This window comes from Arachis stenosperma, chromosome 3 (assembly GCF_014773155.1).
Source record: "Arachis stenosperma cultivar V10309 chromosome 3, arast.V10309.gnm1.PFL2, whole genome shotgun sequence".
NCBI classification, from domain to species: Eukaryota; Viridiplantae; Streptophyta; class Magnoliopsida; order Fabales; family Fabaceae; genus Arachis; species Arachis stenosperma.
In genome coordinates this window covers 17530465-17592519 of record NC_080379.1, presented here as the reverse complement: position 1 = coordinate 17592519, position 62055 = coordinate 17530465, and the positions used below count along the sequence as shown (strand labels likewise).

Sequence of the window (62055 nt, the reverse complement as noted above, 5' to 3'; positions counted from 1 at the left end):
AACTAATTACTAAACCAATTCAACTTAATTAAATATAAAATATATTTTAAACATAAATTAAACTACACATATTACATTTTGATATTTAATTTGCATGTGCTGAAAGGGTGAAAAAGAAAGCAAGAAGTTATAAACAGGTGTGACCGCAAAACTTGCCGTGATATACTACGAATATATATGGGTATGGGCCTTTATTGGTTGCTTCCAAATCAGTTGTGAGTTACATGAAATTATTACCTAATGATTTATTGGCAAAAATTAAGGTTCAGCAGTAAAATTTAATATTCCAGTAAAAGACCTTTACATAGACATTTAATAATATATTATCACATTAATAAAAGTATAAAAATATTGTATATTAATGTATATTTTATATTTTAATATATATATATATATATATATATATATATATATATATATTACTGATTTAGTAATTAATTTTTTATATATACGTAATATAATTGATAAAAAATAACTAATTTTTAGTTAACTATTTAAAAAATATCTAAACGTATAACTTTGATTGGATAATGTAAAGTAAAATTTTTTATATTATCGATGAATTAAAATTAAGTTCTAAACAAAATTACACATAATATTTTTTATTTTTTATTATATTTTTACAAGAGATTAATAATACTTAATATTTAACTTATATAAATTAAAAAAAGTGTGTACTTTTATAAATAAAAAATATTATTATGTATCATATCATTCAATTTTAAAGAAAATGAATGTAATTTATCTTAATTTATAAGCCCTTGGTTCACTGCAAAATAAAGCACCATTCTCCTTTTTCTTTTACTTCCTTTTCTTTTTGGGTTATTACTTATTATTAGACGTAATTAACGACCCTGAGAGGATGACATAAATAGTTAGTGAATTGCGTAATAATTAGTTGACAAGTATTTGTTATGTTTATACACCTGCCCTTTATATTAGTTCACAAGTTAGGTTGGTTTGGTTCCAAATTTGGTAAATAAGCAATCCAATTCAAAGTGAGGTTTACCCATAAGACTTAAGAGCACCCTGTAGCTCAATAAATTAATGGGGTTGTTTTATATATAATTGTAAGTGAACTAGGAAAACATGGAAACAGGTAGTGGTTAAGTTTTATAGGGAAATAAATAATGCATGTCAAAACTATTCATGCTTATGAGAGGAAATGTAATTCGTTAGTGCCTTAGTGGGGTTATATGGATATATATGTAGAGTGCACAATTTGTTAGCGGATAAACCAAATAATAAAGAAGAATCGGTGGTTCGGATAATTGATTTGGACAACTCAAAATATACAATATAAATTGTATTTTAGACCCTTTGTATTCTTTATTTCTAACAAATACAATTGATTGTTCTGGGATCTCTTTCTAATATAAAAGGCAAATTATCATTTCTAACGTGACAATATATTATTGACTTATATATATTTAATCTATCAAATAACCATAATTTAACCTTTTTAATCTATAAAAAATATGGATATTTTGCTAAATTGATGTGTTTACGTGTCGGATACATTTTAGATACGACACTCATCGATATTCGTCCGACACGCGTGTCTGCTGTGTCCAAACCGTGTCTTAATAAAAAATAAAAAATAAAAAATTATTCTCTAAACACATTTGAATACTCCTAAATACCATCACGTGTCAACATGTCTAGTTTTATTCTTAAAATATATTCTTAAAATAAATTTAGATATAATATATATTATTATTTATTATAACAAAAATATTTTAAATAATTAATATAATTAAAATAAAATATTAAAAATAATTAAAAAAATTAATTTATATTTTATATATATGTGTGTCCCTGTGTCTTATAAGATTTTAAAATTTGTGTGTCGTGTCATGTTCCGTGTATCGTGTCTGTGTTAGTATTTATGTATCATAAAAAATACGTTTTATTAATAACTATCATATGTTATATCATAATTTTATTTTCTTTTGTAATTTGTAAAAAATTTAAGTCAATTTCTTAATTTAAATTTGTAACAATTTTAACTCTAATTCTTAATCTATATTTATTTTATAAGTTAAATATGAGTCAATAATATGCTGCCACATACATAGAAACTGCATTGTAGTCCTTATCAATAGTGATAATCATTTTCAAGGGTATTCTTCGTTACGAATCTAACAAATAGAGCACAAAATATTTTTTATTTTTGTATGGTGAAATTTAAATTTTCTAAGATAAAATGTTACTATAATACCAAACCCACGTTTTTTTAATAACCTTTTAAGTTGTTCCTCGAAAAATTTTAGATTAGATATTTTAATTTTTAATAAATTTTTATTTTTTAAATATTCTCAAAATTTATTTTTATTGAATAAATTAGATTTTTTATCATTTTAAAGGAAATTAAATTATTTTATAGTAATAATTTTTAAGATTTATTTTTTATAATAAAATTTATTAAAAATTTATTTGTTCTATATATATAGATATTAAAATTTAATTAAAAATAATAGAAAAACTAATTTCTTAGGTGAGATTAATTATCTAAAGATCAAAATATTTTATCTAAAATTTTTTAAAAATTAACTTCAGTGTTAGTTTATTTTTCTCTTGCATAGGTACATCTAATGGTTAGTGAATATAGTAACTCCAATACTTGATTTTAGTTTTATTTTATTTTAAGTCTTATAAAGTGTTACATAAATATTTGTGGATCATATATCATAAAAATTAATTTGATACTCAATATGAAATTTATTACTCTAATACATATTTGGTCTCATTTAAATTAATAACATTATAATGTTCATTTAATGAGTTTAATGGATATACAAGTGACTGTATTATATTAGTTATTGAGTTAAGAAATTAACTAACATAAATGATGATGACAAATATTAGATTATTGAACTAATTACCCAATTAATTTTAATAATTTTAGTTGAATGTTGCAGGCCAAAAATCATTGTTGGAGCAACCCAATATACAACAAATAAAATCTGTTAGTTGGCTACAAAACAATAAACAGCCTAAAAGGAATCAAAGCAATGAAATCAGATGGGCCAAAGAAATCAACGGGCTGAATGAAAAGAACCGATCCAAGCCCGATAGCAAGCAATTTCCTCCAATTTGCTTTCACCAAAAGCAACGTTCATCTTTTTCTCTCTTGGTCAGAAATCAGAAAAGTGAGAGAGAGCTTAGTTCCTAAACTATTCACCAAAGAAACAAGAAAGAGAAGGTGTAGCTAAAAAGGTTGAAGTCTAATCACCCACATCAAATTGTCTCAAAAGAAGTCAGAAGCTAAAGGTGATTTATTTTCTTCTACATGCATCTCATTTTCTTCTCTTCATCTTCAACTCTTTGCCACTCCAAATTAGGTTACGTGGGAAAGATGATCTCTGTTCAACATTGCTGTGAATCTATGGTCAAAATTTTGTGTCTTGGGAACCAAGTAGTGTTTCAGTGGCTAATATTTGAGTTTACTATTGAAAATATTTGTTTCTGCTGCCCTGTGGCTTTTGGTCAATAAAGAAGGTCAGAACCAAAGTTCCTAATTTGAGGATTTACTGAAAAGAAGTGATGTGGTAGGTTGTTGAAGCATACAGCTCGAGGATTGACCTAAGAGAGAGCAACTCAGCAAAATGCAAGGAGATATAAAAGAAGATTTCTCATCATTCTGAAGACAAGGAGAGATAACCAGTGTTTTGAAGTTTATATTCCGAGAAGAGTTCTCTGAAAAAGTTCATCAACTTGGACAGTGCTTCCTAGTTAAAGGAGCATTTCGCCAGAATGAGGAACTAAATCAGAGGCAAGCAAATCTGGTTTATCACATAGCAAAGAGGCTGTTGAAGCATCAATCTCCTTCATGTTTTACATATTATAATTTTCTTTTCAATATTTATCTTTCTATAATTTCTTGAGATAAAAGGCTGAATGAGAGAGTCATTGAAAGAGCCTATGAGTGGAAAGAGGTAGAGAGAAACACTTGAGAGAAAAGCCTAGAGTGATTTCAGATTTTTTTAGATTGATTTTGTGTCTTGTATCTTGTACCAGTGAGGTATCCCTTTCTTAGTTGGGTTAGCACTAAGAGTGAAGAGTTAGGTATTAGTGTAACCAAGTCAAGTTAGGTTAGAACTTGAGAGTGAAAGGATTGTGATTGTGTCAATCCTGTGGAATTGGTGTATGTAATACTTTAACTATAGTAAAAATTTCACCACTGTTGTGGTAAAGACTGGATGTAGGTTGCATTACACAAGGCAATTGAACCAAGATACATGATGGTGTCAGCTTCTCTCTTCCCTGCTCTGTTCTATTTTCTAATATTCATGAAACAAAAATAAATTGTCTCATAAATTTTTTGCTACTGAATTTAAACAGATTCAGATTGAAAGTTTATTTTAAAAGGGTTATTTCATTAAAGTAAAAGAAGGTTATAGATTCAACCCTTCTCTAAGCCTTCTACAATCTTCATTGGTCTTTTTTTTAAAATGATATAGTATCTCCTTACTTATACTAGTATCATTTCAAATATTATATTAAGGTAGAAACTCATGTGCAATTGATTTCATGTGAAGTTAATTGAAGGTTGTGGTAGGCTTAGAGAAGGGGGCTGAATCTATGCCTTTCTTTTTGTTACTGAAATGACCCTTTAAAATAAACTTTCAATTTTGATTCTGTTTGAACTCAGCAGCAGAAAATTTATAAGACAATTTATTTTTGTTTCATGAATATCAGAAACAGAATACAATAGAGAAGATGGAAGCTAACACCAGCATGTATCCTGGTTTGGTTGCCTTGTGCTATGCAACCTACATCCATTCTTCTCCACAACAATGGAGGAATTTCCACTATAGTTAAAAGTATTACGTACACTAATTTCACAGGATTGACACAATCCTTTCACACTCAAGTTCTAACCTAACTTGATATTGGCTATGCTAATACCTAACTCTTCACTCTTAGTGCTAACCCAACTAAGAAAGGGATACCTCACAGGTACAAGATACAAGACACGGACATACCTAAAGAAATCTGAAAATAACTCTAGACTTTTCTTTCAAGTGTTTCACTCAGCCTCTTTTCACTCATGGCTTTTTACTTGGCTCTCTCAATATGCCTTTTCACTCAAGAAATTACAGAAAGATAAACATTGAAAAGTAAATTACAATCTGTAAAACATGAAAGAGATTGACTCTTCAACAGCCCCTTTGCTATGTGATAAATCAGACTTGCATGTCTCTAATTCAGTTCTTCATTTTTGGCGGAATGCTTCTTTAAAAGAAAGCACTGTCCAAGTAGAGGAATTTCTTCAGAGAACTCTTCACAGAACAAAATCTCAATAACACTGGTTATCTCTCCTTGCCTTCACTCTGAAGTAATTTTTCTATTTGTATCTTGCTTTTTTCACGGCTAGGATTTAGCTCCTTGGTTCTTGAACCAGCTTTAAATTAGCACTTCTCTCTTTCTTTCATCAGCACAAAAAATCAGGAATTTTGACTTAGAACTAAGCTCCGTAACTGACACAGCAGCAGTAATATTTTTCTGTCTCAATCAGCTTATTAGAATCCAAGCCATAATCTTGTGTTTTGGCTCCAAGAAACAATCTCATTCATTGATTCACAACAGGAAAAAACAGACACCACTTTCTTCATTTTTTTTTCTAAAATGGTATGTGTAGAAGAAGGTAGGTTTCAATCAAGCTATCAACATGCATGAAAATAGAAACAATCTACCTTTATCTTCTGATTAAGCTAGAGGAGCCCTTTATATTTGGCTTCATTGATTTGACCTTTTCTTCAAGAAGTTTCTTCCCCTTTTCTTCTTTGTGTATTGTCTGAAAGACAAAACTTGCGATCAAGAACTCTCTTTTTCTTTTAGGATGTGAACCCTAGCATAGCCATCTTGTCATGCGTGGGTGAGAGAAGAGAAGAACGAGAACAAAGAGTTGGTTCAGTAGAGAAGGGATTAGTTCAGATGCAAATGAACTTTAGTTACTTGATTAGCCACTAAATTAGATAAGGAATGGACTTGCATCACCTAATGGGCTTGCTTATGAATATGGGCTCACTTCATCAAATTTGAGGCCTTTGTGATTAGGCTTTCTCTTTCTTTCTTCTTTGATGAAATGAGTAGGAAGAATGAAGCTCTCTTTCCTGTGTTTTGTTGCTGACCGAAGCAATAAAAGAGAGTGAAGACATCAATCTTGTATGAGAAGCTTGGTAGGATCAACTTGGGCTTGGATTTTCTTCTTTTACTTTTTAGCCCATTTGGTTTATTTGCTTAGTGACTTTGGGCTTTGTTAGTTAGATATTCACCAATAAATTAGTTTTTGTTTCCTTCTAATTGGGCTGCCAATTCTTTGATTTATGACCTGCAACACTTAACCAAACACATTTAAAACTAATTAATCACCCAATAAAATAATATTTATCATCATCAATTAAATTAGTTAATTTTTTAACTCAATATTAATAGTTAAGAATCGTTAAATAATTTGATAAATTTAACTAAATTATCATCTAAATTATCAATTTCACATAAAATTAACTATACCTGAATTTTAACTTTAATTATATCAAATACAAATTTTAATTTTAAATCAGTTAAGCTTCGGCAAAAATAAAAAATGATATCAAAAAAATATCTCATTAAAGTTGCTCTAAGTATTGATAAATGGTAATTTTCTTTGGGCCAATAAAAAAATAAATGCCAATTCGATTCTCGAAATTCAAATCACGCATCAATTAAATTCCTAACTTTTATAAATGATCAATTACGTCCCTTAATCGAAAAAACGTGAGTCTTCATTCGTTTTTAAATAAACTTCCGTCTTATCAGTGCTAACGTGTACTGTTAAGTACTAGTTTGATAATATAAAAACGACGTCATTCAACGAGAACCCGCCCCCACCTTAGCGGAGACCCGGAGTTTTCATCTTCTCTTTCTTTTTTTTCCATCAACATTTCATTCCAAGAAATCGTTGCCACCGAAGACTCCTTCACTGCATGTTGCAAGATGCCAACACCGAGCCTCACGCTTCGTGCCCTTGAGTCCTTGACCATCCCTAAAGTCATGGTTGCTGTCACATGGGTATTGCCACGCAAGGCCATCGCTGTGCCTCCCCCGATTTAAAGAACTAGGGTATCGTTTTTGTCGATGACCTCTAATCCGCCTTGAAAGTCTCTTTAGCCTCTTGTTCGATCCCACATTGTGTCTTTTTCCCTGATGATGCCTCTGCTTCGATACTATCGTGATCTTGTTTCTCTCCTCCGAGGGCCATTTTCTGTCTGAGTTTATGTCACGATAACTACTTCAAAGAGGGAGAGAGAGATGTGATAATGATAATGTGGGAGTGAGTATGAGGTAGTAAAGTGAGATGATTAGTAGGCGTGAGGGTGGAGAATGGATAGATGATGATGGGTCAATGATATGGAAGGGACAAGCTTAAGTTGAATGAGGTAGCGAAAATGGAGGAAGGCACGGTGGGGTTGATAATGTGGAGACGGTGGGAGTGAGTGAGTGAGGATACGGTGGTGTTGATAATGGAGATAAACAATAATAAGTAGTGATGATAATGATTCTAGGAACGGCAATTCACTTGGAGATGATAGAAAATTTACGTTTTTGAGCCACTTAATTAAAGATGTCAAAAATATTTTTTAAAATATTTTTTAAAAATTAAAAATTAATACATATAATCAATTAAAGTATTAAACTATCTTATTTTTATTAAAATTAGATCGGATAAATCAGTTTTGTCAAAAAATTAATAAATTAAATTTTGAATCAGTATAGATTAATATTTTTTTTATAAAACATTATTACAATATTTTTATTATAAAAAATAACTAAAATACCCCAATTATATATATATATATATATATATATATATATATATATATATATATCTTAAAAATTTTGAATTCTAACCTTATGATACAAAGAAGAAAAGGGTTAGAATTTAAAATTTTTAAAATTAATATATATATATAAGAGTATTTTAGTCATTTTTTATAATAGGAGTATTGTAGTAATTTTTTTATAAAAAATAATATTAATTTAGAACGATTCAAAATTTGATTCACTATTTTTCGGTCAAATTAATTTTTCTGGCTTAATTTTGACAAAAATAACACAATTTAATCTATTATATTTATTAAATTTTAATTATTAAAAAACATCTTAAAAAAAAGACATTTTAGACACTTTTTATCGAAGTGGTCCTCTTTTTAATTTTACAGAATATAATTGGTCATTTATTAAAATAAAAAAGTTAATTAATACACACTTTAAATTTTGAGACTAAATTAAATATTTACTCGCCAATAAAATATGGTGACCAAAAGCATAACAAATTAAAAAGAAAATTAAAATACATATTAAAATACACTAAAAATAATCATTAAAATTAGTTATCAGTAATACATAAAGATTGATTTGTTGATTGTTTTTTTGCACACATAATATTTTTAAAAAATCAAAATAAAATTAACAATGGCAGTTGAATAATCTTTCAATAACAATATTAAAAAATAATAGTTAAATTTAATTACAAAAATTACTTGACATATAATAATAGTTATCTACTCAAATAAAAATATTAAAAATATCTTCTCATAAAGAGTTTTGTATTAAAAGTGTGTTTTATTTGTTTAGCTACGTCTTAAAAAAAGATAATACTTTTATAATATATCAAATCAAACCCTACAATTTATTATCTAATAATAAAAAAAACGGTTCCAACTCTTATTTATAATTTGTGGATGTGTCTAATAAAAATGTCTTTTTTCTAACTGTGTTTAATAAAAGTGTCTTTATAGATATATTTTCTGGATGTGTCTCTTTATATATGTATTTAAATATATTAATTATTAGACACATTTATAAATACACTTCCATGAAACACAAATATAAATAAGAGTTGGCAGAAGTTGGCAGATAATATGTTGGTACTCTATACTTATACATCTTTATATAAAAACAATTGTGAAATCTTCGTGATAGTATCCACCGTAATAATATCACCCAACAATAGTTGTTTCCTATCCATAATAATAAGCTGGTGCACATTGTGGTGATACTTCTTCTTCATCATCATCACAAGTATCTCCAGACTGATAAAGAAAAGAGTGGATTATTATTCCAACACAGAAACAAAAACTTTTCATCTCTAATAATCTTATAGCCATGTGCAAAATTCTGCAATTCAGTTACTCCTCTTAACATCCCCTCCAAGCTAATAGCTTCAGCGCAAAACCCAGCAAGTTCAAGCCTTGAGATCCACGCCTTAAGCGGCTCATACCTTTCTTTTCTCTCAGCTCCCTCACACGCAATTATATTCTTTATTTGCTCTCCCAACATCGCTCTCTCAAAGAAGATCTTCTTCACTGACGGTGCAGTTACCAAGCATTTAAAAAACGCATCGTAGAAATCCAAGGCTTTGTCAACCCGATCCGTTAAGGATTGTCCGTTGACGTTTGATTCTTGTTCCATGATGACCATAACTTTGGGCTGGAGCTTCCAGAGGCCGTGCAGAAAACACTCCATCTTAGGCACTGGGCTTTGAGTTAAACGATGATGAGTTGCTAGTGCCAATGCCGAATTAGGACTTTGATTAATTATGACATTGTGATTGTTATTATTATAACTGTCCTTGGCAATCACATCTGCAAAACTTTGTTGATAGAAGAATTGGTTGGATACTGCAACTGGAACAGGTGGATCATCGGTGCTTAAAAGGCGGTGCAATTGAAGAACAATACTGATTGCAATAGGCTCTCCGTTAAGTATAGGCAAATTATCTAGGTTTAAATTTTCTAAAGTACTCACCTGTATATATGTTGCAAAATTATCAGTACCAACTAAAAATATTAAAATTTAGATATCATATAATAGTAATATAATAATCAAGAAAAAGATTAAGAGATTAATATTTTTTTGAGTAATTACCTAAATTAGCCCTGAGAATTTTAGAATTGGACATTTTAGTCCCCAAGAAAAATTAATACACAGATTAATTCCCAAGGTTTTATTCCGACAGACAAATCAATCCCTAGTTCATTTTCCGGCAGTGTAATTATCTCGATCAGTCCCCAAAGATTTTAAAAACGGACATCTTAGTCCCCAAGAAAAACTAATGTACAAATCAATCCCCAACGTTTTTTTTTGTTAGACATAATAGTCCCCGTCCAAAAATAAAATAAAATAAAATAATTATTTTATTAATTGCACAATAATATTGTACTATATTTTTTGTATTTTTGGACAAAAATAATAATAAATTCATTTATTAAATTCTTATATATATATATATATATATATATATATATATATATAGTCACTCAATAATAATAATAATAATAATAATAATAATAAAAAAAATTATTAAAGATTATTTTACAAAAAATTTAAGTTAAAACCATTTGATATTTTTGTATTTAATATAATCAAAAGATGTCTTAGGTAAAAAAAATATATATGTTTGTATTAAAAAATATTTTAATTTGGATTTATATTAAATACATATTTTTTTAATACAAATATTTTTTTAAATATTACATCTTTTAATTATATTAAATATAAAAATATCAAATAGTTTTAACTTTGAATTTCTTATAAAACAATCTCTAATAATTTTATTTATTATTATTATTCTATTTTTTTCTATACTAATTAAATTAACTCTTCATAATTTTTTTTAAAAGTATTAACCTTCTCGCTAGCATTTTTTATATATGTTGAGAATTAAAAATATTATAAAATCATAGGTAATTTTTATTTATCTGTACTCTTTTTTGTTGTAATTATACAAATTTGATAAGTTTAGTTTAGATATATTATTTGTACACACAAACATTTTTATATATGTTAACTCAATAATATATATATCCTAAAACTTGTGTATATATGTTGAGAAGTTAAAAATAATTATAAGACCATGGATAATTATTAGACTGTTTCCATCTTATTCCTTTATCAATAGCATCATACACTAGTCATTTTATGACTTATTCAGACTTGTTTATTATTAACTAAAGCGTACTCCTTGTCTCTCCATTATTCATGGAAAACTCAATTTTGTAATAAGTTGGCCAAAATTACATTCACCCAAATAAACTTTTAGAGCTTCTTTTACATTATAAATTAAATTTTAGGATATTCACATTCAACTACCCAATTAAAATTAACCCAACTGAATTATATTAATGATGTATCTGACAATCAAATCAGATCTAATTGGTTTCGAATATTTGTGGGATTGCAATATCCAAACCAACCCGATTATTCTATTAAGTTTATATTAATTTTAAAAAAATATATATAATAATATATATATACAACGTTATTTTTTTTAACTCAAATTAAAATATTTATTTAAATATAATTTCAATGATGTATCACTTTTTATTTTTATCTTTTTTCACTTACATATTATTTCTATAATTTTTTATTTTTTTCTTATATTATTTTAATTTTTTCTAAATTTTATTTTCAATTGGATATCTGATTATCTAAACCAATTCAATCTGTGTTTAATCAATTTGGATTGGTTCAAATCCACTAACAAAAAATCTCAAATTTAAACTAATCCAAACTAGTTAAAATCTAATTGATTCGGTATTTTTTCTTCTACACATTCGAATTAACTTGATCTGTAAACACACTAATACATTTTGATTAAAATTTTTTAAATCATAAAATTTAATTAAAATTAAATAAAATTACAAATCAAAATTAGATAAAATATTGTTAAATAATCCTACTTTTAATAGATCTATGTATATTATAGGCCTAGGTAAACAGTGATTAAAATTATTGAAGTGTATGTATATAAAAATATTTTGTGTACATAAATTTAATTATTAAATTTATTATTATGTATTTGTATATAAATATATATTTTTAAGATATATTTTATATTTTATATATATATGGCTAAATTAATAGTTGGATTTTGTTTTATACATTTGACACAGTTGATATATATACTCACAATGTCATTGAATTCGAATTGGAAAAACTTGTCAGCCTCCAATGTCAACCGCAACTTCATTTGGGCTAACACCTCCTGATTTGTATGCACACAAGTGATCTTCAAATATGGTCGTTGTTGTGGTCTAGTTGATGAAGAAGAAGAAGAACTACAACGCTCTTTCAAACTCTGCATAAAGAGGACCCATTGAGTAGCATCATGGGGTGCACTAAGATCAAGTATATGAATACCTTGAAGCCCTGTCATGGCTTCAATAATGGCCTGATTTGTAACCGCATAAGATACCCTTTGGAATGGATAGAGTTCAAAGAATAAACCCTTAGCAAAAGAGTCTTCAAAAGTTGAGAGTGGTTTTGATAGAATGTTATGTGCACCATGGAGGTTTGATCTATTCACAAGTTGGCATGTAAGTGCCTCACTGAAATAAGTTGCTAGCCTTTGGAATCGATCACCTTCTGAGGAAGCAAGGTGAGAAATTTTTGCTAATGCTGAATCTGCATCTGAGATGTTGCCACATTCAATGTACTTAGCACAATTGCGCACAAGAATTTTGAGGAGCATGCCCCTTGGCTCGCTAGTAATCCCTTTGAACCAGGGATATCCATGTGCTGAACCTAACAATGCAATAATCATATCAAATAAATGCATGTGTGCCACATAACAATGATGGTGTGAGAGTTTTAATGGTGTCAGATTTTATCCAATGGTGTGGAATTACTCATTTTTTTTTGCTAGTTACATGTTGGCCAAAATTTAATAAAATTGTTGACCTCTAGACATTTCCTTATTATTAGACAAGTAATGATATATACAGGGACGGATCTAGAAATATTATCGTTGGGGCCAATAACATATAATATTAAAAAATTATGTAAAAAATTATATAATGTAAGATGTATTATAAAAATATACCGATAAAGAATATATTATAAAAGATAAAAAATATGTGTGCTTTTTACTAACGAAGTGGTTGATTCTTCGTAATTTATTAATAATAGAATTTGTGTCAAATTTTTTAGTAATTTTCTTTTCAATATAATTAAAAAACAATTAGAAAAAATTTATCTTTTATTTTATTTTTGAGTTATTTTTCATAATATTTATAGTTAAAAAAAATCTCAGTTGTAACTATTGAAACAGAGAAAATTAATACTAAACGAATAAAAAAAAACGGTCACAACAAGAAAAAGAATCCACTTTATAGGATTTGAAAAATATATTATTTAAATGTTAACTATTACGAAACTAAAACTATATTTGAAGTTATAATTAATAAGAATTATTCATTTTATTTATTTATTTGTGCATAATGGGGATGGAAACAAAAGCATATATTCATCTTCGTATATATATATATATATATATATATATAGCATCTTATACTTTTTGCTACACTATATGAGGCAAGTTCCACTGTATATAAACATTCTTTTTTTATCTGTTTATTTTTATTTTATATATATAATATGAAAAAAATTCAGGTACAGTTGACTTGACGTGAAGTTGATAAATGAAGACTGTTAGATAATTTGACTAATTTAACTAAATTTTCATTTAAAAACTCTCAACTATCAACTTCATGTGAAATCGACTGCACCTGAGTTTTCACCGTATAATAAATATTGCTTATTCATGAGTGAAAATTCTAACCACAGAAATAATGGGCAATCTTGAAAAGTACCGGTCGAATATTTGAGGCCTAGTGAAGTGGATTCCTTTGAGACGTAATTAACACAAATGATTAATACTTTGAAGTTTGAAGTGTATAATAACTAGGTTCATTAGCATATAGAGAAGGATCTCGGGGATATGTATTATATTATAATAATTTTGGGAATTCCTTCTAAATCACCTCACCCCAAAGAAAAGAAAAGAAAAGAAAAGGGCATTGCATATATTGATATATAACACACTAATCAACATCTTTTTTTTTGGACCGAACTAAGTATATGCAATATCAGTACACACAGTGAGTAACGAATAAATAATATTAATACTTATTTTATTTTATTTTTTATCAAATAATTTAGAGATTCGGTCCGGCAAAATTCTTAATTATTATCAACCTGACATAGTGACATGCAAATTCTTAATTATTATTCTTAAGAAAATAATGCATATTTATCAACTTCATATAGGTTAAGTCCGGCAAAATTATTCTTTGTTATTAACATGTCATATTCTTAAGTAAAATCAAAAGTGGGAGTAGCAAGCTAAGCATTCAGGTTTTTATTCATCACCTGATATTTTATAATTAAATTAACTTTAAAACAGTCTCAATTAACATAATCATCACGTCATGAAATTAGATAATCAGGTCATAAGTCATAACACTTCTATAAAAAACAATTTAATGTTTTTTAATATAAATTTTATAAATCTAAACTGTTTATTATCTAGAGTGCAATTTTATTATAATGTTTTATACATTTGATACGTTACATTTGTTTCCATACTAAAATCTATGTTACCTATTAATCAATAATGAATGAATATTATGTGTTTTCCCACTTAAAATTAAAGAAATTTATATGATATTATTATTTTTTATGTAGGCACAATTTATGTCAAATGATCCGAATTACCTTAATTGCAAGAGCAAAGCATGCAGTGGTTCAATAAAATTCCACGTCATCAACATTAGAACAGACATCGAATTTGTGTTCTTCACTGGTGGATTCTTGACCCCATGCTTTGTTGGAAGGTCAAAACCTTTGACTTTTTCTAATCCTAAGAGGCCTCTCTATGGCCACCTCTCATCCACTGATTCTACTTCAACTTCTGTATGTAACCAAAAACTAGACTTTAATTAATTAATTAATCTTTTGTTCCTTAATTTTACATTAATGATTGGTGTTGCAGATGAGATTAACATGGGTTAGTGGAGATAATCAACCTCAACAAGTTCAATATGCAAATGGGAAATCAGCTACCTCAGTGATCACTACATTTTCACCAGATGATATGTGCTGTGAGTATTACTTAATTATTTATACCTAATCATAATTATATATTATGTATTTGTTCAAATCAACAAATGCTGTTTCCATTTGATAGCTTCAGCATTGCTTCCAAGTCCTGCTAAGGATTTTGGATGGCATGACCCTGGATACATCCATTCAGCAGTTATGACAGGACTTACTCCTTCAACCACCTTCAACTACACATACGGAAGGTATTAAGAATTTAATTTTGATAGATTCACTTAGCAAAAATAACTAACCAATTTGTGTTGGTCGAGTAGTTAGCTTATTAGTCCATTTAAGTAGCCGATGGAATTTTAAATTTCACCTTATATATGCAACAATTTATTGATAGATTAGTCGTTGATCGACCAGGTTGAGACAAAAATAACTACTTTTTATATTGACTATGCGAATATCTAAAAAACCAAATGTAATAATTAGACAATTAGATAAAATGTTTTACCCCTTTTAGTGCATTAAAATTAAACTCAATATATGTTTATGAACTTAATTCAATAGGTTTAGATTATATATAGCTTGTGAAACTATTTGTATTGGAATACATTGTGACTATGCTATGATGATGCAGTGATTCTGTTGGTTGGAGTGAACAAATGAAGTTTTTAACTCCACCTGCTGGAGGATCAGATGAACTAAGATTCATTACATATAGTGATATGGGAAAAACTCCTCTTGATGATTCACAAGAACATTACATTCAGGTAATTTTTTTGACAAAACTACTAGAATATACACAGAACAATAATACCAACAACATCATCATTCATTTCATTATCTTGATCTAGTTCATTTTTCATTCACAGCCAGGAGCACTTTCAGTTATTTCAGCTATAGATGAAGAAGTGAAATCTGAGAATGTAGACTCAGTGTTTCACATTGGAGACATAAGCTATGCCACTGGTTTTCTAGCAGAATGGGATTTCTTCCTTAGCCTTATTAATCCAGTAGCTTCCAGAGTTTCTTATATGACAGCAATTGGGAACCATGAGAGGTAGTATTATTGTTATTATTATTATCACTATATCATAATCATTAATGGAATTAATGTAGTGATGTTATCATTAATTACTAGGCTTATGGTTTGTAATATACTTTATTATATACTCAGGGATTATGTGAATTCTGGTTCAGTATATATCACTCCTGATTCTGGTGGGGAATGTGGAGTAGCATATGAAACATATTTTCCAATGCCAACTTCAGCAAAGGATAAGCCTTGGTACTCTATTGAACAAGCAAGTGTTCATTTCACTGTTATATCAACTGAGCATGATTGGTCACAAAATTCTGAGCAGGTAAATTCAGAGAAGCTTTTTTTTTTCTGATCAATGTTGACATATCATTGTTATGTCAACATCTTTTTTAACCGTATTAACCCTCAAGGATATAATTGTGACATATTTAAAACATAAGAGAATAAATTGAAACAAATTAAACATTAAAGAATATTTTTAAAATCTTTCAAAAAAACTTCAAGGACAAAAATATACTTTAAACTTTTTTTTATCATGTTCATATCTATGGTTTAATATTATAAGTTTTTTAATACATGTAATTTAACTGCACTTTTTTGTAGTATGCATGGATGAAAAAGGACATGGCTTCAGTTAATAGACAAAAAACTCCATGGCTAATATTCATGGGGTGAGTTTGGTTTAGTTTAGTTTAAATCATAGGCTTATTCAATTTCACAGTATATATATTCATTGATCATAATATTTTTAAATGTTTACAGACATAGGCCAATGTATACCTCAGATCATTCATCTGCTGACAAGAATTTTGTTGCAGCTGTGGAGCCATTGTTATTAGCCAATAAGGTTAGTAGTTAGTAAATCAAGTTCCATAGACTATATAGACCCTTAAATTTTTTGTTCACTTTATATATTCATTCTTGGACTGAATTGAACCAGGTTGATTTGGTTCTTTTTGGGCATGTGCATAATTATGAGAGAACTTGTTCTGTATATCAAAACCAATGTAAAGCCATGCCCAAAAAGGATTCAAAAGGAGTTGATACATATGATCATAAAAATTACAGTGCTCCTGTGCATGTTGTTGTTGGCAATGCTGGCTTCACCTTAGACCAATTTCCAAGCAGTGTAAGTAATGATATCTTCATCACACTATGAACAACATTCATTAATTCATATATACATAACATATTTTTAATTGTGTATTTATAGGTGGATAACTGGAGTCTGATAAGGATTTCTGAATTTGGTTATTTGAGAGCACATGCTACTAGGAATGATTTGAGCTTAGAGGTTAGAATTTATTACACTGTTAATTTTAACATAGTTAACATCGTATTCTATGTTGTTATTCTATCATTTGCCTTTGGATTAAGTGCGAATTCCACGAATATGGAACTCACTCCCTATTCAAAGGCAAATAAGTGTTATGTCGACTCAAAATACGATAATAACTATGTTCAATAAACATTTCTTTATACTTGGATATAATTATGTTGATTGTCATCTACTATACTCTCTGCAGCTCGTGACAGCGGATACGAAAGAAGTTAAGGACAGTTTCCATATTACCAAGTGAAAGCTCACTGAAAAATTCATATATACATAAAATAAAAGGAAAGACTAATATAGGTTGAGAAGTGTAGACACACACACAGAGATAGTATGAGTAGTGAAAATCAAAGAATAGTCTAAGACAATTCCAGAACAAATGTTTTTTTTTTCATTCTTAGTGTATAGTGCATGTGAAAATTCTCTCATATAGAGTTTTTTATTCAGAATACTGTTATCACTTGTTCAAATGTGGATGGAGATTCATATTAATGATAATTTCTTTTTCTTCATTTGGTATTTGATTATGTTTATTTCCCTTAACATAAGCAATTCTATTCCTTAAGAAAGAATGGTGAATTATGGATTGGATCTGCATAGTTTTACACCCCAATGCAAGTTTTATACAGAGATTTGTAAGATTATGAAAGAATCAATGAAAAAAAACCTCAAATTTCTTCACTTAGACTAAGTTTAACTAATGTGAGACTTAATTTTTCACACTTGAAATTCCAATACAGCAAACAAATACTAATAGAAATAGAAATAGATGTACATGTTTCCATTGAAATAATAATTAAAAAAAATAACAATCCTAGATATGTTGCATGAGAAATTTTAGGTGCTGCACTAAACTATCGCACATCCATTTACAGTTACAAGCATTCTAATAATAAGAAGAGTAATAAATAGTTGGAATAAATAACAAATGAACAATGATATACATATATAGGGAGATATGGTATTGATTCCATCTTATAAAGAAAGATTTAATCCTCTAAAACTCCATGCTGAAATGGAGAAAAGGGGTCTATCACCCCAACAAACAAGTAAGCAACCATGGCCTTCTCTAATCATATATTTGTGTCCATAGTTGTGCAAAACCTCCTTAGCATGCAACTTATCATTGTCTCTCAAAGGCAGCCTCACAAAACCGGCCAGATCGAGCCGCCGAATCCAATTCTCAAGCTTCTCATACCTCTCCTTTCTCTCAAACCCCTCAGATGCAATGATGTTCTTTATCTGCTCTCCAAGCAGCAAACTCTCAACTTTCTTCCTCTCCAAGGAAGTTCTTCGCACGGTCGAATCCAAGCAATCAAACAAGGCACTGTAGAAGTATAAAGCTTTCTCAACTCTCTCCACAAGATTGCATCCATTAAGATTAGTCTCTTGCTCAGTTATCACCATTAATTTCGGCTGCAGTTTGCGAAGATCTCTTAAAAATGCTTCCATCTTAGGTGAAGGATACAGAGGAGGAGGTGACAAAGCAGAGATAGGACTTGAAATATATGAATTCATCATATCTCTTTCGAGCCACTCTGCGAAAGTTCTTCGGTTCATATGCACTGCTCTATGCAGATTCATCGTTGCAGCCGGGGAATTCCTCCCTAGAGCTTCATCATCTGTGGCTAGAAGGCGATGCAGCTGCAAGACAGAACAAATTGCAAGCGCCTCGCCTGTGCGAACCGGCAAACTATCAATGTCAAGATCTTCTAAAGTGCTAACTATAGGATTGAACTGCAAAGGAAAATCCAATTTCTCTGCTTCTCTTGTCAAACTAGCATTCATCTGATCTAAAACCTCTTTCTTATCATGAATGCTTGTGATCCTCAAATGAGGAGGTCCTTCAGGACGCTCATTCAATGTCATCAAGAGGTTAATCCATTGAACCGGCTCTGCACAATGCAGATCAATTATATGAACAATTTTTTCGCCTTCCATTGCTTTAACTATGACTTGATTTGCAGTCAAGTAAGCACATTTCAGAAATGGAAACAACTCATAGAAGTAGTTCTGGACAAGGATTTCTTCAGGAGCAGTTAATCTCTTTGAGGAGTTTAGAGCTTTGTCTACTCCTGGAAGATTCTTGACTATCTTGGAAGCCAGAGCTTCGCTGAAATAAGTCACCGTTCGCTGCGCTGCTGCGCCGTCCGGAGACAACTGGTGAGAGATGTTTTCAAGTGCTATGTCTGCATTTTTTATGCTTCCTGATGCAACAAATTTGGCACAATCGTAAAGAAGATCAAATGGATTTGAGGTGTTGCTGTCTTCCAATCTCGGCTCCCTTATCCATTGGTACGGTGAACCTATTTTCCAGTTCACAACAAACTAAATTAGCAGATACCAAATAAAAAGATTTTGATTGTCATTCACACTCGAGTAATTCGTGGTCAGAGATATAATCATTTATATACTTTTTTCTATCAGTTTAAATTTTTAAAAAAAGTAGTTTTATTGACTTAATCAGAACTTCTATAGTCAAAAGATCTAGATTTCGAATTAAAATATTTGTAAATAAAGAGACGTATTAGAAATATAATTATTCGTATCGAACTAGACATTTAATACTCCGATCAAAGTAATATACATACCTGAGTCCATAATGCAAGGGTAATATTTGGCAGAGAAAATTTTCTGACAGCAGCACCAAATTGTGATAATTTGAAGCGTTCTTGGCAAAGGCCAAAAACTCTTTAAAGCCTCTCACACAGTAACTAAATCACAAGTGCAAAGCGTAACAGTTGTGCGGCATTAGGACTTTATAGAAAAAAACATTGAAGTCCATCGAAATTGGAGTTCTAAAATGGAAGGATTTTCCTAGGTAGGGATAATGGACAACGGAAGAGGTTGATTTTGTTACACTTGAATTCTTGTCCTTATGCCACATAGGAATATGAGATTTGCGATTTGTGGAAATTGGATATCCCTACATGATTGATTAATCATCATCCATCAAGATGTAGATTGAGTAATAATGATATAAAATCTTGAAAAAAATAGTTAGACCATCTCTGATAAGAAATTCATTTCAATTCGTATTTATGGCTTACCTGTCATAAAAAATAATTTCACATCAGTTTTTGCATTATAAATAATAAATAAGAAATCAAAGCATATCTCTCTTCTTCATTAAGAGAAACTAACTTTAATCTCTATTATAGTCCCACTTAACAAGTATAATCACCCGTGCCATGCACGTGAGAAGATTGAAATTATAATTTTAAATTATTTTTTAAAATTTAATTTGAATTGTAATAATTTGATTAATAAAAAAGTAACATATTATGCATTGTTTGTTTTTTTTAATTCAGTGTTAATTGGATTAATTCTAAAATAGTTATTAATCGGTTTTAATAATGTACTTTCTTCAATAAATCACACATATATACTGAATGTGATCATAAATAATATAGTAATAATAGTTAAATCCACCAACAAATATATTAGCTATATTATCACACTATTAAACAAATTAAATATAAAGACTATTAACACTTATAAATCTATAAAATCGTACTTTTTTTTATTCGTGCGAGGGTTTACTTGTCAAATAAATTTAAAATATTAGAAATCATTATGTTGGATTGAATTTTTATTTATACTAAACTAAATATTAAATAAATTTTTAAAAAAATTAAATCATACTTAATAACTTATTACTATTATTTTTTTTTTAAAAAAGTTGGCGAGCCGAAACCTCTACTCACCCCGTATGTCCATCCCTAAATATATAACTAGTAAATATTATTATTTTTTGTCAGTATTCAACTAGCATTAATAATTTGCTCTTATATATACACAAATTTTACATACAAAAAATATATAATTTATACTAATATTTATTAGAATTTGTACATATAAATTAATATAATTTACATACATATTTTTTAAAATTTATACATAAATTAATAAAACTTGTATATTTAAAAAATTATATTTATGATGGTCAAATAACGATAAAAAATACTAAATTAACTAGCTCCCAAGAATTTGACCCTTTTAAATCTTAAAATAACTATATTGGAAAAATATCATCCTTCAAAATCATTACTTTTAATATCTATTATCACGCTATTTTTTGAAAATTTTGCTAAGGGTGCTTGGTCATATTTGAAGATCACTTGTGTGCATACAAAAAACTATTTTATAAAGTTATAGTTAAAAACCATGATCAAGATTATTTACGATTATGGTTTCTAATTTGACATATATAAAAACCCGTGGCTTAAAAAAAATTATTGTAGTGATTCATTTTTCTAAGATGCATAATTATATCTCTTATTTGAATTTTTTTTGAGTTTGTGTCGATTTTTTATAAGGTTTTTTATTTGTCTTTTTTTTGGAGCAACAACAATAAAATTATAACCAAATGTCTAAAAAATATAAGTTAATAAAAAAAGACATAAATAATTATATATCTATTAACAATAAAATATATTTGTATTTCACCGTATTGACATATTTATATGTTTTGTGTTCATAAACACTAATAATGAAAATTTAAAACTGTGTTTGAATTCTACTTCTAAAAAACAATAAAATGGAAAAGAAAAACATAAATATATGTTTTCAAAATCAGAATCCAGATGGAACCTAATAAATTTATGTAGACTTACTTGAATCCATACTTGATGGGATATCAATGTATCATATATATAATCATGCAAATCTATATATGTAGCACTCAAACTTCCCTCAAATACAGATTTTTAAATCCTTCAAGGGATTGTGGTTTTGGTCTTCATAGGGTGGTTCTGAGAATATATATATATTGTTGTGTTCGATCATCATGCATAGAGTATAACGATGGTTAGCCAAGTTAATTGAATAATCTTAATTATTCTTAGCACAACTAAAGTCAATCCATTCCAATAATATAGTAAATTATAAATAAAAAATATTAAAAGACTATCAAAATTTATTATTTTTAATTATTAATTAATTATTAATATTTAAAAATATAAAATAAATATATTATTAAATTATTAAATAATAACTAAAAATAATAAATTCTAATTGTCTAACATTTCTCATTATATATATACAAACAAACTAATGCCTCGTAAAGCTTGGTACATATAACGTGGCCAAAACAGTTTCTGGAGTCATGTGAAACCATGCCCTCATGTCTCATATGGTACAAGGAGAAGGTAACAAAGATTAAAGATATTATTTGTCGCACTAATTCGCTACTTGGTCTATGGAGGCGGAGAAAGCCAAATGTAATAGAACATATCTATGTTGCTTACATGCATTTATTAATTAGATGAAGCTAATAATTAAAAAATTAAAAACTTATTGGCATCATTTGTAAGAAAGAATATCCTTGTTGCCCTTGGTTATATAATCAAGAATAAATATATATTTTGTCTTAAAAATTTATTAAAAATTTTAAAAATATTTGTAAATTTTATTTTATTTTAAAAATTTGTTTACTTATATCAAATATATTTTGACAGTTATTTTTTTAAAAAATTTAAAATTAATTTAACAATAATTTTATAAGAATAATTTTTAATATAAGTAAAATAAATATAGTTGTCATACATTATTATTAGATTGATTTTATATTTTTTAAAAATTTGGCTCTTAAGAATATATTTGATACAAATATAAAATTTTAGAGATAAAATTAAAGGAAAATAAAATTTAGAAATATTTTTAAAATTTTTAATAAATTTTAAAAATAAATTTTTTTTTTAAGTTAAAAATAAGATTCAAATTCGTAACCTCTAAATGAGTATGAGAAGATTATGCCATTTAAACTATAGTTTGTTGATAATAAAAAAAATATACTTCACTTGTAATGAATCATAGGCAATTAGGCATCATAGTTATCTGAGAGATGTAACGCGATTTCCCCCTTGAACTTCGGATGCAACGATATCCTAGTTTGAATAATTATTAATCATATTAAATCCATAGCTTTTGGTACGTATCACGTAATTTATTCGGCCAGCACTATTATGCAAAACTTGAGTCTTTTTCATAGGTGGAAAATTCCGTTTGAAATAAGAACATAACGATAATTTAGTTCGAGAAAGTGGGCTGAATGCCAGAATCAGAAGTTAAATCCAAAAAAATAAAAGAAAACTAGCATGATCCATAATTATGGATGGTCCATAATAAGGTAGTGGGTTGGGCTTCATTTCATGCCTCCACGTATGTGCCCATCTTTTCTCCCCATTATGTTGATGGAAAACTATTTAGTTTTTATTTTAATTAATTCTTGTTCAAGAAAATTTTAAGTAATTAATATATATTAAATATAAACTATTTTCTAATTTTAATTCAACACTAAAGTTAAATATCTTTTCATATGTTACTTTTACTAATACTTACTTAATTGTTGCTTATCAAATATACTTAATCGACATAGAATCTGGCCCATCCTGAGATTCATTGTCCCACTAAAAACTTCACCCTAAAACAATTGGCTTAATATTCCATCTTGATTAGTCTATTTTGTTTGTCACTCAATTAAAGTAACTGTTGGCTTTTCAAAAGAAACTCAGAAAGATTGGAATGTATGTTGGTGTGAAAAGAAATATAGGGATGCTGAAATGATAGTATTTACAGGAATTTTGGGTCCCAACCATATTGATTGCTACAACGTTGAAGTCATAAAAGTGGAATTGTATTTAGCGTGCGTGAACTCCAACACTGAGACAGCAAGGTCTACCAGAAATATGGATACGGTGTTATGCGTACAACGTTTATTTTATTTTTTATTTATTTATTTTTTTTACCAAGGATAGAAGGTTCGAACTCGCAACCTCTTACTTAGAGAGACTATGTCATTTGAACTATTATTCATTGGCGTACAACGTTTATTTTACAAGACATAAATTAATAAAAAATATAATTACATACATTTATACATTAAAAATATATAATTTGTCTTTTTAAAATAGTAAGCTACAAATTTTTAAAAGTGGACATATATTCATAGTAAATTTTTAGACAATTTTTTTTAATCAATTTATAAAAATTTTAAATCTACCATTATCTCTATTTTGTTCCTTCTCACATTTACACACTCATCTTCTTTATTTTTTATCTTTTTTAAACTATTTTATCTTTCTGAATTCATGCCTCTACAAAAATTATTGTGGCTCCTCTGCTAAAATTACTATCGCTCCTCTTTCTTTTATGAGTGATTCTAATGCATTAATGTAGATTTTTCACTAAAGAGAATCCTTAAAAAAGAGGGTTAAATTACCTATAATTCATAATTTGACTCCACTTCAAGAATTTAAATACTGAATTTTTAAAAATTCATACGAGAACCTTACCTCGCTCCAATGTTGGGGGTTCACAAAATTGGATATGGGCCCATCGAACAAAAGAATTTATAGACACGTACGCATACGCGTGTACGCACGAGCGCCTGATAAAGATATAATAAAAAAAATTCTTTTATAAAAATATTTATAGATAAAACAATTAAATGTTCAGATTTATTTAAAAAAGTATTTGTGTAATTTTTGAAATTAAATATTTTTTATTTATTAAGTTTTTTTATAATTAAAATATATATTCACTCTCAACATATAATTTAATATAAGGAATATTTTTTTAGTTAAATCTAATATTTTATTTATTTTAACTTTTAAGTGTAATTTAACTATTTTTATGAATAAAAGTTTCTTCAATTAAAAAATGTTGGGACCGTCTAAAACAACCGGACAAGGTTACTTTGAGAGTTTGAGTACTCTGCCACACTTTTGAACCATTAGATGTGGTTAAAAAAATGAATTTTTTGGTATTTTTTTATTGTGGTGTTTAAATTATTTAATTTATTTTTAAAAATTAAAATTAAAATATTTAAAGTAAAAATAAAATATTTAAAATTTATTAAATATTATATATTTATTTTTTAGTAAGTTAAACACAATATAATAGACACCATAACATTTATTTAAAAAAAATCTAGGAGTGATATAAAAATAGGGTAACTAATAAGGAGCATAAAAAATCTTGGAGCTAACTAATATTGTATTTAATATGTAATATAAAAAAATTTTAAATTTTCTAAAAATAGAAACATTAAAATTTAATTAAAAATATTTAAAATTCAAAGATAACAAAATTTAAGATCTTATTTAACAACTTATTATAATATTAAAAGAAATTAATTATTATAGTGTTAGTTTGTTAATATTTCTCCAAATTTAAATTATACGTCAAAACACTGTTACTTATTTATGTAAATTTTCTTACATCCAGAAAATTAAATTCACAATATAATATGAAGAAGGAAAATTTGTTTCTTCTTGGCCTACCCATGACAATAATGTTTCCCATACGCACCATATTTGTTCTTCTATATTCACTTTCACATTCACATCAACATGCCATAACGTAATTAATAATAACTACGCCTTCTTTTCTTCTTATTATTATAAATTAAAACCCTCCCTCCACTCTCTCCAAAATTCAAAGAAATCATCATTTGCCAAACACAGCCTTCTTACTTTCCCTCCTTCATCCTTCTTCAACAATGGAGTCTAATAATCATTGGATTCTCAAATATGTATTATTAATGATTTTGTGTGTTAAATCTTTAAGCGCTGATGATGCGACTTTAGAGGACGTGATAAGCAAGAGTTCAAGAGTGCACAGAAACTTCACAGCATTATCAGAATTCAGAACCATAAATAGAAGAGTGTTGCCAGATTGCTCTGCTTCCAGCCCTAATTTGAAGTTGATGGTGAATGTCAGTTCCTCCAATTCGAGTTTGTCCGATGATGAGTTCATCACAGTAACTGTCTCCGGCGTTTCTAGACCCTCCCATGGAGATTGGGTCGCCATGATCTCACCTTCCAATTCTAAGTAAGAATTTAATATTATTATTCTGCATAAATATTTTTCACATTAATCATCGTATGTTTTTTACATACAATAATTTATTAGCCTCCAATCCGTGACAATTAGTTAGTTTGTCGGATTGAAGACAAAAAATAAAAAATGTTTTATATTTATAAAAATTATTTTAGTGATCATAAATTTATTATTTTTTAATTTAAAAAAAAATTCTATGTTACTTAACACGTGGGTGTTTAATTTGTCTAAAAATTTAAAAGGATATTTTTTATTTTTGTATTAAATAGTTAAAAATTAGACACCATAATATATATATATATATAAATAAGTATAAAAAAAATTTATACATAACCTAAATAAATTTATGCGTTTAATTTTTTTTTCATTATCACAAAAATACAAGATTATTTACTAGTTCCAACACACAAAAAAACAAATATTAATTCTATATATCATACTTCTATTTTCTTTCTTATAAAATTAATTACTTTACACTTTATATTGCACTGACTTTGATATTTAATTTATAATAGTAATAAGAAACTGATAAAGTGATGTTTCAATTCATTTATAGTGCAACACTTTTTGCTTTGTTTGTTATCATGAATAATGTTTCATTTCTCACTTTTGCATTGAAGTGTTAAATGGTTGTACACGAAATAAAGTGTTAGTTATTACTCTTTTTTGTTTTCCTCTCATGACATATATATGATTGATGGGATCTAAATTAAATTAAAGTTAATCTTTACTATTATTGCTCACACAAAACTCATGCACAGACATGCATATATTATGTTCATTCCAATAATAATTAACAAGAAGTTGATCATGTTTCATTCATAATTAATATAGTTGCGTTATGTATGTGCAGTGTTAACACTTGTCTTCATAGCGAGTTATACTATGTACAAACTGGTGATATTGCCAAACTTCCACTACTTTGCCATTACCCTGTTAAGGTACATACCTTGTTAAATTAATAGACATGCTCTCAAATTAATTAATTATGGTCCTGCTTGACTTTTGATGCAATATGGTTTCCTTTCTTTTCGAGGTTTTTTGAGCGATTTTATTTATGTAATGTCATGTCTTGTATAAGATAAGATATAGTAATAGTAATAATTAATATTATATATATATAGTATACTATACAAGATGAACTAACAGTTGGATAATATTAATAATAATAATAATAATAATAATAAATGGAAGCAACAATGTGGGTTCATATTCTAGAGCATGCCTTATAAATGCCATACCTGTTATTTTCTGTTGGGTATAAGGTGCAAAACTTGCGTTTCTAATTAAGTATATGTATGATGTATTATATATATTGTTAGTTTGTCATATGATGGAAATAATAAAGCTTGGTTGTATAGAAATTATCATCAGCATATTAATTAATAGATTAATTGTCTTTAATTAGTCAATGGTTTTATTATAATAATCTCAAGCAACCATCAAATGAAATGGTTAAGCAGGGGAAATTAATTAGTTAAGTTCGTCATCCTTGCTTTGCATGTATTTTTCACCGACTATTTAAACAAAAAATTCAGAATTTAAGATATAATAATAATTTTTTCAATGTATTGCTGGTATGTTATTTTTTAATGAACTTATTTATGACCATGTATGTTTTTTAAGATATAGTTTGTCAATTGATTGATGGTCTGACATAACATCGTCACACATCAGCAATAGGTTGACACATAACATGTATCTATTTGAAAATGTATAAATTAAACAACCGTCACACCTCAAAAAAATAAGTTGGTTACATTAATTTATTAGTAATTTTTATTTTTTTTTCTTTCTTTCCTTTCTCTATCTCAGAAGCTTAAGTTTGACTTGTTAACACGAGTGATAATTAAGGCTACAACACTGCATAATAATGTTCATACTTGAAACATGCATAAGATAGAGATGGTTTTGAATTTGGCAACGTGAAACCATACCCCATGTGCATTGTTTTCATGTATGAGAATAAAGTGTATGTGTACATAACTTAGACGCCTTTTTTTCATTCATATATAAGCTTCTTCTAATTCAATCCACACACGTACATGCATAAGTGATTATATTTTTAACATATATAAAATATTATTAGAATAGAAATTATATATTAAAAATATATAAAATAATATATATAAATATAATTAAATTAATAATTAATTTTAATATATATATATATATAATATTTTTTATTGATATATATGAAGTGTATATATTATGTATTGATTATAATATTTTATTATTTTATGAAATATAATATATGTTATATGGCCAGCATAATTTTTTTTGTCAATGTATAACTAACAATATTAAAAATATTTATTAAAAGTATAATATTGTCTTATTAGATTAAAAGTATTGAGTTACTAGCTAAATTAAAAGCACTAGCTAATATAAATTAAAATGATTGACTTTTAAACTTTTTTTTATGAATAATGTATGTGTGTGGATTTTATTTAAAATAAATTTATATTTATTTATTTTAATAATGATAAATAGAAAATGAATCGACTTGATATATATTTTACATTTAATACGTCTACATATAATAGAGTTCATATTTTCAAAGTCTCTAGCTATATAATAGATCCATCAGCTATTTTGAATTTTTTTTCTTCACAATCTAAAATTGGCTCATTTTCGTTCACACTTTATGAGCCACTACAAAGTACAAAGCCTTGTAAACTAAATCTTAATCAAAAATTAATTTTTAAATGTTTTAATAAATATTAAAAAATACATGTAAGTCTTTTTTACAGGTTATTTATTAGAAGGAATAATATATAATTAAAATATATATCATTCTAATAGGAAAGAGAAGTATAGGTAAATAAATGTTCTCTTTAAATTCTTGACGTACGTGGGTACGAGCGAGCAGCTGTTTCTTCTTCTTCAACTAAATTAATTACTCCACCGGCATTAACATTTAATAATGTTAAATAAATTTAAGAATAATTTCATGCTTTTGCTTGCCCAAATTTTCATTCATTGTGGTGTGTTTATTAGCAAGGTCCTAAATTATCCTCTTAATACATTGGGGAATATCTAGCTAGCTAGGGAAATTATTAAGGCCGAAAAAAAAATGGATGCCAATGTTTTGATATCTCTTAACTAAGACATTGTCAAAGGGACGTTACGTTCACGCAATGTTTTAATATCTTGTTGAAAGCTCCGATCCAAAATTATAATGGTATATTGAGATGGAATATAATTTTAGATGCTCCTAGCTAGCACAAATAAAAGCCACTACATTGTATATATTATTTAAATGTTAACTATTACGAAACTAAAACTATATTTGAAGTTATAATTAATAAGAATTATTCATTTTATTTATTTATTTGTGCATAATGGGGATGGAAACAAAAGCATATATTCATCTTCGTATATATATATATATATATATATATATAGCATCTTATACTTTTTGCTACACTATATGAGGCAAGTTCCACTGTATATAAACATTCTTTTTTTATCTGTTTATTTTATTTTATATATAATATGAAAAAAATTCAGGTACAGTTGACTTGACGTGAAGTTGATAAATGAAGACTGTTAGATAATTTGACTAATTTAACTAAATTTTCATTTAAAAACTCTCAACTATCAACTTCATGTGAAATCGACTGCACCTGAGTTTTCACCGTATAATAAATATTGCTTATTCATGAGTGAAAATTCTAACCACAGAAATAATGGGCAATCTTGAAAAGTACCGGTCGAATATTTGAGGCCTAGTGAAGTGGATTCCTTTGAGACGTAATTAACACAAATGATTAATACTTTGAAGTTTGAAGTGTATAATAACTAGGTTCATTAGCATATAGAGAAGGATCTCGGGGATATGTATTATATTATAATAATTTTGGGAATTCCTTCTAAATCACCTCACCCCAAAGAAAAGAAAAGAAAAGAAAAGGGCATTGCATATATTGATATATAACACACTAATCAACATCTTTTTTTTTTGGACCGAACTAAGTATATGCAATATCAGTACACACAGTGAGTAACGAATAAATAATATTAATACTTATTTTATTTTATTTTTTATCAAATAATTTAGAGATTCGGTCCGGCAAAATTCTTAATTATTATCAACCTGACATAGTGACATGCAAATTCTTAATTATTATTCTTAAGAAAATAATGCATATTTATCAACTTCATATAGGTTAAGTCCGGCAAAATTATTCTTTGTTATTAACATGTCATATTCTTAAGTAAAATCAAAAGTGGGAGTAGCAAGCTAAGCATTCAGGTTTTTATTCATCACCTGATATTTATAATTAAATTAACTTTAAAACAGTCTCAATTAACATAATCATCACGTCATGAAATTAGATAATCAGGTCATAAGTCATAACACTTCTATAAAAAACAATTTAATGTTTTTTAATATAAATTTTATAAATCTAAACTGTTTATTATCTAGAGTGCAATTTTATTATAATGTTTTATACATTTGATACGTTACATTTGTTTCCATACTAAAATCTATGTTACCTATTAATCAATAATGAATGAATATTATGTGTTTTCCCACTTAAAATTAAAGAAATTTATATGATATTATTATTTTTTATGTAGGCACAATTTATGTCAAATGATCCGAATTACCTTAATTGCAAGAGCAAAGCATGCAGTGGTTCAATAAAATTCCACGTCATCAACATTAGAACAGACATCGAATTTGTGTTCTTCACTGGTGGATTCTTGACCCCATGCTTTGTTGGAAGGTCAAAACCTTTGACTTTTTCTAATCCTAAGAGGCCTCTCTATGGCCACCTCTCATCCACTGATTCTACTTCAACTTCTGTATGTAACCAAAAACTAGACTTTAATTAATTAATTAATCTTTTGTTCCTTAATTTTACATTAATGATTGGTGTTGCAGATGAGATTAACATGGGTTAGTGGAGATAATCAACCTCAACAAGTTCAATATGCAAATGGGAAATCAGCTACCTCAGTGATCACTACATTTTCACCAGATGATATGTGCTGTGAGTATTACTTAATTATTTATACCTAATCATAATTATATATTATGTATTTGTTCAAATCAACAAATGCTGTTTCCATTTGATAGCTTCAGCATTGCTTCCAAGTCCTGCTAAGGATTTTGGATGGCATGACCCTGGATACATCCATTCAGCAGTTATGACAGGACTTACTCCTTCAACCACCTTCAACTACACATACGGAAGGTATTAAGAATTTAATTTTGATAGATTCACTTAGCAAAAATAACTAACCAATTTGTGTTGGTCGAGTAGTTAGCTTATTAGTCCATTTAAGTAGCCGATGGAATTTTAAATTTCACCTTATATATGCAACAATTTATTGATAGATTAGTCGTTGATCGACCAGGTTGAGACAAAAATAACTACTTTTTATATTGACTATGCGAATATCTAAAAAACCAAATGTAATAATTAGACAATTAGATAAAATGTTTTACCCCTTTTAGTGCATTAAAATTAAACTCAATATATGTTTATGAACTTAATTCAATAGGTTTAGATTATATATATAGCTTGTGAAACTATTTGTATTGGAATACATTGTGACTATGCTATGATGATGCAGTGATTCTGTTGGTTGGAGTGAACAAATGAAGTTTTTAACTCCACCTGCTGGAGGATCAGATGAACTAAGATTCATTACATATAGTGATATGGGAAAAACTCCTCTTGATGATTCACAAGAACATTACATTCAGGTAATTTTTTTGACAAAACTACTAGAATATACACAGAACAATAATACCAACAACATCATCATTCATTTCATTATCTTGATCTAGTTCATTTTTCATTCACAGCCAGGAGCACTTTCAGTTATTTCAGCTATAGATGAAGAAGTGAAATCTGAGAATGTAGACTCAGTGTTTCACATTGGAGACATAAGCTATGCCACTGGTTTTCTAGCAGAATGGGATTTCTTCCTTAGCCTTATTAATCCAGTAGCTTCCAGAGTTTCTTATATGACAGCAATTGGGAACCATGAGAGGTAGTATTATTGTTATTATTATTATCACTATATCATAATCATTAATGGAATTAATGTAGTGATGTTATCATTAATTACTAGGCTTATGGTTTGTAATATACTTTATTATATACTCAGGGATTATGTGAATTCTGGTTCAGTATATATCACTCCTGATTCTGGTGGGGAATGTGGAGTAGCATATGAAACATATTTTCCAATGCCAACTTCAGCAAAGGATAAGCCTTGGTACTCTATTGAACAAGCAAGTGTTCATTTCACTGTTATATCAACTGAGCATGATTGGTCACAAAATTCTGAGCAGGTAAATTCAGAGAAGCTTTTTTTTTTCTGATCAATGTTGACATATCATTGTTATGTCAACATCTTTTTTAACCGTATTAACCCTCAAGGATATAATTGTGACATATTTAAAACATAAGAGAATAAATTGAAACAAATTAAACATTAAAGAATATTTTTAAAATCTTTCAAAAAAACTTCAAGGACAAAAATATACTTTAAACTTTTTTTTATCATGTTCATATCTATGGTTTAATATTATAAGTTTTTTAATACATGTAATTTAACTGCACTATTTTTTGTAGTATGCATGGATGAAAAAGGACATGGCTTCAGTTAATAGACAAAAAACTCCATGGCTAATATTCATGGGGTGAGTTTGGTTTAGTTTAGTTTAAATCATAGGCTTATTCAATTTCACAGTATATATATTCATTGATCATAATATTTTTAAATGTTTACAGACATAGGCCAATGTATACCTCAGATCATTCATCTGCTGACAAGAATTTTGTTGCAGCTGTGGAGCCATTGTTATTAGCCAATAAGGTTAGTAGTTAGTAAATCAAGTTCCATAGACTATATAGACCCTTAAATTTTTTGTTCACTTTATATATTCATTCTTGGACTGAATTGAACCAGGTTGATTTGGTTCTTTTTGGGCATGTGCATAATTATGAGAGAACTTGTTCTGTATATCAAAACCAATGTAAAGCCATGCCCAAAAAGGATTCAAAAGGAGTTGATACATATGATCATAAAAATTACAGTGCTCCTGTGCATGTTGTTGTTGGCAATGCTGGCTTCACCTTAGACCAATTTCCAAGCAGTGTAAGTAATGATATCTTCATCACACTATGAACAACATTCATTAATTCATATATACATAACATATTTTTAATTGTGTATTTATAGGTGGATAACTGGAGTCTGATAAGGATTTCTGAATTTGGTTATTTGAGAGCACATGCTACTAGGAATGATTTGAGCTTAGAGGTTAGAATTTATTACACTGTTAATTTTAACATAGTTAACATCGTATTCTATGTTGTTATTCTATCATTTGCCTTTGGATTAAGTGCGAATTCCACGAATATGGAACTCACTCCCTATTCAAAGGCAAATAAGTGTTATGTCGACTCAAAATACGATAATAACTATGTTCAATAAACATTTCTTTATACTTGGATATAATTATGTTGATTGTCATCTACTATACTCTCTGCAGCTCGTGACAGCGGATACGAAAGAAGTTAAGGACAGTTTCCATATTACCAAGTGAAAGCTCACTGAAAAATTCATATATACATAAAATAAAAGGAAAGACTAATATAGGTTGAGAAGTGTAGACACACACACAGAGATAGTATGAGTAGTGAAAATCAAAGAATAGTCTAAGACAATTCCAGAACAAATGTTTTTTTTTTCATTCTTAGTGTATAGTGCATGTGAAAATTCTCTCATATAGAGTTTTTTATTCAGAATACTGTTATCACTTGTTCAAATGTGGATGGAGATTCATATTAATGATAATTTCTTTTTCTTCATTTGGTATTTGATTATGTTTATTTCCCTTAACATAAGCAATTCTATTCCTTAAGAAAGAATGGTGAATTATGGATTGGATCTGCATAGTTTTACACCCCAATGCAAGTTTTATACAGAGATTTGTAAGATTATGAAAGAATCAATGAAAAAAAACCTCAAATTTCTTCACTTAGACTAAGTTTAACTAATGTGAGACTTAATTTTTCACACTTGAAATTCCAATACAGCAAACAAATACTAATAGAAATAGAAATAGATGTACATGTTTCCATTGAAATAATAATTAAAAAAAATAACAATCCTAGATATGTTGCATGAGAAATTTTAGGTGCTGCACTAAACTATCGCACATCCATTTACAGTTACAAGCATTCTAATAATAAGAAGAGTAATAAATAGTTGGAATAAATAACAAATGAACAATGATATACATATATAGGGAGATATGGTATTGATTCCATCTTATAAAGAAAGATTTAATCCTCTAAAACTCCATGCTGAAATGGAGAAAAGGGGTCTATCACCCCAACAAACAAGTAAGCAACCATGGCCTTCTCTAATCATATATTTGTGTCCATAGTTGTGCAAAACCTCCTTAGCATGCAACTTATCATTGTCTCTCAAAGGCAGCCTCACAAAACCGGCCAGATCGAGCCGCCGAATCCAATTCTCAAGCTTCTCATACCTCTCCTTTCTCTCAAACCCCTCAGATGCAATGATGTTCTTTATCTGCTCTCCAAGCAGCAAACTCTCAACTTTCTTCCTCTCCAAGGAAGTTCTTCGCACGGTCGAATCCAAGCAATCAAACAAGGCACTGTAGAAGTATAAAGCTTTCTCAACTCTCTCCACAAGACTGCATCCATTAAGATTAGTCTCTTGCTCAGTTATCACCATTAATTTCGGCTGCAGTTTGCGAAGATCTCTTAAAAATGCTTCCATCTTAGGTGAAGGATACAGAGGAGGAGGTGACAAAGCAGAGATAGGACTTGAAATATATGAATTCATCATATCTCTTTCGAGCCACTCTGCGAAAGTTCTTCGGTTCATATGCACTGCTCTATGCAGATTCATCGTTGCAGCCGGGGAATTCCTCCCTAGAGCTTCATCATCTGTGGCTAGAAGGCGATGCAGCTGCAAGACAGAACAAATTGCAAGCGCCTCGCCTGTGCGAACCGGCAAACTATCAATGTCAAGATCTTCTAAAGTGCTAACTATAGGATTGAACTGCAAAGGAAAATCCAATTTCTCTGCTTCTCTTGTCAAACTAGCATTCATCTGATCTAAAACCTCTTTCTTATCATGAATGCTTGTGATCCTCAAATGAGGAGGTCCTTCAGGACGCTCATTCAATGTCATCAAGAGGTTAATCCATTGAACCGGCTCTGCACAATGCAGATCAATTATATGAACAATTTTTTCGCCTTCCATTGCTTTAACTATGACTTGATTTGCAGTCAAGTAAGCACATTTCAGAAATGGAAACAACTCATAGAAGTAGTTCTGGACAAGGATTTCTTCAGGAGCAGTTAATCTCTTTGAGGAGTTTAGAGCTTTGTCTACTCCTGGAAGATTCTTGACTATCTTGGAAGCCAGAGCTTCGCTGAAATAAGTCACCGTTCGCTGCGCTGCTGCGCCGTCCGGAGACAACTGGTGAGAGATGTTTTCAAGTGCTATGTCTGCATTTTTTATGCTTCCTGATGCAACAAATTTGGCACAATCGTAAAGAAGATCAAATGGATTTGAGGTGTTGCTGTCTTCCAATCTCGGCTCCCTTATCCATTGGTACGGTGAACCTATTTTCCAGTTCACAACAAACTAAATTAGCAGATACCAAATAAAAAGATTTTGATTGTCATTCACACTCGAGTAATTCGTGGTCAGAGATATAATCATTTATATACTTTTTTCTATCAGTTTAAATTTTTAAAAAAAGTAGTTTTATTGACTTAATCAGAACTTCTATAGTCAAAAGATCTAGATTTCGAATTAAAATATTTGTAAATAAAGAGACGTATTAGAAATATAATTATTCGTATCGAACTAGACATTTAATACTCCGATCAAAGTAATATACATACCTGAGTCCATAATGCAAGGGTAATATTTGGCAGAGAAAATTTTCTGACAGCAGCACCAAATTGTGATAATTTGAAGCGTTCTTGGCAAAGGCCAAAAACTCTTTAAAGCCTCTCACACAGTAACTAAATCACAAGTGCAAAGCGTAACAGTTGTGCGGCATTAGGACTTTATAGAAAAAAACATTGAAGTCCATCGAAATTGGAGTTCTAAAATGGAAGGATTTTCCTAGGTAGGGATAATGGACAACGGAAGAGGTTGATTTTGTTACACTTGAATTCTTGTCCTTATGCCACATAGGAATATGAGATTTGCGATTTGTGGAAATTGGATATCCCTACATGATTGATTAATCATCATCCATCAAGATGTAGATTGAGTAATAATGATATAAAATCTTGAAAAAAAATAGTTAGACCATCTCTGATAAGAAATTCATTTCAATTCGTATTTATGGCTTACCTGTCATAAAAAATAATTTCACATCAGTTTTTGCATTATAAATAATAAATAAGAAATCAAAGCATATCTCTCTTCTTCATTAAGAGAAACTAACTTTAATCTCTATTATAGTCCCACTTAACAAGTATAATCACCCGTGCCATGCACGTGAGAAGATTGAAATTATAATTTTAAATTATTTTTTAAAATTTAATTTGAATTGTAATAATTTGATTAATAAAAAAGTAACATATTATGCATTGTTTGTTTTTTTTAATTCAGTGTTAATTGGATTAATTCTAAAATAGTTATTAATCGGTTTTAATAATGTACTTTCTTCAATAAATCACACATATATACTGAATGTGATCATAAATAATATAGTAATAATAGTTAAATCCACCAACAAATATATTAGCTATATTATCACACTATTAAACAAATTAAATATAAAGACTATTAACACTTATAAATCTATAAAATCGTACTTTTTTTTATTCGTGCGAGGGTTTACTTATCAAATAAATTTAAAATATTAGAAATCATTATGTTGGATTGAATTTTATTTATACTAAACTAAATATTAAATAAATTTTTAAAAAAATTAAATCATACTTAATAACTTATTACTATTATTTTTTTTTAAAAAAGTTGGCGAGCCGAAACCTCTACTCACCCCGTATGTCCATCCCTAAATATATAACTAGTAAATATTATTATTTTTTGTCAGTATTCAACTAGCATTAATAATTTGCTCTTATATATACACAAATTTTACATACAAAAAATATATAATTTATACTAATATTTATTAGAATTTGTACATATAAATTAATATAATTTACATACATATTTTTTAAAATTTATACATAAATTAATAAAACTTGTATATTTAAAAAATTATATTTATGATGGTCAAATAACGATAAAAAATACTAAATTAACTAGCTCCCAAGAATTTGACCCTTTTAAATCTTAAAATAACTATATTGGAAAAATATCATCCTTCAAAATCATTACTTTTAATATCTATTATCACGCTATTTTTTGAAAATTTTGCTAAGGGTGCTTGGTCATATTTGAAGATCACTTGTGTGCATACAAAAAACTATTTTATAAAGTTATAGTTAAAAACCATGATCAAGATTATTTACGATTATGGTTTCTAATTTGACATATATAAAAACCCGTGGCTTAAAAAAAATTATTGTAGTGATTCATTTTTCTAAGATGCATAATTATATCTCTTATTTGAATTTTTTTTGAGTTTGTGTCGATTTTTTATAAGGTTTTTTATTTGTCTTTTTTTTGGAGCAACAACAATAAAATTATAACCAAATGTCTAAAAAATATAAGTTAATAAAAAAAGACATAAATAATTATATATCTATTAACAATAAAATATATTTGTATTTCACCGTATTGACATATTTATATGTTTTGTGTTCATAAACACTAATAATGAAAATTTAAAACTGTGTTTGAATTCTACTTCTAAAAAACAATAAAATGGAAAAGAAAAACATAAATATATGTTTTCAAAATCAGAATCCAGATGGAACCTAATAAATTTATGTAGACTTACTTGAATCCATACTTGATGGGATATCAATGTATCATATATATAATCATGCAAATCTATATATGTAGCACTCAAACTTCCCTCAAATACAGATTTTTAAATCCTTCAAGGGATTGTGGTTTTGGTCTTCATAGGGTGGTTCTGAGAATATATATATATTGTTGTGTTCGATCATCATGCATAGAGTATAACGATGGTTAGCCAAGTTAATTGAATAATCTTAATTATTCTTAGCACAACTAAAGTCAATCCATTCCAATAATATAGTAAATTATAAATAAAAAATATTAAAAGACTATCAAAATTTATTATTTTTAATTATTAATTAATTATTAATATTTAAAAATATAAAATAAAATATTATTAAATTATTAAATAATAACTAAAAATAATAAATTCTAATTGTCTAACATTTCTCATTATATATATACAAACAAACTAATGCCTCGTAAAGCTTGGTACATATAACGTGGCCAAAACAGTTTCTGGAGTCATGTGAAACCATGCCCTCATGTCTCATATGGTACAAGGAGAAGGTAACAAAGATTAAAGATATTATTTGTCGCACTAATTCGCTACTTGGTCTATGGAGGCGGAGAAAGCCAAATGTAATAGAACATATCTATGTTGCTTACATGCATTTATTAATTAGATGAAGCTAATAATTAAAAAATTAAAAACTTATTGGCATCATTTGTAAGAAAGAATATCCTTGTTGCCCTTGGTTATATAATCAAGAATAAATATATATTTTGTCTTAAAAATTTATTAAAAATTTTAAAAATATTTGTAAATTTTATTTTATTTTAAAAATTTGTTTACTTATATCAAATATATTTTGACAGTTATTTTTTTAAAAAATTTAAAATTAATTTAACAATAATTTTATAAGAATAATTTTTAATATAAGTAAAATAAATATAGTTGTCATACATTATTATTAGATTGATTTTATATTTTTTAAAAATTTGGCTCTTAAGAATATATTTGATACAAATATAAAATTTTAGAGATAAAATTAAAGGAAAATAAAATTTAGAAATATTTTTAAAATTTTTAATAAATTTTAAAAATAAATTTTTTTTTTTAAGTTAAAAATAAGATTCAAATTCGTAACCTCTAAATGAGTATGAGAAGATTATGCCATTTAAACTATAGTTTGTTGATAATAAAAAAAATATACTTCACTTGTAATGAATCATAGGCAATTAGGCATCATAGTTATCTGAGAGATGTAACGCGATTTCCCCCTTGAACTTCGGATGCAACGATATCCTAGTTTGAATAATTATTAATCATATTAAATCCATAGCTTTTGGTACGTATCACGTAATTTATTCGGCCAGCACTATTATGCAAAACTTGAGTCTTTTTCATAGGTGGAAAATTCCGTTTGAAATAAGAACATAACGATAATTTAGTTCGAGAAAGTGGGCTGAATGCCAGAATCAGAAGTTAAATCCAAAAAAATAAAAGAAAACTAGCATGATCCATAATTATGGATGGTCCATAATAAGGTAGTGGGTTGGGCTTCATTTCATGCCTCCACGTATGTGCCCATCTTTTCTCCCCATTATGTTGATGGAAAACTATTTAGTTTTTATTTTAATTAATTCTTGTTCAAGAAAATTTTAAGTAATTAATATATTAAATATAAACTATTTTCTAATTTTAATTCAACACTAAAGTTAAATATCTTTTCATATGTTACTTTTACTAATACTTACTTAATTGTTGCTTATCAAATATACTTAATCGACATAGAATCTGGCCCATCCTGAGATTCATTGTCCCACTAAAAACTTCACCCTAAAACAATTGGCTTAATATTCCATCTTGATTAGTCTATTTTGTTTGTCACTCAATTAAAGTAACTGTTGGCTTTTCAAAAGAAACTCAGAAAGATTGGAATGTATGTTGGTGTGAAAAGAAATATAGGGATGCTGAAATGATAGTATTTACAGGAATTTTGGGTCCCAACCATATTGATTGCTACAACGTTGAAGTCATAAAAGTGGAATTGTATTTAGCGTGCGTGAACTCCAACACTGAGACAGCAAGGTCTACCAGAAATATGGATACGGTGTTATGCGTACAACGTTTATTTTATTTTTATTTATTTATTTTTTTTACCAAGGATAGAAGGTTCGAACTCGCAACCTCTTACTTAGAGAGACTATGTCATTTGAACTATTATTCATTGGCGTACAACGTTTATTTTACAAGACATAAATTAATAAAAAATATAATTACATACATTTATACATTAAAAATATATAATTTGTCTTTTTAAAATAGTAAGCTACAAATTTTTAAAAGTGGACATATATTCATAGTAAATTTTTAGACAATTTTTTTTAATCAATTTATAAAAATTTTAAATCTACCATTATCTCTATTTTGTTCCTTCTCACATTTACACACTCATCTTCTTTATTTTTTATCTTTTTTAAACTATTTTATCTTTCTGAATTCATGCCTCTACAAAAATTATTGTGGCTCCTCTGCTAAAATTACTATCGCTCCTCTTTCTTTTATGAGTGATTCTAATGCATTAATGTAGATTTTTCACTAAAGAGAATCCTTAAAAAAGAGGGTTAAATTACCTATAATTCATAATTTGACTCCACTTCAAGAATTTAAATACTGAATTTTTAAAAATTCATACGAGAACCTTACCTCGCTCCAATGTTGGGGGTTCACAAAATTGGATATGGGCCCATCGAACAAAAGAATTTATAGACACGTACGCATACGCGTGTACGCACGAGCGCCTGATAAAGATATAATAAAAAAAATTCTTTTATAAAAATATTTATAGATAAAACAATTAAATGTTCAGATTTATTTAAAAAAGTATTTGTGTAATTTTTGAAATTAAATATTTTTTATTTATTAAGTTTTTTTATAATTAAAATATATATTCACTCTCAACATATAATTTAATATAAGGAATATTTTTTTAGTTAAATCTAATATTTTATTTATTTTAACTTTTAAGTGTAATTTAACTATTTTTATGAATAAAAGTTTCTTCAATTAAAAAATGTTGGGACCGTCTAAAACAACCGGACAAGGTTACTTTGAGAGTTTGAGTACTCTGCCACACTTTTGAACCATTAGATGTGGTTAAAAAAATGAATTTTTTGGTATTTTTTTATTGTGGTGTTTAAATTATTTAATTTATTTTTAAAAATTAAAATTAAAATATTTAAAGTAAAAATAAAATATTTAAAATTTATTAAATATATATATTTATTTTTTAGTAAGTTAAACACAATATAATAGACACCATAACATTTATTTAAAAAAAATCTAGGAGTGATATAAAAATAGGGTAACTAATAAGGAGCATAAAAAATCTTGGAGCTAACTAATATTGTATTTAATATGTAATATAAAAAAATTTTAAATTTTCTAAAAATAGAAACATTAAAATTTAATTAAAAATATTTAAAATTCAAAGATAACAAAATTTAAGATCTTATTTAACAACTTATTATAATATTAAAAGAAATTAATTATTATAGTGTTAGTTTGTTAATATTTCTCCAAATTTAAATTATACGTCAAAACACTGTTACTTATTTATGTAAATTTCTTACATCCAGAAAATTAAATTCACAATATAATATGAAGAAGGAAAATTTGTTTCTTCTTGGCCTACCCATGACAATAATGTTTCCCATACGCACCATATTTGTTCTTCTATATTCACTTTCACATTCACATCAACATGCCATAACGTAATTAATAATAACTACGCCTTCTTTTCTTCTTATTATTATAAATTAAAACCCTCCCTCCACTCTCTCCAAAATTCAAAGAAATCATCATTTGCCAAACACAGCCTTCTTACTTTCCCTCCTTCATCCTTCTTCAACAATGGAGTCTAATAATCATTGGATTCTCAAATATGTATTATTAATGATTTTGTGTGTTAAATCTTTAAGCGCTGATGATGCGACTTTAGAGGACGTGATAAGCAAGAGTTCAAGAGTGCACAGAAACTTCACAGCATTATCAGAATTCAGAACCATAAATAGAAGAGTGTTGCCAGATTGCTCTGCTTCCAGCCCTAATTTGAAGTTGATGGTGAATGTCAGTTCCTCCAATTCGAGTTTGTCCGATGATGAGTTCATCACAGTAACTGTCTCCGGCGTTTCTAGACCCTCCCATGGAGATTGGGTCGCCATGATCTCACCTTCCAATTCTAAGTAAGAATTTAATATTATTATTCTGCATAAATATTTTTCACATTAATCATCGTATGTTTTTTACATACAATAATTTATTAGCCTCCAATCCGTGACAATTAGTTAGTTTGTCGGATTGAAGACAAAAAATAAAAAATGTTTTATATTTATAAAAATTATTTTAGTGATCATAAATTTATTATTTTTTAATTTAAAAAAAAATTCTATGTTACTTAACACGTGGGTGTTTAATTTGTCTAAAAATTTAAAAGGATATTTTTTATTTTTGTATTAAATAGTTAAAAATTAGACACCATAATATATATATATATATAAATAAGTATAAAAAAAATTTATACATAACCTAAATAAATTTATGCGTTTAATTTTTTTTTCATTATCACAAAAATACAAGATTATTTACTAGTTCCAACACACAAAAAAAACAAATATTAATTCTATATATCATACTTCTATTTTCTTTCTTATAAAATTAATTACTTTACACTTTATATTGCACTGACTTTGATATTTAATTTATAATAGTAATAAGAAACTGATAAAGTGATGTTTCAATTCATTTATAGTGCAACACTTTTTGCTTTGTTTGTTATCATGAATAATGTTTCATTTCTCACTTTTGCATTGAAGTGTTAAATGGTTGTACACGAAATAAAGTGTTAGTTATTACTCTTTTTTGTTTTCCTCTCATGACATATATATGATTGATGGGATCTAAATTAAATTAAAGTTAATCTTTACTATTATTGCTCACACAAAACTCATGCACAGACATGCATATATTATGTTCATTCCAATAATAATTAACAAGAAGTTGATCATGTTTCATTCATAATTAATATAGTTGCGTTATGTATGTGCAGTGTTAACACTTGTCTTCATAGCGAGTTATACTATGTACAAACTGGTGATATTGCCAAACTTCCACTACTTTGCCATTACCCTGTTAAGGTACATACCTTGTTAAATTAATAGACATGCTCTCAAATTAATTAATTATGGTCCTGCTTGACTTTTGATGCAATATGGTTTCCTTTCTTTTCGAGGTTTTTTGAGCGATTTTATTTATGTAATGTCATGTCTTGTATAAGATAAGATATAGTAATAGTAATAATTAATATTATATATATAGTATACTATACAAGATGAACTAACAGTTGGATAATATTAATAATAATAATAATAATAATAATAAATGGAAGCAACAATGTGGGTTCATATTCTAGAGCATGCCTTATAAATGCCATACCTGTTATTTTCTGTTGGGTATAAGGTGCAAAACTTGCGTTTCTAATTAAGTATATGTATGATGTATTATATATATTGTTAGTTTGTCATATGATGGAAATAATAAAGCTTGGTTGTATAGAAATTATCATCAGCATATTAATTAATAGATTAATTGTCTTTAATTAGTCAATGGTTTTATTATAATAATCTCAAGCAACCATCAAATGAAATGGTTAAGCAGGGGAAATTAATTAGTTAAGTTCGTCATCCTTGCTTTGCATGTATTTTTCACCGACTATTTAAACAAAAAATTCAGAATTTAAGATATAATAATAATTTTTTCAATGTATTGCTGGTATGTTATTTTTTAATGAACTTATTTATGACCATGTATGTTTTTTAAGATATAGTTTGTCAATTGATTGATGGTCTGACATAACATCGTCACACATCAGCAATAGGTTGACACATAACATGTATCTATTTGAAAATGTATAAATTAAACAACCGTCACACCTCAAAAAAATAAGTTGGTTACATTAATTTATTAGTAATTTTTTTTTTTTTCTTTCTTTCCTTTCTCTATCTCAGAAGCTTAAGTTTGACTTGTTAACACGAGTGATAATTAAGGCTACAACACTGCATAATAATGTTCATACTTGAAACATGCATAAGATAGAGATGGTTTTGAATTTGGCAACGTGAAACCATACCCCATGTGCATTGTTTTCATGTATGAGAATAAAGTGTATGTGTACATAACTTAGACGCCTTTTTTTCATTCATATATAAGCTTCTTCTAATTCAATCCACACACGTACATGCATAAGTGATTATATTTTTAACATATATAAAATATTATTAGAATAGAAATTATATATTAAAAATATATAAAATAATATATATAAATATAATTAAATTAATAATTAATTTTAATATATATATATATATATAATATTTTTTATTGATATATATGAAGTGTATATATTATGTATTGATTATAATATTTTATTATTTTATGAAATATAATATATGTTATATGGCCAGCATAATTTTTTTTGTCAATGTATAACTAACAATATTAAAAATATTTATTAAAAGTATAATATTGTCTTATTAGATTAAAAGTATTGAGTTACTAGCTAAATTAAAAGCACTAGCTAATATAAATTAAAATGATTGACTTTTAAACTTTTTTTTATGAATAATGTATGTGTGTGGATTTTATTTAAAATAAATTTATATTTATTTATTTTAATAATGATAAATAGAAAATGAATCGACTTGATATATATTTTACATTTAATACGTCTACATATAATAGAGTTCATATTTTCAAAGTCTCTAGCTATATAATAGATCCATCAGCTATTTTGAATTTTTTTTCTTCACAATCTAAAATTGGCTCATTTTCGTTCACACTTTATGAGCCACTACAAAGTACAAAGCCTTGTAAACTAAATCTTAATCAAAAATTAATTTTTAAATGTTTTAATAAATATTAAAAAATACATGTAAGTCTTTTTTACAGGTTATTTATTAGAAGGAATAATATATAATTAAAATATATATCATTCTAATAGGAAAGAGAAGTATAGGTAAATAAATGTTCTCTTTAAATTCTTGACGTACGTGGGTACGAGCGAGCAGCTGTTTCTTCTTCTTCAACTAAATTAATTACTCCACCGGCATTAACATTTAATAATGTTAAATAAATTTAAGAATAATTTCATGCTTTTGCTTGCCCAAATTTTCATTCATTGTGGTGTGTTTATTAGCAAGGTCCTAAATTATCCTCTTAATACATTGGGGAATATCTAGCTAGCTAGGGAAATTATTAAGGCCGAAAAAAAAATGGATGCCAATGTTTTGATATCTCTTAACTAAGACATTGTCAAAGGGACGTTACGTTCACGCAATGTTTTAATATCTTGTTGAAAGCTCCGATCCAAAATTATAATGGTATATTGAGATGGAATATAATTTTAGATGCTCCTAGCTAGCACAAATAAAAGCCACTACATTGTATATATTATTTAAATGTTAACTATTACGAAACTAAAACTATATTTGAAGTTATAATTAATAAGAATTATTCATTTTATTTATTTATTTGTGCATAATGGGGATGGAAACAAAAGCATATATTCATCTTCGTATATATATATATATATATATATAGCATCTTATACTTTTTGCTACACTATATGAGGCAAGTTCCACTGTATATAAACATTCTTTTTTTATCTGTTTATTTTTATTTTATATATATAATATGAAAAAAATTCAGGTACAGTTGACTTGACGTGAAGTTGATAAATGAAGACTGTTAGATAATTTGACTAATTTAACTAAATTTTCATTTAAAAACTCTCAACTATCAACTTCATGTGAAATCGACTGCACCTGAGTTTTCACCGTATAATAAATATTGCTTATTCATGAGTGAAAATTCTAACCACAGAAATAATGGGCAATCTTGAAAAGTACCGGTCGAATATTTGAGGCCTAGTGAAGTGGATTCCTTTGAGACGTAATTAACACAAATGATTAATACTTTGAAGTTTGAAGTGTATAATAACTAGGTTCATTAGCATATAGAGAAGGATCTCGGGGATATGTATTATATTATAATAATTTTGGGAATTCCTTCTAAATCACCTCACCCCAAAGAAAAGAAAAGAAAAGAAAAGGGCATTGCATATATTGATATATAACACACTAATCAACATCTTTTTTTTTTGGACCGAACTAAGTATATGCAATATCAGTACACACAGTGAGTAACGAATAAATAATATTAATACTTATTTTATTTTATTTTTTATCAAATAATTTAGAGATTCGGTCCGGCAAAATTCTTAATTATTATCAACCTGACATAGTGACATGCAAATTCTTAATTATTATTCTTAAGAAAATAATGCATATTTATCAACTTCATATAGGTTAAGTCCGGCAAAATTATTCTTTGTTATTAACATGTCATATTCTTAAGTAAAATCAAAAGTGGGAGTAGCAAGCTAAGCATTCAGGTTTTTATTCATCACCTGATATTTTATAATTAAATTAACTTTAAAACAGTCTCAATTAACATAATCATCACGTCATGAAATTAGATAATCAGGTCATAAGTCATAACACTTCTATAAAAAACAATTTAATGTTTTTTAATATAAATTTTATAAATCTAAACTGTTTATTATCTAGAGTGCAATTTTATTATAATGTTTTATACATTTGATACGTTACATTTGTTTCCATACTAAAATCTATGTTACCTATTAATCAATAATGAATGAATATTATGTGTTTTCCCACTTAAAATTAAAGAAATTTATATGATATTATTATTTTTTATGTAGGCACAATTTATGTCAAATGATCCGAATTACCTTAATTGCAAGAGCAAAGCATGCAGTGGTTCAATAAAATTCCACGTCATCAACATTAGAACAGACATCGAATTTGTGTTCTTCACTGGTGGATTCTTGACCCCATGCTTTGTTGGAAGGTCAAAACCTTTGACTTTTTCTAATCCTAAGAGGCCTCTCTATGGCCACCTCTCATCCACTGATTCTACTTCAACTTCTGTATGTAACCAAAAACTAGACTTTAATTAATTAATTAATCTTTTGTTCCTTAATTTTACATTAATGATTGGTGTTGCAGATGAGATTAACATGGGTTAGTGGAGATAATCAACCTCAACAAGTTCAATATGCAAATGGGAAATCAGCTACCTCAGTGATCACTACATTTTCACCAGATGATATGTGCTGTGAGTATTACTTAATTATTTATACCTAATCATAATTATATATTATGTATTTGTTCAAATCAACAAATGCTGTTTCCATTTGATAGCTTCAGCATTGCTTCCAAGTCCTGCTAAGGATTTTGGATGGCATGACCCTGGATACATCCATTCAGCAGTTATGACAGGACTTACTCCTTCAACCACCTTCAACTACACATACGGAAGGTATTAAGAATTTAATTTTGATAGATTCACTTAGCAAAAATAACTAACCAATTTGTGTTGGTCGAGTAGTTAGCTTATTAGTCCATTTAAGTAGCCGATGGAATTTTAAATTTCACCTTATATATGCAACAATTTATTGATAGATTAGTCGTTGATCGACCAGGTTGAGACAAAAATAACTACTTTTTATATTGACTATGCGAATATCTAAAAAACCAAATGTAATAATTAGACAATTAGATAAAATGTTTTACCCCTTTTAGTGCATTAAAATTAAACTCAATATATGTTTATGAACTTAATTCAATAGGTTTAGATTATATATATAGCTTGTGAAACTATTTGTATTGGAATACATTGTGACTATGCTATGATGATGCAGTGATTCTGTTGGTTGGAGTGAACAAATGAAGTTTTTAACTCCACCTGCTGGAGGATCAGATGAACTAAGATTCATTACATATAGTGATATGGGAAAAACTCCTCTTGATGATTCACAAGAACATTACATTCAGGTAATTTTTTTGACAAAACTACTAGAATATACACAGAACAATAATACCAACAACATCATCATTCATTTCATTATCTTGATCTAGTTCATTTTTCATTCACAGCCAGGAGCACTTTCAGTTATTTCAGCTATAGATGAAGAAGTGAAATCTGAGAATGTAGACTCAGTGTTTCACATTGGAGACATAAGCTATGCCACTGGTTTTCTAGCAGAATGGGATTTCTTCCTTAGCCTTATTAATCCAGTAGCTTCCAGAGTTTCTTATATGACAGCAATTGGGAACCATGAGAGGTAGTATTATTGTTATTATTATTATCACTATATCATAATCATTAATGGAATTAATGTAGTGATGTTATCATTAATTACTAGGCTTATGGTTTGTAATATACTTTATTATATACTCAGGGATTATGTGAATTCTGGTTCAGTATATATCACTCCTGATTCTGGTGGGGAATGTGGAGTAGCATATGAAACATATTTTCCAATGCCAACTTCAGCAAAGGATAAGCCTTGGTACTCTATTGAACAAGCAAGTGTTCATTTCACTGTTATATCAACTGAGCATGATTGGTCACAAAATTCTGAGCAGGTAAATTCAGAGAAGCTTTTTTTTCTGATCAATGTTGACATATCATTGTTATGTCAACATCTCTTTTAACCGTATTAACCCTCAAGGATATAATTGTGACATATTTAAAACATAAGAGAATAAATTGAAACAAATTAAACGTTAAAGAATATTTTTAAAATCTTTCAAAAAAACTTCAAGGACAAAAATATACTTTAAACTTTTTTTTATCATGTTCATATCTATGGTTTAATATTATAAGTTTTTTAATACATGTAATTTAACTGCACTATTTTTTGTAGTATGCATGGATGAAAAAGGACATGGCTTCAGTTAATAGACAAAAAACTCCATGGCTAATATTCATGGGGTGAGTTTGGTTTAGTTTAGTTTAAATCATAGGCTTATTCAATTTCACAGTATATATATTCATTGATCATAATATTTTTAAATGTTTACAGACATAGGCCAATGTATACCTCAGATCATTCATCTGCTGACAAGAATTTTGTTGCAGCTGTGGAGCCATTGTTATTAGCCAATAAGGTTAGTAGTTAGTAAATCAAGTTCCATAGACTATATAGACCCTTAAATTTTTTGTTCACTTTATATATTCATTCTTGGACTGAATTGAACCAGGTTGATTTGGTTCTTTTTGGGCATGTGCATAATTATGAGAGAACTTGTTCTGTATATCAAAACCAATGTAAAGCCATGCCCAAAAAGGATTCAAAAGGAGTTGATACATATGATCATAAAAATTACAGTGCTCCTGTGCATGTTGTTGTTGGCAATGCTGGCTTCACCTTAGACCAATTTCCAAGCAGTGTAAGTAATGATATCTTCATCACACTATGAACAACATTCATTAATTCATATATACATAACATATTTTTAATTGTGTATTTATAGGTGGATAACTGGAGTCTGATAAGGATTTCTGAATTTGGTTATTTGAGAGCACATGCTACTAGGAATGATTTGAGCTTAGAGGTTAGAATTTATTACACTGTTAATTTTAACATAGTTAACATCGTATTCTATGTTGTTATTCTATCATTTGCCTTTGGATTAAGTGCGAATTCCACGAATATGGAACTCACTCCCTATCCAAAGGCAAATAAGTGTTATGTCGACTCAAAATACGATAATAACTATGTTCAATAAACATTTCTTTATACTTGGATATAATTATGTTGATTGTCATCTACTATACTCTCTGCAGCTCGTGACAGCGGATACGAAAGAAGTTAAGGACAGTTTCCATATTACCAAGTGAAAGCTCACTGAAAAATTCATATATACATAAAATGAAAGGAAAGACTAATATAGGTTGAGAAGTGTAGACACACACACAGAGATAGTATGAGTAGTGAAAATCAAAGAATAGTCTGAGACAATTCCAGAACAAATGTTTTTTTTTTTCATTCTTAGTGTATAGTGCATGTGAAAATTCTCTCATATAGAGTTTTTTATTCAGAATACTGTTATCACTTGTTCAAATGTGGATGGAGATTCATATTAATGATAATTTCTTTTTCTTCATTTGGTCTTTGATTATGTTTATTTCCCTTAACATAAGCAATTCTATTCCTTAAGAAAGAATGGTGAATTATGGATTGGATCTGCATAGTTTTACACCCCAATGCAAGTTTTATACAGAGATTTGTAAGATTATGAAAGAATCAATGGGAAAAAACCTCAAATTTCTTCACTTAGACTAAGTTTAACTAATGTGAGACTTAATTTTTCACACTTGAAATTCCAATACAGCAAACAAATACTAATAGAAATAGAAATAGATGTACATGTTTCCATTGAAATAATAATTAAAAAAAAATAACAATCCTAGATATGTTGCATGAGAAATTTTAGGTGCTGCACTAAACTATCGCACATCCATTTACAGTTACAAGCATTCTAATAATAAGAAAAGTAATAAATAGTTGGAATAAATAACAAATGAACAATGATATTCATATATAGGGAGATATGGTATTGATTCCATCTTATAAAGAAAGATTTAATCCTCTAAAACTCCATGCTGAAATGGAGAAAAGGGGTCTATCACCCCAACAAACAAGTAAGCAACCATGGCATTCTCTAATCATATATTTGTGTCCATAGTTGTGCAAAACCTCCTTAGCATGCAACTTATCATTGTCTCTCAAAGGCAGCCTCACAAAACCGGCCAGATCGAGCCGCCGAATCCAATTCTCAAGCTTCTCATACCTCTCCTTTCTCTCAAACCCCTCAGATGCAATGATGTTCTTTATCTGCTCTCCAAGCAGCAAACTCTCAACTTTCTTCCTCTCCAAGGAAGTTCTTCGCACGGTCGAATCCAAGCAATCAAACAAGGCACTGTAGAAGTATAAAGCTTTCTCAACTCTCTCCACAAGACTGCATCCATTAAGATTAGTCTCTTGCTCAGTTATCACCATTAATTTCGGCTGCAGTTTGCGAAGATCTCTTAAAAATGCTTCCATCTTAGGTGAAGGATACAGAGGAGGAGGTGACAAAGCAGAGATAGGACTTGAAATATATGAATTCATCATATCTCTTTCGAGCCACTCTGCGAAAGTTCTTCGGTTCATATGCACTGCTCTATGCAGATTCATCGTTGCAGCCGGGGAATTCCTCCCTAGAGCTTCATCATCTGTGGCTAGAAGGCGATGCAGCTGCAAGACAGAACAAATTGCAAGCGCCTCGCCTGTGCGAACCGGCAAACTATCAATGTCAAGATCTTCTAAAGTGCTAACTATAGGATTGAACTGCAAAGGAAAATCCAATTTCTCTGCTTCTCTTGTCAAACTAGCATTCATCTGATCTAAAACCTCTTTCTTATCATGAATGCTTGTGATCCTCAAATGAGGAGGTCCTTCAGGACGCTCATTCAATGTCATCAAGAGGTTAATCCATTGAACCGGCTCTGCACAATGCAGATCAATTATATGAACAATTTTTTCGCCTTCCATTGCTTTAACTATGACTTGATTTGCAGTCAAGTAAGCACATTTCAGAAATGGAAACAACTCATAGAAGTAGTTCTGGACAAGGATTTCTTCAGGAGCAGTTAATCTCTTTGAGGAGTTTAGAGCTTTGTCTACTCCTGGAAGATTCTTGACTATCTTGGAAGCCAGAGCTTCGCTGAAATAAGTCACCGTTCGCTGCGCTGCTGCGCCGTCCGGAGACAACTGGTGAGAGATGTTTTCAAGTGCTATGTCTGCATTTTTTATGCTTCCTGATGCAACAAATTTGGCACAATCGTAAAGAAGATCAAATGGATTTGAGGTGTTGCTGTCTTCCAATCTCGGCTCCCTTATCCATTGGTACGGTGAACCTATTTTCCAGTTCACAACAAACTAAATTAGCAGATACCAAATAAAAAGATTTTGATTGTCATTCACACTCGAGTAATTCGTGGTCAGAGATATAATCATTTATATACTTTTTTCTATCAGTTTAAATTTTTAAAAAAAGTAGTTTTATTGACTTAATCAGAACTTCTATAGTCAAAAGATCTAGATTTCGAATTAAAATATTTGTAAATAAAGAGACGTATTAGAAATATAATTATTCGTATCGAACTAGACATTTAATACTCCGATCAAAGTAATATACATACCTGAGTCCATAAGGCAAGGGTAATATTTGGCAGAGAAAATTTTCTGACAGCAGCACCAAATTGTGATAATTTGAAGCGTTCTTGGCAAAGGCCAAAAACTCTTTAAAGCCTCTCACACAGTAACTAAATCACAAGTGCAAAGCGTAACAGTTGTGCGGCATTAGGACTTTATAGAAAAAAATATTGAAGTCCATCGAAATTGGAGTTCTAAAATGGAAGGATTTTCCTAGGTAGGGATAATGGACAACGGAAGAGGTTGATTTTGTTACACTTGAATTCTTGTCCTTATGCCACATAGGAATATGAGATTTGCGATTTGTGGAAATTGGATATCCCTACATGATTGATTAATCATCATCCATCAAGATGTAGATTGAGTAATAATGATATAAAATCTTGAAAAAAAATAGTTAGACCATCTCTGATAAGAAATTCATTTCAATTCGTATTTATGGCTTACCTGTCATAAAAAATAATTTCACATCAGTTTTTGCATTATAAATAATAAATAAGAAATCAAAGCATATCTCTCTTCTTCATTAAGAGAAACTAACTTTAATCTCTATTATAGTCCCACTTAACAAGTATAATCACCCGTGCCATGCACGTGAGAAGATTGAAATTATAATTTTAAATTATTTTTTAAAATTTAATTTGAATTGTAATAATTTGATTAATAAAAAAGTAACATATTATGCATTGTTTGTTTTTTTTAATTCAGTGTTAATTGGATTAATTCTAAAATAGTTATTAATCGGTTTTAATAATGTACTTTCTTCAATAAATCACACATATATACTGAATGTGATCATAAATAATATAGTAATAATAGTTAAATCCACCAACAAATATATTAGCTATATTATCACACTATTAAACAAATTAAATATAAAGACTATTAACACTTATAAATCTATAAAATCGTACTTTTTTTTATTCGTGCGAGGGTTTACTTGTCAAATAAATTTAAAATATAAACAAAAAATATTTATAAGATGGACCTAGCATCACTTGAAAGAATCATGGAAAATAATCAACTTATCTTATCATCCATGAGAACCATTTCTACGTAAGTCGTCTTGTTCTTGTCAAATTTGTATCGGACTTTCCATAACCTTATAATTCTTGTCTTTATTTTTCAAACTTTTTCATTACATAATCTACCGTACCATAGGTAACACTGTTGATAGAATCGTAATTAGTAGCCCTTAGGTATGAAAAATAATAAACAGAAGAAAATTTATGTCCGAGGTACGAATTTTTTAAATGATAAATTAAATAATTGTAACAATTCACTATTATTCCTTCTATATATATATATATACACTAATTATACACGATAATAATTAGCAAATATCTTCAATGGAGATACTTACTACAGTTAGGTGAAATTTATTTCATTATATTTTATTAACCTTTATGATTAATTCAATAGAGATACTTCCTCAATATATATGTTATTTACATTAATTATATGCCAATATTTTTAGAAAAGAGCTAAAATATGAGATATATAAATATATATAATATCATTACTATATAGGAAGTAAGGCTGTCAAACGGGCTAGTCCGGTCCATTTAGGCCCAGCCCATTAAGCCAGTGGGTTAAATGGGCTGGCCCGTTTAAGCCCACTTTATTCGCAGGCCAGAATTTTAATTTCTAGCCCGGACCGTTTATGGTCAGTCCAATGGGTTAAACGGGCCAGCCCATTTATCATTTAATTTTATTTTTTGAAAAATATTTTGACAAAAAATACCACTTTTAGGTCAAAAATCTTTAAAAATAATATTTTTTTAGTTGATAGGTTTGATTTTCAGGTCGAATCGAGAGAAATATCAACTAAAAGTACTGATTTTTTTGAAAAAATGTAAAAAAAAATAAACGGGCCACCCATTTAGCACACAGGCTAGCCCGAAATTTAAACGGGTTTAATTTTAGAGGCAAAGTCCGCCCATTTAAATGGGTAAACGGGTTGGTCCGATGAGTTTAGCCCATTTTGACGGTTCTAATAGAAAGCATACATAAATTGATACATTTTTTTATTATATTATACCACTTAAAATTGTAGTATCATGTTATTATTAATTCTAGATACTTGCTATAATTATATCAAATTTAATTATGACTCTAAATAAATAAAATAGATAACATTCAATATTATTTTTTTCTTTTTACATTTAATATTTACTGTAAATATAAAAAGTAAGATAATTAATGAAAAAATATGAATATAAAATAAAATATATTAATTAAAATTCAATTTGTTATCTAATTAATCTTATGTCCATACGATAAAATTTTATGAAAATGTTATGAATTACAAACTTTTTTTATTCTACATAAAAAAAATACTATACGTAACTTTTAGTCGTACAAAAATAATTATAAGAATTAATTATTGATGTTGATATTAATCACAATTAATTATTGATATCCTATTTTTTTTAAATATATTTTACCTTTTTTAAAATATAATGCATGTACCATGTAGACGTTTTATTATTATTATTATTATTATTATTATTATTATTATTCACTAATTGATATCAAATTAAATAAGTCACTATTAATATGTGCATCAACTATTTTCTAATAAAATTATTATACTTAAATGCGGATTAGAACTATATCAATTGATATAATTAGAATGATTAAAAATATCGATAATTGATACGTAGTTTAATAACGCATTGAATATTGATTATAATTAATTAATTTATATAAATTATAATAAATGGTGAGATTTGAATGACTAATCAAATTAATTAATTGATATAATTAATTAATTATAATTGATTTGCTTTGACGAATTAAATGAAATAGATTTGGAAACACCTCAAGAGCATGCCACATCAGTTCCATCATTAAATGCAAAAATTCTATTTTTATATAATATAATAGAATAGAATATAATAGATAGATAATAAAGATATTTTCTTAAATTAGTGTAATTATACATTATTCATTAAATATTTATTATAATATTGTAATATAATTATAATAAAAATATTTTTATAAAATAAATTTATTTAGAGAAATATAAATTGGTTATTAATGGCCGGTGCCATTATCGTATAATTATCATATTATATTATTATTATCATTATTATTATCAATATAATTAAAATGATCAAAAATATTTTCGATTGAAAATTGATAAGTAGTTTAATAATGTATTAAATATTGATTTCATATAACTATAATAAAGATATTTTCTTAAATTAGTATAATTATGTATTATTGCTTAAATGCTAATTATAGTATAATTATAATAAAGATATTTTTATAAAATAAACTTAGAAGAGAAAATAGTGTATTAATTTTGGCGGGAAAATAGATTCACGAGGAATCGACACATCACTTTCATTAGTTGGAAGAAAACCCAATTTTAGTATATTAAGTATATATATAAACTAATTACAAACAGTATGAATTTTTAATGCAGATACTAATTGCTACTAATAGAAAAAAATTATATAAATAGAAATTATATAATTTTAATCAATTTCGTATAACAAAACAGTGGTTAACAAAAAGTATGGAATCATTTTTTGAAATACGTATTATGCCATACGTATAAATTATATGGGTTATTTTATAACTTCATATATATATATGTATAACAAAGCAGTTTAATATTATATTTTATCTATATTAATTATATGTCAAAATTCTGAAAAAAGAGATAAAAGTGGAGATATATAAATATGTATAATATTATTGTTATATATGAAGCAATTTTATATTACTATAATTATAGAGACTTACTATAATTATATCAAATTTAATTATGACTGTAAATAAATAAAATAGGAAACAATCAATACTAATTTTTTTCTTTTTATAGTCAAAATTTACTGTAAATATAAAAAATAAAATCACTAATGATTAAAAATTTGAGTAGAAAATAAAACTCCATAAGTTAACTTCAATTTGTTAACTAATTAATTTGATGTCCATATAATATTATTATTATTATTATTATTATTATTATTATTATTATTATTATTATTATTATTATTATTATTATTATATATTGACTAAAACTATGAATACATACTAATAAAATTATTACATACGAATGAGAATTAGCTAGGATTTTATCAATTATATAAATTTGAAATTATTATTATTATTATTGAATAATGATGATAATTCATGTGATAATGAATATTACCTATAAAATATCTAAAATTAAATAATATTCAACAGTAATTATGTAACAATTATAATTTAAAAATTACTGTATATGAAGTCACGTAAATGATTATTATAATTGATATAATAATTGTTATAATTGTTACATATTCTCAATCTTATAGGTTGTATCAATTTAACTATATCAATTATATTCAAATTAGTAGTCAATTATTTTTATGAAAATTCTTACTATAATTAGGTTATACTTATGAGATTATCTTGTATTAATCGTTATAATTAATTTAATAAAGATATTTATTAAGTATATATGTTATCTATATTAATTATATGCCAATATATATTTGTAAGAATGAGTTTAAAAAAAGTGATATATAAATATATATAATATTATTGTTATATAAAAGTTAGATTTAAATAATATATTAAATATTGATTTGATATAATTATAATAAAAATATTTTTCTAAAATAATATAATCATACATTATTCATGAGCTAATTATAATGCAATTAAATATATAATAATATTCTATATTATTTATTTACCGTCATGATTTGATTTGATTGTTTTCTAGTTTATTTACTTACATAAATGATTAAAATATATAACATAACTATCGTAATTATTATAATTTTATGATATAATTATAATTAACATATTTTATCATAATTAAATATTGATTTGATATAATTATAATGAAAATTTTTTTCTAAAATAATTTAATCATATATTATTTATGAGACAATTATAATGCAATTAAAGATATTATTATATCATAATGTCTACTTACTATATTAATATAATATCAAAAGATACATGTTTCATTATTTTTTATAGATAAAATCGGTTTTTATTGGCAACTAAATTGTGCTTAGGACAACGAAAAACTATATATTTAGGTAGAGTTTTTTTTGTCAAATATAATAAAAATACCAATAAAAAAATAAAGAATAAAAATAAATTTAAATAATATACTTGACACCACTTTATTTTATTAATTATTAAATTATTTAAAAATAGTACATCCATGAAAAATAATCATAATATATAAATTGAGGCAATAATTTAAAATTCTCTAATTATAATTTAATCAAATACTAATATTAAAACCAAAATTACTTAAACAATATTGAATCTATTCTAGTCTTTAGTCACGTATAGTATAAAGTCATTCTCGTAACGACAACCAACTGAAATAATATCGTAAGTATCAACATTTAAAATTCGTACAAATTTAAAATTAATAGTACATTAACAGAGTTAAAAACACAACGAAAAGGATGACAAAAGTATTGAGAGTTTGGACATTCATTTTGCAGCTCGCAATAAAAATCTGAGGACACGTGCTGCGATAAGAGCAATAAAAAAAAAACAAAAAGAAAAACAAAATCTAAATTTGAACCAAATTGACCAATTTAGGATGGTGAATCTAATGAAAAATTATGCAACTGAACAATTATAATAATTTGATAAAAAAGGAGGATGAGTAAATTATAAATGTTAGATAATTAAAATTATTGATAAATAGTTTAATAACGATCTACTTAATTTTAATTATTTAAATTATAAAAATAAATTACAAATGTTAGATAATTATAATTATTGATAAGTAATTTAATAATGCATTAATAATTAAAATATCACAACTGATATTACAACTTTAATCGAATAATTAAAATTATAATAATTTACTCATCCTCCTTTAACCACATTCCATTAGGTTGGTCATAATAGTTGAGTAGATCCAACAATCATTCGGTAAAGTAGAAATTATTGCCCCTTCTTTGAACGCTTACATCCATGTAGTTGGAATCCGAATCAGTGAAGACAACTCGATGGGATATTTTATAGATGTGATGCATTGTAAACGATTGTGGTAAAAGACAATTGAACTGGAACATTAGACGATAAGAACAACTTAGAGTAACAACAATTAATAAATTATTAAAAGACTAATATAATAGAATGAGTATATGAAAAATATTATAAAAAAATTTTAAATTGTACCTTAAAAGGATCAACTTCAATAAAAATGAAGAATACATTCTTATTCTATGAAGTAGTAAAAAAAATACTAAATATAAAATTACGAGCTGACTCTCAAATTTAGATGTATGTACGACAGAAAAACACTATTTATAGACATTAGAAAAACAAAAATAAATATGTAAATTAATTACTATTAAGGCAATTTGTTATTATATACAGTAATTACGCATTATAATTGATAAGTAGTTTAATAGTGCATTAAATATTGATTTGATATAATTATAATGAAGATATGTTCTTAAATTAGTATAATTATATATTATTCATTAAATATTAAATATAATATAATAATATAATTATAATAAATAATTTAGAATAGATGAAAAATTTTATTCGTTTTGGAGGGAAAACGGACTCATGAGAGAGTGACACGTCACCCTTATTAGCTGGGGGAAAACCCAGTTTTAGTATATTAAGTAGATTAATTAATTAAATATTTAAAATTAATGTAATTATTATTTTTTATAATAATATTATTTAAATTTATGATTTAAAATAATTCAATATTATAAAATATTAAAATAGATAACTTAAATTTGGTTAGTATTTTAAATTTTACAAATAAAAATAAATAATCCAACTAAAAATTATTTTATAATATATAAAAATTAAATTTATTTTTTATTTAAATAAATTTAATTAATTATGATTCAATATAACAATATAAATAATATTTGAATTGAGTTAATATAATTATTTATATTAATTATGATTTAATATAATTAATTATTAAATAATTAATATAAATAATTAATTAAATATATATATATATATCTAATATGTTTTTAATTTTTTTTATTAACTTACCACATGGTATGATTTTATTGGCTGCTGTAAGTCCCTCTTTAAAGGGATTCTCAACCTTGATCCACGTGAAGAGTTTTTCTTTTCTCTTCGCTCTATTGGCAATTGAGTCCCTGTATGTTAGAAGAAAAACTCTATTTTTCAGCATTGGAGTTACTCTTAGAATATTGTAGTCTTAGTTAACATCTTGTAATTATGTACAAAATTTCCTTTTTATGTGTGAAGTTAAAATACAAAAATCTTATCTTTCTTTTATTCTTTCATTTTTTTTAAAAAAAATTCACATTGCTGAAAAAGGAGAATAAAACATGTCTTTTAAGAATGTGAATATTTTCTTTTTGTGATGTATTTTGATGGATGAGTAATAGAATAAAAATATTTTTAAAATATTAAATAATGAGACAAAAATAACCAAAAATATTTTTAAGAATATAAATTTAATGTTAGGTATTTTTATTGTATTTTAAAATATTTTAAAAAATTTTTTGTCATTAATAAAAGTAGGAGTTATTTTTGTTAGTGTTTTAATAATTTGGGTACGAAATTGGTGGTTTACTCTATACAAATTTATGATACTTGATTAGTAATCGTGCATGAAATATTTTTAAACAATAATTATAAAGTATTTATCTAAATGACGATGATGCTACATGATCAAGTTATTTTTGTAATTAAGTTTAACAAAATTAGTCCAATAGTTTAAAGTGTTAGAAATAAGAGACTAAATTGGAGAAAAAATGATATATTATTGAGTATATTCAAGTTGTCTGGAATAATACAATATAGAAAAGTATTTATAGGTGTTAAGAGAATCGTAATAATAAAGACATAATATTCTATAATAAATATTCAGATATACTAAAAAATTCTAATTGATCCTAATTAATCTTAATTATATTCTAGCATCCCCCTCAAACTCAAGTGACAACTTGAGTGAGTTTGAAACATATTTAAAATAATGAAATAAAAAAATGCATAAACTAATAGAACGGATGTAGACGGAACTTCCGGAAGAAAGCGTAGATAAAACTACCGCTGTCGGAAGGAAGCGCAGATGGAACTGCCACGAGTGTAGACGGAACTGCCACTGAAGGAAGTGCAGATAAAACTGCCGCTGTCTGAAGGAAGCGCAGACGGAACTGCCAGAAGAGAACGCAAACGGGAACACAAACGAAAATGTTGGACGGAAAAGCAGACAGAACTGCAGGACGGAAAAGCAGAAGAAACTACCGGACGGAAAAACAGACGGAACTGTCGGACGGGAAGGCAGACAGAACTACCGCAAGAGTGGCCAAAAAACTGCTAAAAAAAATGGTGAACTACAAAAAAAAAAAGCATTGACAAAAGAGAAGGAGCAAAAATGGCACGGAAGAAAAGTATGATGATTTAAAATCAACTTATCCTCTTTACGGAAGATACCATAGCTCTGATATCATGTTAGAAAGGATAAGGGTGTGTTTGTTTGAGGTGAAAATAGGAGGAAGAAAAAGGAAGGGAAAGAAATTGGAAGGAAAATAGTTATTTTTCTTTGTTTAATTGAGGAGTGAAATGGGAGAGGAAGAAAAATGAATGGAAAAAATATTGGTGGGACCTACCAATTTTTTTTCTTCCAACAATGGAAAGAAAATGGAGAGAAAACTAATTATCTCTCTATTTTCCAATATTATCCCTTTATTTTTTTCAATATATTTTATAATATAAGGATAAAATTATCTTTTTATAATATTTTTTTCTTCTTATTTTTCTTTTATCCAAACACATCTAAGAAAAATAAAAATTTATTCAATTTCTTTCCTTTCTTTTTTTTATAAGTGCTAAGAGAATCGTAATAATAAAGATATAATATATATTCTATAATAAATATTCAGATATACTAAAAAATTCTAATTCATCCTAATCAATCTTAATTATATTTTAACATAAAGATTGATAACAAAAAATTGAATTGAAAACCAAGAAAAGGAAAGACATAAGGGAAAAAAATTGTTGTAATTAATTACAAAAATAACTTGTTTATCTACTATTTTTTCATCCAAGATTAAAATGAAATGTTTTCATCAATATATATTGAGATATGAATGAATGATCATATAGCAATTAAAAAAGATATACAAACCAATGAATAATAACTCAAATGGTATAGTCTCTCCATACTCAATTAAGAGATTGCGGGTTTCGAGTCTCCTAAAAATAAGATATACAAGAATCGATTATATTATTTTTCTAATTGTCTTTATATATGGACTATTATTATTAGACAAAATTGAGGCTGGCGACAAATTGATATTCATAGATAAAAACATGCATGTCCAAACGGGCTTTGATTTTGCCTTAGTGTTTAAGATTGAACATTGCTAAGAAAACCCTCGGAAGTAGCTCAAAAAGACAAAAATGCCAAATGATGGCAGTTGCAATGTTAGTGTATTGGGCTATTTGCATGGCAACAATTAATATTCTTCTTAGTTCTAAGCACTTTCTTTGGAGTTATAACTTCTTCATAATCTATGGCAATGGCTAAGAAACTTCGTTCTTTCAAGGTCCCATCATAATTTAGTATTCAAAATTATTAGATAGGAGTAACAAAAGTTAAATTTTCAATTTATTTAATTATATATTTATTAAAACAGTATAATTAAGTATTTTTTAAATATTATTCTTTATTCAGTCTTTAGAATAGAGAGAAAATAAAAAATAAATAATTTTTTTAATTTTTTAAACAATTAATACATAAAAGTGGGTATTTAAATCGATTAAATAATAATAAATCTTTATTAAAATAAAAAGTTCAAATTTTTTATTAATAATAACGCCTTAAAGAGCACATATTAATTAAGCTCTAACTTTAGTTGTCTCGGCAG

At 27.4% G+C, this 62055-nt stretch overlaps 7 protein-coding genes across 8 annotated transcripts; 3 read left to right on the top strand and 4 right to left on the bottom strand.

The window, feature by feature from the left end:
• Positions 1-9063: 9063 nt before the first annotated feature.
• Positions 9064-12607, bottom strand: LOC130965617 (GRAS family protein TF80-like). Its single transcript, XM_057890385.1, has 2 exons — positions 11960-12607; positions 9064-9795 (listed from the first exon to the last, which is right to left on the bottom strand). The coding sequence occupies exons 1-2, from the start codon at positions 12605-12607 to the stop codon at positions 9064-9066; spliced, it is 1380 nt and encodes a 459-aa protein (XP_057746368.1).
• Positions 12608-14518: 1911 nt separating this feature from the next.
• On the top strand, positions 14519-17764 carry LOC130969965 (probable inactive purple acid phosphatase 27). Its single transcript, XM_057895887.1, has 11 exons — positions 14519-14742; positions 14822-14930; positions 15017-15134; positions 15515-15647; positions 15750-15937; positions 16055-16241; positions 16523-16590; positions 16682-16766; positions 16860-17048; positions 17133-17213; positions 17446-17764. The coding sequence occupies exons 1-11, from the start codon at positions 14524-14526 to the stop codon at positions 17497-17499; spliced, it is 1431 nt and encodes a 476-aa protein (XP_057751870.1). The 5' UTR covers positions 14519-14523; the 3' UTR covers positions 17500-17764.
• Positions 17765-18071: 307 nt separating this feature from the next.
• LOC130970305 (GRAS family protein TF80-like) lies at positions 18072-21964 on the bottom strand. Its single transcript, XM_057896344.1, has 3 exons — positions 21869-21964; positions 19844-20178; positions 18072-19558 (listed from the first exon to the last, which is right to left on the bottom strand). The coding sequence occupies exons 2-3, from the start codon at positions 19851-19853 to the stop codon at positions 18228-18230; spliced, it is 1341 nt and encodes a 446-aa protein (XP_057752327.1). The 5' UTR covers positions 19854-20178; positions 21869-21964; the 3' UTR covers positions 18072-18227.
• Positions 21965-25627: 3663 nt separating this feature from the next.
• Positions 25628-33937, top strand: LOC130968009 (probable inactive purple acid phosphatase 27). The gene is made up of 13 exons (XM_057893085.1): positions 25628-26087; positions 26950-27037; positions 30684-30911; positions 30991-31099; positions 31186-31303; positions 31686-31818; positions 31921-32108; positions 32226-32412; positions 32696-32763; positions 32855-32939; positions 33033-33221; positions 33306-33386; positions 33619-33937. Exons 1-13 carry the CDS (start codon positions 25756-25758, stop codon positions 33670-33672), a joined length of 1860 nt encoding a protein of 619 aa, XP_057749068.1. The 5' UTR covers positions 25628-25755; the 3' UTR covers positions 33673-33937.
• A 313-nt stretch (positions 33938-34250) lies between these two features.
• Positions 34251-38136, bottom strand: LOC130970271 (GRAS family protein TF80-like). 2 transcript variants are annotated; one of them, XM_057896298.1, is made up of 3 exons: positions 38041-38136; positions 36017-36476; positions 34251-35731 (listed from the first exon to the last, which is right to left on the bottom strand). In XM_057896298.1, exons 2-3 carry the CDS (start codon positions 36024-36026, stop codon positions 34401-34403), a joined length of 1341 nt encoding a protein of 446 aa, XP_057752281.1. In that variant the 5' UTR covers positions 36027-36476; positions 38041-38136; the 3' UTR covers positions 34251-34400. The 2 variants fall into 2 exon arrangements, with proteins under 2 accessions (XP_057752281.1, XP_057752282.1); XM_057896299.1 differs by having other exon boundaries at positions 36017-36351.
• A 3659-nt stretch (positions 38137-41795) lies between these two features.
• Positions 41796-50108, top strand: LOC130967996 (probable inactive purple acid phosphatase 27). Its single transcript, XM_057893071.1, has 13 exons — positions 41796-42254; positions 43118-43205; positions 46850-47077; positions 47157-47265; positions 47352-47469; positions 47852-47984; positions 48087-48274; positions 48392-48578; positions 48860-48927; positions 49019-49103; positions 49197-49385; positions 49470-49550; positions 49783-50108. Exons 1-13 carry the CDS (start codon positions 41923-41925, stop codon positions 49834-49836), a joined length of 1860 nt encoding a protein of 619 aa, XP_057749054.1. The 5' UTR covers positions 41796-41922; the 3' UTR covers positions 49837-50108.
• Positions 50109-50566: 458 nt separating this feature from the next.
• LOC130965616 (GRAS family protein TF80-like) lies at positions 50567-52335 on the bottom strand. Its single transcript, XM_057890384.1, has 2 exons — positions 52183-52335; positions 50567-51897 (listed from the first exon to the last, which is right to left on the bottom strand). Exons 1-2 carry the CDS (start codon positions 52190-52192, stop codon positions 50567-50569), a joined length of 1341 nt encoding a protein of 446 aa, XP_057746367.1. The 5' UTR covers positions 52193-52335.
• Positions 52336-62055: the final 9720 nt, after the last annotated feature.

What these genes read in the sequence shown, in the direction of transcription:
- LOC130965617 (XM_057890385.1), bottom strand. Translation starts at nt 12,607, where the DNA reads ATGCATTTATTTGATATGATTATTGCATTGTTAGGTTCAGCACATGGA. An exon ending in AATTCGAATTCAATGACATT is followed by an intron (nt 9,796 to 11,959) that starts GTGAGTATATAT and finishes ACATATATACAG; the next exon opens with GTGAGTACTTTAGAAAATTT.
- LOC130969965 (XM_057895887.1), top strand. Translation starts at nt 14,524, where the DNA reads ATGTCAAATGATCCGAATTACCTTAATTGCAAGAGCAAAGCATGCAGT. An exon ending in TTCACCAGATGATATGTGCT is followed by an intron (nt 14,931 to 15,016) that starts GTGAGTATTACT and finishes TCCATTTGATAG; the next exon opens with CTTCAGCATTGCTTCCAAGT. An exon ending in GCAATTGGGAACCATGAGAG is followed by an intron (nt 15,938 to 16,054) that starts GTAGTATTATTG and finishes TTATATACTCAG; the next exon opens with GGATTATGTGAATTCTGGTT.
- LOC130968009 (XM_057893085.1), top strand. Translation starts at nt 25,756, where the DNA reads ATGGAGTCTAATAATCATTGGATTCTCAAATATGTATTATTAATGATT. An exon ending in CACAAGAACATTACATTCAG is followed by an intron (nt 31,819 to 31,920) that starts GTAATTTTTTTG and finishes TTTCATTCACAG; the next exon opens with CCAGGAGCACTTTCAGTTAT. An exon ending in GGTCACAAAATTCTGAGCAG is followed by an intron (nt 32,413 to 32,695) that starts GTAAATTCAGAG and finishes TATTTTTTGTAG; the next exon opens with TATGCATGGATGAAAAAGGA.
- LOC130967996 (XM_057893071.1), top strand. Translation starts at nt 41,923, where the DNA reads ATGGAGTCTAATAATCATTGGATTCTCAAATATGTATTATTAATGATT. An exon ending in GCAATTGGGAACCATGAGAG is followed by an intron (nt 48,275 to 48,391) that starts GTAGTATTATTG and finishes TTATATACTCAG; the next exon opens with GGATTATGTGAATTCTGGTT. An exon ending in GGTCACAAAATTCTGAGCAG is followed by an intron (nt 48,579 to 48,859) that starts GTAAATTCAGAG and finishes TATTTTTTGTAG; the next exon opens with TATGCATGGATGAAAAAGGA.